General features: G+C 40.6%; 2 protein-coding genes across 4 annotated transcripts; one reads left to right on the forward strand and one right to left on the reverse strand.

The window, feature by feature from the left end:
• The first annotated feature begins 16,208 nt into the window (after positions 1-16,208).
• On the forward strand, positions 16,209-20,669 carry LOC130085456 (uncharacterized). 3 transcript variants are annotated; one of them, XM_056251218.1, is made up of 12 exons: positions 16,209-16,722; positions 17,264-17,365; positions 17,529-17,585; positions 17,675-17,743; positions 17,834-17,935; positions 18,005-18,345; positions 18,462-18,741; positions 18,852-19,085; positions 19,176-19,268; positions 19,348-19,452; positions 19,542-19,741; positions 19,845-20,009. In XM_056251218.1, exons 6-10 carry the CDS (start codon positions 18,064-18,066, stop codon positions 19,440-19,442), a joined length of 984 nt encoding a protein of 327 aa, XP_056107193.1. In that variant the 5' UTR covers positions 16,209-16,722; positions 17,264-17,365; positions 17,529-17,585; positions 17,675-17,743; positions 17,834-17,935; positions 18,005-18,063; the 3' UTR covers positions 19,443-19,452; positions 19,542-19,741; positions 19,845-20,009. The 3 variants fall into 3 exon arrangements, with proteins under 3 accessions (XP_056107193.1, XP_056107192.1, XP_056107194.1); XM_056251217.1 differs by having other exon boundaries at positions 19,348-19,438; XM_056251219.1 differs by lacking the exons at positions 17,675-17,743; positions 17,834-17,935; positions 18,005-18,345; ... (1 more) ...; positions 18,852-19,085; positions 19,176-19,268 and adding exons at positions 20,157-20,402; positions 20,511-20,669 and having other exon boundaries at positions 19,399-19,438.
• A 72-nt stretch (positions 20,670-20,741) lies between these two features.
• LOC130085457 (P2X purinoceptor 7-like) lies at positions 20,742-22,553 on the reverse strand. Its single transcript, XM_056251221.1, has 2 exons — positions 22,287-22,553; positions 20,742-21,628 (listed from the first exon to the last, which is right to left on the reverse strand). Exon 2 carries the CDS (start codon positions 21,611-21,613, stop codon positions 21,122-21,124), a length of 492 nt encoding a protein of 163 aa, XP_056107196.1. The 5' UTR covers positions 21,614-21,628; positions 22,287-22,553; the 3' UTR covers positions 20,742-21,121.
• Positions 22,554-72,089: the final 49,536 nt, after the last annotated feature.

Here is a 72,089-nt window from a genome sequence, read left to right on the forward strand (position 1 = left end):
TAATTTAATGCAATAAAAATGTAAAAGTGCTTGAAGTGTGTAATATAATTTAAAACAAAGTTTTATTTTCTGAAATAAGGCATACTGGCATAGTAACCCAAGTTAGGTTATTTCTGACCCAACTCCTGGGTTAAAAAGGGACCAACTAATTTCTGGGTTATTTAAACCCAGATATTGGGGTTGTTCTTTTGACCCAGAAGTTGGGTTATATTAACTACAGTGTTGGGTTTTTTTAACCCAAAATTTTGGGTCAGGTATTTAACCCAGAAGTTGGGTCAAAAAGAATAACCCAATTTTCTGGGTTGAAATAACCCATAAATTAGTTGGTCCCTTTTTAACCCAGGAGTTGGGTCAAAAATAACCCATTATGGGTTATTTTTGACCCAGGAGTTTTTAGTGTGTGTGTACTGGTATGACTGTCCCTCGAAAGCGAATCTCAGAAAAGGCCTGTGATGAGGCGCTATCGGAATGTGAAAGTAAGCGTCTTTCAGATCCACTGATAGAAACCAATCCCCTGGGCGAACTTGCGCGAGGATATGTTTGGTTGTTAACCCCTTACTACTCGCCCCACGTTTTGGCAATCGAGTGCAAAATGACATACCCATAATAAAATGGTTGCTAACTAGTCCTTTTGGCTACACACAAAACCAAGGTATCATTTAAAAGCTGACACTTGGCAGTTTACTATGAAAGACTTAAAATTGCTCTGAGCAATTACTAATAGAGAGATAAATAAGCTCAAAAACAATGGACGAGAATTTGTTTTTGTATAATAAATATTTATGAAAAAGAAAAATGCTTAAGGCAAAAATATACGGGCCTGGAAACACAAGCAAACTAAAGCCATAGGTCTTAACAATGTATGTTTCAAATTTGAAGTTTATACAAGCAAAAATGATTTTTTTACAAGCATTTATTTCAGCGCATGTCAGGGCACCTACCCAAAAAGGCCACTTGGAGACTCCAAAGGGACACTTGGTAACCAACTTTTACCATGAGCTATAACAAGTTTTTTTGATCATTTCAATATATTTTCTTATTACAATACGACAAAGCACAACTTATATACTTTCTCTGGTGTATTGTTTACATCCTAAATGTTTATAAAAATGCAGTTATGTGCATTTTTGGAAAAGGCTCAAAAAGGACCCTAAAGTGACATTTGGCAACTTGCTTATAAAAAGTATATATAACAAAGTCTTTTATTTGTTCACTACCATCCATTTAATGGTTAAGAATGACACATTATTTAGCAAATAAAACTTTTTTTATTTATACATCTGTATATAGTTACAAACAACTGTTTCTTAGTTCAGTGCAATCAACAGTGATACACATTTCTCAAAAGCCCCCCCAACTTTTTTTTGAATAAATAAATAAAACAAATGTACTATTTACAAAGTATTGCACAGTTTGGCAGTGCTGTTCTGTTGATGGTTTGTCAATTAGCTGGTAGTTCGTTCACCCGGTACATATACTCTCACAATCCCTATTGCAAATTAGCCATCCTGCACTGGACTAAAAAGTCACAGGAGGTTGTCATTCACACTAGAAGTGTCCAGCACACATAGAGGAGAGTTTTACCACAGGTAAGGACGGTTTGTCAAGCCCACTCGTCCACCCGGTACATATACTCTCACAGTCCCTATTGCAAAAGTGCTATCATTCGTTGGACTAAATATGAAGTCACACTAGGAGGTTGTTCTGTGCATGATAATCCATAAAGCAGTTCCTTTTAGGGAGGTAGCAGAAAGCTACATCACAGTTGTGACACTTCACAGGAGAATTCCAGTGGCACACCTTACATTTGCGTCTACCTGCCCTGCTGTCGTTGGTGATGTGCACGGGACTGTGACACCCACAAAAAGTATGAGAAGGAGGGTCAAAAACCTTGCTTTTGGTGGGATGTCCTGTCAGCTCCTGTCTCTTTCTTCCGTTCTTTCCTCTTGAACTTCTGGATGCAGCTGAAGATGTTGCAGCCACACACGTACGCTTTCATGTTGTCCAGAGGCCTCTGGTACCCTCGCATCATCTGAAGTTTCGTCACTGTTGAATTACACAAAAAGGATTAGAAATACACCTAACATAACTGATTATCTTACACATAAATGAATATTATTGCCTTTTCAAATCTGAAATTCAAACAATCATTCACATACAGCAATCTACCTCTACACCCACTCTATTGTTGCCCTGATTGCACATTTACACTACCAGCTTACAGATTTTATATTCAAAAATAATTCACATACAGCAATTCTCCTCCATACCCACTCTATTGTTGCCCTGATTGCACATTTACACTACCAGCTTACAGATTTTATATTCAAAAATAATTCACATACAGCAATTCTCCTCCATACCCACTCTATTGTTGCCCTGATTGCACATTTACACTACCAGCTTACAGATTTTTTTATTCAAAAGATCATTCGCTTACAGCAATTCTCCTCCATACCCACTCTATTGTTGCCCTGATTGCACATTTACACTACCAGCTTACAGACTTTTTTATTCAAAAGATCATTCGCTTACAGCAATTCTCCTCCATACCCACTCTATTGTTGCCCTGATTGCACATTTACACTACCAGCTTACAGATTTTATATTCAAAAATAATTCACATACAGCAATTCTCCTCCATACTATTGTTGCTCTGATTGCACATTTACACTACCAGCTAATAATGCAGACTGTAATCAGACAATAATAATGCCCTCAAATGCTATTTTTTTAAATCTCACTAAACATTACTTTACTTGCTTCACGTTATTTGCTTACCACAAAGTGCTGGGCTGTCTCTTTCTTCCGTTCTTTCCTCTTGAACTTCTGGATGCAGCTGAAGATGCTGCAGCCACACACGGACGCTTGTTGTCCAGAGGCCTCTGGTACCCTCGCATCATCTGAAGTTTCGTCACTGTTGAATTACACAAAAAGGATTAGAAATACACCTAACACAACTGATTACCTTACACACATATAATTACATTTTCTTCTCTGAAAAGTTTGGTTTTGTAAACTTCGTCTTGCGTTCTAACTTACACACAAAACAATAGCCTATAGCTAACATTACATAGAGTAATATGTTCAATGTTGTATAGGGTTTCTTCTAATTCAGCGCTTGAATCACAACGAATTTTCACTGTTTTTCAATGTACTTATAAGCCGCAATAGTGCAGAAAATCAAAACGAAAAAGCAATATTATACAAACTCACTAAAATGATTAGACACTTACCGATCTGAAACTGATCGAGACCTTCCAAAAACATATCCTCTTCTTCAAAGTCGACGCTGGATAACGTTACAGCACTCTCTTCTGAATATTCCACGCTTTCTTCATCACTGCTTCGCAGAAATTCCTCCAATATAGCAGCAGGAGAAAATAACTTCTTTCCCCGCCGTGACCGCATTGCAGCAGGCTAATGTACACAGAGCGAGCGAGTGCTACTGTGCTAGCGCGAGCAGGTGACCTCTGTGCGTCATGACTGTCACGTGTGCGTAAATTTCCAGGGAAGCAAATGGTTGCGCTCACAAAGGAACACTGTTATAAACGCGAGATTATGCAAATCAGCACATGTGCGTATTCGTCATGGCATAGGCTTTCACTTTGGATGACAACACAACAGTTTCCATTGCTATTGGTTTATTTTTTACCACACATATATGCATTATGCATGATCATACGTCACCAAAAGCGTCTGACATCCTTCAATTCTTTCTAAAATTACATGGCCAGTTTTTATCGGACATCTTCTGGACCGATCTCATTAATTTCCAGACACTCTAATAAAAACACTGATATGTTATGTTTCATTGAATAATGCGCTAGATGTGGATAGTTCGTCGAATAAACGGGACAACGCCCTCGTGATTAGCAAATTTCAGGATGTAAACAATAGAAGTTCTATGGATATTTTTAACAGTTTGCATATTTTTGGACAAATTTTTACCATGTACATCATATACTGGACTCTTCCCATGGTAAAAAGATCGATGTCATCATTATTCTGCCAAGCATTACATTTCAACAACACAAAAAAGGTAAGCCCCCCCCCTCCTCTTCATAGTTGTATCACATTGTTTATGTTGATAAAGAATAACAAAAAACGGTTGCAAAGTTATCTTGATTGTATAATGCTTATAACGAGACGAATATACAGTGTCGTATCTTTCAAACAATGTATTGGTTAACCTTATTACTTGACAAAATGATATTGTAAACACGCGATAAATGTAAACAATAAAAGTTGGGGTCACCGGTGATCCCATGCCGCTCAAGGGGTTAACATTCTGAACGAGCGAATCATTAAAGCTTTGTTCAGATGTCTGAGATCTAGAATGGGGCGGAGACCGCCATCCTTTTTCGGGACGAGAAAATAGCGGCTGTAAAAACCTGCCTCGCTCATAGAGGGAGGGACTGTCTCTATAGCGCCTTTCTCTAACAGTTTGAGCATCTCGGTGCGTAGAACATGTGAAACATCCTTTCTCACTTTCGTCTCGACCACTGCTGTGAAGCGGGGCGGTCTGCGAGCGAATTGAAGCGAGTAACCGTGTTTTATTATGTTCAAAACCCATTTCGGCATGTCGGGGATATTTTCCCAAGCTTTCGCTCGCACAGATATGGGCTGAATGCTGGCTGGGGCGTGTCGCAGTGACGTATGGCTCCCGCCAGCGAATCGCTCTGTGCTAATACCGAGCTTACAGCTCTCAGCGGCGCGGGCGCGCGCTGAGCAGCTTTGTTGAATGCCGAGTGCAGGGGTGCGTGTGAGATTACAGGCACGCTCGCCGTAATGCTGACAGAGTGAGATGGGGAAATGTTTAACACTGTATGGGCAGTGCTTATGGGTGGGGGTGCATAGACTGTGGTAGGCACGCGCGCCACTTTCATAAAACTTCCCGCTCGTGGCGGGAGGTTTTTGGTCATATAAACAGTGTTTGTGAGTTGGGGTGCGTGCATAACAGCGGGCACACGCGCTACTTTTATACAACTTCCCGCTTTCACTGGGGAAGTGTTTATAACTGTGGGAACAGTGCTTGTGTGTAGTGGTGCATACGTGACAGTTGGCACACAATCTACATCTATGGGGCGTCCAGCTTGAGCTGGGAAAACATTTGGCACTGCGTTGACAGTTTTGATATGTGGGAATGCGCACTTTGGTGTGGACACGTGACCCTTTAATGACACAGGCAGAAAATGGCTCTTTATGTGATTTCTGTGTGTCGCAGTAAAAACGGCGTTTGTTTGCAGGTGGGCGAGCTGTGTGGCTGGCACATTGGCTGCTGTATAGACATTTCCAGCCGCCTGTAAGGGGACTGGGTAATGCTTTAAACGTTTTGGAGAGGACGGTCCGGCTCTTGCGAGACACGCGCTCCCCCTTTTTCTCCCTGTAGCTAGGAGGACTTACGAGGCTCTGGGTTCAGCACAATCTTGGGCTGAGGTCCCCGTCGCTCGGGCGGTTGTTTCCTGTTGGCAGAGCGCGAGCGGCGTCGAAAATCCGTTTCAGGTCTGGGCTGAGAGACGGGAGGCGCCGTCTTAGCTCGCTGCTGCTGAGGCGGCCGTTGGCGGCTCTGCGATGAGCTAGATCGCTTGGGCAGGAAGTGACGCATAGCCTGTGAGTCCTTACGGGCTTCGGTGAAGCGCTCGGCGAACTCCTTCACCGCTGGTCCAAACAGGCCGCTTTGGGAGATAGGCGCGTCGAGAAATGACGCCTTATCTGCATCCTTCATCTCTGTCAGCATCAGCCACAGATGGCGCTCAAGGACAGGCAGGTTAGCCATAGCACGGCCGATGGATTGGGCGGTGGCTTTTGAAGCTCGCAGCGCTATGTCAGTGGCGCTGCGCAGGTCCTTGAATGCCTCAGGATCGGGTCCAGACTCGTCCATACTGCGGAGAAGTTTAGCTTGAAACACCTGGAGGACAGCCATAGAGTGAAGCGCTGATGCAGCTTGGCCGGCGGCGGCGTATGCGCGACCGGCGAGAGCTGAAGTATACCGGCAAGGCTTCGAGGGATGAGAAGCTTTAGCTTTCCATCCAGCGTTGGAGGGTGGACACAGATGATTGGCCACAGCCTCCTCGAGGGGCGGAGTCCCCTCATAGCCTCTTTCTTTCGCGCCGTCCACAGAGGAGAGCGACAAAGAAAAAGAAGGCTTCAGGCGAGCGGAGTGCGGGGCTTTCCACGACTTCGTGAGTTCGTCGTGAACTTCCGGGAAGAAGGGGGAGGGTCTTTGTCGAGGGGCCTGTCGGCGCCCCTGCAGGAACCACTCGTCCAGTCGGCTGCGGGCGGGTTCTTCCGGGGAAGACCAATCGAGCCCGAGGTCTTCCACAGCCTTAGATAGGATGCGGACGATCTCCAAGTCCATGCTGGAGCCCGCGCTCGTGCCCGCTGATGTCGATGGCGCGGGGTCGAACAACGAACCCGGCCAGTCGTCGGATGCAGCATCACAGGAAAAACTGTCATCCTTGTCATCGTCATCCCCTGACGCGCCAAACGAGACGAGCCCCATCGCTCCGCTGGAGGGGTGCTGGTCCGCCTGTGTAAACTGGACTGGCGGCGGGGAGTCTTCAGGTGGTGGTGAAGCACGCGGGGACTGGCCCGGCGTGACATCACTGCAAAACGCGTGCTCCGGCGGCCTCTGTGAGCGGCGCTTTTTCTTTCGCGGCTCGACCAGAGGAGATGGCAGCACGGAAGCAACGCCTTGATAATTTGCTCTTTTAGAAAAAGTGTCGCGGGGGCGAACACTGATAGCTTTTGAAAAGGATATAGGATGATGCGCGCCGGATGGCTTAGCAGAAAAGGTGATCGAAGGCGGCTGAAGGCGCCGGCGTCCTCGAAGCAGTCCTGCTGTAGGCTTGTCGACGGCGGCGGCGAAAAGACTCCAACAAATCCGGAGGATCCAGCGAAGAGAAGATTCTTTGCTGAAGGAGATTAAATCTAAAGAACTCAGACGACGGGGTGCCCAATATATAGCCCTTGGCCACGGCCATCTTGGCAGGCTCTGACGCGCGTGGGCGCGAAGCACGCTCATTGGAAGCGGGTTCAGAGTCGCCCCGTCATTGGTTCGTGCAGTTGCCGCAGCACAGCCAATGACCGAGCTGCCTCGCTCATTGCTGTATGCTGTGCAGCTGCAATGCGTTTTACATAAAGACTTCAATATTTCTCGAGAAAAGGAGTTTTCCCATAGCGTAAGCTATTACGCAATAGGAGGAACCTCTCGAAAGGGAACAGTTAGTACATGCTTGTTAATTAATGTATTAATTAACATTTCGAGGTAAACTAAATCAAACTTGCTCTAGAAAATGGACACATTTTGTGGCCCAAAAGAAGAGCAAGAACCCTAACTGACTAACATCCAACTGCATTATGATATAAAGACAGTAAACCAATCCATAAAATAACCACATAAATAACTATCATCTGTGCTAACACTGATTTTAATATTGAAAATTGCATCTGTTAATGAATATGTTAGTGTAGGTATTTCACTCTTGATAGCAGCAGTGGAATCACTTAAAACAGAATGAGATTAAATTGTTTTTAATGATAAATGCATCATTGTGTGTTCAATGAGTAAGGTTAAATGTAAACATTGCAAGACATCTAGTGTCATTCACTGATGTTTGTGACAGTTGCTGGTGTCAAATTTATGAACAATTTTACATTGTGCCCTTTTAGTACATCTTTCTTCTGATCTAGAACATGTTTGATTTAGTTTACCCCGAAATGTTAATTAATGTATTAATTAACAAGCATGTACTAACGTGTAGTTAAGATGGTATATTCATGCAGGAATTCATGTCATAGTTAAGGTTAGTTCTTTATTAGTACATGTCTTAACTCATCATTAGTTCATAGTAAAGTAATTATTAATTCAGGTATTAGTACATGATTATTCATGTACTATTATTGTAAAGTGTTACCGACATAACAATAACACTCATAAAACACACACACACACACACCTCAAGACTCGGTACATGAAACACAACAAGGGTAGAAATCTACAAATTTACAATTTTAAGTACAAGGACAAACCCATACTAAAATCAGAGAAATATGTATTTGAATAAAATCAAAACTGAAGATGATTGTATTTGACTGTAAAATCAAAAACAAAAGTGTAACTAAAATTGACAGACAGTCAAATAATTTAGCCATATTAATTACGCATGCCCTACTGCATGATGGGAAAAGGGTGACTGGGACTGAATTGTATCAACATTTTTCATTCTATTTGATTTTAAATTAATAATAATTGGTATTATAATTAAACTCATCAATTGTACTTGAGTTTTTTTACACACAAAAAAAAAAAAAAATCTGCATGCTGATGCTCTACTTGTTGTCCTGAAGGTTTTAAGTTGTTTGAACTTCGTGAAAGGAAGTAAACCTAAAAAAAATACAATAAAGTTAATCTTCAATTCTTTCTTCAGCACTTTTCATTTTATCTAAAATTATTTTCTGCAGTGCATGTTTATTTTGGACAAAGCCAATTGTAAGGCAAATGTCTTAATTCATCTTTTATTTTGAATATATTTTTCAGCCATTAAAAACACAATAAATTCTCAGTCATGTACCCTTATTAGCATTTTGCAGGGCTCGCACTTCACTGTGCTTGTTTTGTCTTCACAGTTCTCCATGTTGCTGGGTGATTTCTGCTGCAGAGAGCTGTTTTATAAGGACATAAAGTGAGAAGAACTGACGGTGCTATAAAATACTGTCATTCAGACCTGATAGTATCACAATTTGTGATTTCATATAACAACTACAGAACCTCGTCTTCCAGTTATTCATGAAAAATTATTTTCCAACATCTGGTCATTATAAAAGATCAAGACACAATGCATAAAACCTAACAAATCATATTATAAATGTACAACACTACTAAATGCTGTGACGTTGCCCTCTAAAAGGAAAAAGGCAAGAAAAAAATGTCATATAGCTCAAAAGTGTTACACAAACTCTTTATCTTTTGCCTACTAGTCACATCAATGTTTTGGAGCAACCACAACTGCAATTATTACAAGCATGTCTTCTTACCATGTTAACAAGGAAAATGTATGATTCATGAAATCATCTAAAAATCCATCAAGCTACTTTCGCTACTTCTAGAGACCTAAATTGAGGTTCCCATGAGGAAACAAGCTTATAAATCTTACAGAATGAGTTTTTTTAGAAAATGTAAAAATGCAGAAAGTTTTGTGATGGATAGGGTTAGTGTAAGAGGATATTATGTGTGTGTGTGTGTTGTAACGGTCACTTTGTGCTTTTATGGTAATTTGAGGTAAAATGAGAACTGTGCATGCGTAGTGTCAGTAATAGATTTGCCAGGTGAGACCGCTCTACGGACTATTGTACTCTTTCTTTAATTTCCCTTTACATTTGTGACCAGAGTTGAATGTTTATTTGTATACTTTTTCTAACTCAATCCCCATGTATGCGGACGAGTGTGACGTTTAAGTAATTGTATTAAACCCGGGGAAAATATGCCATCTCTCGTGCATATTTTCCTCCAACACCACATATTGTTTTTTCTCTCTCTGGGCAACAACATTTCAACTTTGCGTTACAGGGTGTGTGTGTGTGTGTGTGTGTGTGCGTATGTGTGTGTGTGTGTGTGTGTGTGTGTGTGTGTGTGTGTGTGTGTGTGTGTGTGTGTGTGTGTGTGTGTGTGTGTGTGTGTGTGTGTGTGTGTGTGTGTAAGTGTGTGTGAGACTCGAGTTTATTATAATGACAAACACTAACCAACTTTACTAATATTAAACTTACACTGAACTAGTTCATGAATCATCATTTAACAAGGATATTCCAAGATTCATACTGTATACACACATACACCCACACGACCTTTGACCTCAGGCTCATGACATCATCTCCTCTGTGTTTCATCTGATGAGGCAAACAGGAGTTTTATTATAGACCTACGACAAACCAAACTCTCTCCCTCTCTCTCTCTCTCTCTCTCTCTCTCTCTCTCTCTCTCTCTCTCTCTCTCTCTCTCTCTCTCTCTCTCGTTCTCTCTCAATGAATATTAAAATACATCTGTGTTTGTCTTTTGTATGTAACGTTCAGCCGATGTGTGTCGTCCATCTGATGACATCACCTCAATTAATTACAGTCCTGAGACGCATTGTGTTTCTCATGTGAACGGTAGGCGGTGTGTGTGTGTGTGTGTGTGTGTGTGTGTGTGTGTGTGTGTGTGTGTGTGTGTGTGTGTGTGTGTGTGTGTGTGTGTGTGTGTGAGAGAGAGAATATATGTGTGAGTGAGCGAGCAAGCGAGCATGTGTGTGTGTGTGTGTGTTGTTGTGTTTATTTCTCCCAGTGATCTCCTGAGTGTTACCTCTTAGATTTAATGAAGTCATTGTGCGCTTTATTGCAGCCACTCTACCGTGAGGATTTAAATAAACTAACCAGGTGTCCAGCTGAAAACTTTGCTCACTTGAGCACCACACAAGAGACTTTTTACATCTAGCGTGCCTCACTAACTTCCGGATTCGTGGAGTGAGTGCTGTTGAACAACTGATCCCCATTCACCATCTGCCCCACGCACTGCACGGAGCAAACACCAGAGCCCACCTTAAACAGAGAGCCCGAGCCTGCCACGATGCACGAGCCTGTAAAGATGGCTGAGTTAATCATCACCCCAGCCAAAGTACAAGTCTGAGCAGGTGCGTGAGCCGTGGGTTCAGTGTGCTTGTGGAGTTTGTGGGGATGGAATGGAGCTCCGCCCACTCCCTCTGCTGAGAGTGAGCTGCAGCTGGCATCTGCAGTATATTATGAGGAAAGTGAAGTGAATTTTTCCCTGTGTCTCCTGTCCCCGCTGGTCCTGCCCAGATCCAAGTCTCCTGTTTATCACTGGTCCCGCCCAGATCCAAGTCTCCTCTGTCTCCACTGGTCCCGCTCAGCTCCATGTCTCATGTGTATTGCTGGTCCCGCTCAGCTCCAAGTCTCCTGTGTATCACTGGTCCCGCCCAGATCCAAGTCTCCTCTGTCTCCACTGGTCCAGCTCAGCTCCATGTCTCATGTGTATTGCTGGACCCGCTCAGCTCCAAGTCTCATGTGTATTGCTGGTCCCGCTCAGCTCCAAGTCTCCTGTGTATCACTGGTCCCGCCCAGATCCAAGTCTCCTCTGTCTCCACTGGTCCAGCTCAGCTCCATGTCTCATGTGTATTGCTGGACCCGCTCAGCTCCAAGTCTCCTGTGTATCACTGGTCCCGCCCAGATCCAAGTCTCCTATGTCTCCACTGGTCCAGCTCAGGTCCATGTCTCATGTGTATTGCTGGACCCGCTCAGCTCCAAGTCTCCTGTGTATTGCTGGTCCCGCTCAGCTCCAAGTCTCCTGTGTATCACTGGTCCCGCCCAGATCCAAGTCTCCTCTGTCTCCACTGGTCCAGCTCAGCTCCATGTCTCATGTGTATTGCTGGACCCGCTCAGCTCCAAGTCTCCTGTGTATCACTGGTCCCGCCCAGATCCAAGTCTCCTATGTCTCCACTGGTCCAGCTCAGGTCCATGTCTCATGTGTATTGCTGGACCCGCTCAGCTCCAAGTCTCCTGTGTATCACTGGTCCCGCCCAGATCCAAGTCTCCTCTGTCTTCACTGGTCCAGCTCAGCTCCATGTCTCATGTGTATTGCTGGTCCCGCTCAGCTCCAAGTCTCCTGTGTATCACTGGTCCAGCCCAGATCCAAGTCTCCTCTGTCTCCACTGGTCCCGCTCAGCTCCATGTCTCCTGTGTATTGCTGGTCCCGCTCAGCTCCAAGTCTCCTGTGTATTGCTGGTCCCGCCCAGATCCAAGTCTCCAGTCAAGTCAAGTCACCATTTAAATAGCCCTTTTAACAATATGGACTGCTTCAAAGCAGCTTTACAGTGATGATAGGAAATTAAAGTAACAGAGATTGTTTTGGCTTTACAGCAGCTCTAGAATAAAGTGATTCTCCAGCTAAAGTTAGTTAGTTTTGTTAGTTTATTTTTTTCATCTCTGAGCAAGCTTTAAAATCGCAAACCTGTGAAAACGCTGACGGCGTGCACATGCGTATTACGTGTTTAGTCTATAGGTATGTGGGTTTGAATATATATGGGGGCAGGCATGTAGTCTTTCTTTACAAATTGACCTAAACAAATTACTTGTCTGGCCTTAAAAATGTATAATACAGAACTATTTATCGCTTCCGAGTAGGAACTATTTTGACAATGTTTTATCTGTACAGAGGTAAAGGGAAGGAGAAGGGGGCCTTCACAGGGGAGAGACTAGTTGAAATTTCAGGACTGCGTTGTCGTCGTGTCCAAGCGCTGGTCCTTCATCAGATCTGGATACGGCGGACTGCGGTAAACCTCGGGATAATCAGAGAGACTAATATTAACGTAGACCTCCATTCTTCTTATGATGGATTGAGTACATCAGGATGTATGGGGAGTGTTCCCGGTTCCGGCTGACCTAATCTATGCAGCCTGACATTGAATTATAGAAGTCTATAATGTGTAATGTGTATTCTAGGTCAAAGAGATGTGTTTTTAGTCTAGATTTGAACTGAGAGTGTGTCTGCTTCCCGGACAATTTTAGGAAGACTGTTCCAGAGTTTTGGTGCTAGAGAGGAAAAGGATCTACCGCCAGCAGTCGATTTTGATATTCTAGGTATCATCAACTGGCCGGAATTTTGAGATCGCAATAGACGTGAAGGACTATAATGCGTTAAGAGCTCGCTCAAATACAGGGGAGCTAAACCATTTAGTTCTTTGTAAGTAATCAGCAATATTTTAAAATTTATACGATGTTTAATAGGGAGCCAATGCAGTGTTGATACAGTAGAACCGAGATAATATGGTCATACTTCCTGGTTCTAGTAAGAATTCTAGCTGCTGCATTTTGGACAAGCTGTAGTTTATTTATTAAGCGTGCAGGGCAACCACCCATAAGAGCATTACAATAATCTTGCCTTGATGTCATGAACGCATTAACTTATTGTTCCGCATTTGTCATTGAGATCATATGACGTAATTTAGATATATTTTTAAGATGGAAGAATGCAGTTTTACAGATGCAAGAAACGTGACTTTCAAATGAAAGATTGGTATCAAAGAGCACACTCAGGTTCCTAACCGATGGCGAAGGTTTGACAGAGCAGCCATCAAGTGTTAAACAGCATTCTAGGTTATTACGTGAGAAGTTTTTTTGTCCAATAATTAGAATATATGTTTTTCAGAGTTAAGTAGTAGGAAATTACTCGTTTTTTTATATCAGCTATGCATTCCGTTTATTTTGTGAATTGGTAAGTTTCGTCAGGGCGTGAAGAAATATAGAGCTGGGTATCATCAGCAAAACAGTGAAAACAAATGCCATGTTTCCTAATGATATCTCCCAAGGGTAACATGTACAGAGTGAACAGCAATGGTCCTATGTATCTCCTCCCTGGCTCCTCCCACCATCATCACCTCCCTGGTTTCTCCCGCTGGCATTTCCTGCTCTGTCCTTCACCAGCCCCTCATCCTCCTCCAGTGACCACTCGCTCCTCAGTTGGACTTTCATTTTGATGTTTACAGTGCAAATACGCCTTATAAACATATTTATTTGTATACATAGATATTTAATTTAGAATACTCTTTTTGTTTATTCAATGATATTCTTGTTTGCCACAATAGTGTAACATCTTTATTTTTATGGGGGTTTTCCCCACAACTGCTGAATGGATATTCAGACTGGTTTTTGAACTGGTTCAGCTGGTTCATAAAAAAAAGATTCATCAAAATATTTATTTGTAAATCAGGGGCCGTATTCACAAAGAATTTTAAGGCTAAAAGTAGCTCCTAACTGGCGAATTTAGGAGCAACTCCTAAAAATAATGGGCGTGTCACTCCTAACTTTAGGACTCCTAATTTGTTTCACTAAGAGTAATTCACGAAGCATTTTAGCCCTAAAAGTAGCACCTAAGTCTGGGACAGCTTAAAAGAAGTCGAGAGGACTCCTAACTCACTAAGACCAATTCACAAAGGATTGTAGCGCATACCACCACCTCTCACAGTCGTCCGGGGTACGCGACACAAGCGGGAATGCTGCATTGATCTGCAAACAAATCTCCTGTGTGTTTTGCTTGATATCCCAGTGGCGAATTTTCCATTTATCTTTTTTTTTTTTAAACACAACTGAGCCAGCAGCAGTAATGGTGTGTTCACACCGAACGCGAATTTAATTATTTGCGCGAGTAGATTACATACAAAGTCAATGCAAAGACGCGAATAGACGTATCATTCGCGCCGGGCGTTGCGATTGACGCGAATTGGGCGATGCGTTTGCCGCGAATGTCTTCCGCTCAAGTTGAAAAATTTGAACTCGAGCGAATGTTCAAGCGTCTAACTAGACGCGATAGACGCGTATTTGACGCTCTATTCGCGTTCGGTGTGAACACACTGATCCTGCGTCCAGTTGGGCTTTCTTTTCCGTTTTGGCGAGTTCATAATCCACCGTCATCCAACTATTACATTAGGCTACTTCAATAGGAGCAACATTTCCTTAGTCTATTTAGGCTAATAGGATGTCAATTAATGTGTTAATGCAAAGTGTTAATGCAAGTGTCGTTTTTCATTATTAAGCAAGTGGCTGTTTTCATTAGGGTAGGCTACCTTGATTTAATTTAATTTAATTCACGCCTTTTTTTCTCTCTCTCTGCCTTTTTAGAATTACACTTCACTGGGGTATGCACAAACATATGCATTTCGATGACATTACTATTATTATTTTGTGTAGGACACAGACATATTTAGATGTCGTAATTCCATGATTTGTTGCGTCTGTGTTATGTTCCGCATGATGGCCCTGTCATCTAACAACCAATCACCGTGATCATTGCGAGGAAGCTCGTGCATGAGAATTGACGTCATCCATAGCAACGAAGACTCACTCTTAGTTTAGGAGTCGTCATTTTTCCTTACTAAGAGTAGGTCTGAAAGGCGTTGTGAATAACTTTTAAGAGAAAACTCCTAGCTAAAATATTTTAGTGCGATTTAGGAGTACTCCTAGTGGTAAGATAAAAATCTTTGTGAATACGGCCCCAGATATTTTTTGGTGTAATAATGTGCTCAGGTTTCCAGTGTTTAAACTTGTAATATAAACTATTATTTGTTAGCCCACCTATATCACCCAATTTAAAATGTTGGCTAAAAATGCTTAAGATGTACAGTAGATGACATATACAGGCCCTCTTTTGCTTAGTTCATTGGCAGGCTCTGGACTCATTTTACATGCTGTGTTTACATGCTGTGTTATATCTTTGGGGGAAAGCATCACTGAAGGGTACAGCTGGCTAACTTCCATTTATCTCTCCTTCTCTATTTGAGAGGAATCACCAGAGAGTAAATTGTGTCAGAGCTGGGAGGCCACAAACCCAAAACCACACTCTTAGGCCCCGTTTACACGAGAACGATTCCGGGTGAAAACGTAAAAATATTTTTTCGGATGTGCCTTTCGTTTACACGGCAACGGCGTTTTGGGGGCTTAAAAACGCAAAAAAGTGAAACCACCCTCCAGAGTGGAAATCTTAAAAACGCTCCACCGTCGCGTTCCCGTCTAAACGGTAAAAACGCAAATCTGCTCACGGTGGCTCTCGTCGCGTACGCGTTTACGTCACATGCATGCGCCAGTACAGGAAAATAACAACCAACATGTCAGATTATTTCCATACGTCGGACCTTCAATTTGACCTAGCAGCTCTGAAAAACATACAAGAGTCTTTTCAACAGTTGTACAAAATATTCTAAGATATGGTGTTGTTGTGTGGCAGTGCTTCACATTGCCACCTAGCTGCCTGGAGTGCATACTACATCGAATTTCACACACTTTTGCGTCACCATATGCACGCGGATTTCCCAACCATAACGCTCGTCTAAACGCAGAATAAAAAGTGATAACGCAACGTCACGTTTGCGTTTTTTCTTCAGATCGTTTCCGTGTAAACATAGCCTTAGAAAACAGGTTCAGTGAGGTTCTATAGCCTATAGCAGTGGTTCTCAAACCTGTCCTTGAGTACCACCAGCCCTATCTGACACACACATTTCAGGTCTTGCAGTTTCTACTAATGAGCTCATGAGTCGAATCAGGTGTTATAGATCAGGGAGACATTCAAAATGTGCAGGGCTGGTGGCGGTACTCCAGGACAGGTTTAAGAACTGCTGGCATATAGAAACGTGTACAGGATTCTGTAACTAGGATTCTGAACTAATTTTAAAGGTGCAATGTGTAATATTTCTGTGGATTTATTGACAGAAATGCAATATAAAATCCATAACAATGTGTTTAGTGGTGTATAAAGACCTTACTTAATGAACCGTAAAGTTTGTATTACCTTAGAATGAGTCGTTTATATCTACATAGGCGTGGGAATCCCCTTCTATGAAGGTAGCCATGTTGTGACGTCATATTTCTACTGTAGCCGACAGCGGACAAACATCGTTACAGAGCGCGTTTCGTATATAACCGGAATAGGAAGCAGCAGAAAAAGACGCGGCAGAATTTGTGGAGAATGATGGACCACAGTTATTGTTCAGGAAAAGATTCGAAATCGGGTAAATCTGCTTCAAAGAAGAGAAAGTATGATGAAGCGTCTAGAAAAATAAGGCAGAATCGTAGACAAAAATCGCGGATCAACATCGGTGTGGCTTTTCCCAGAAGGAAGGGTCTTATGAGGGAAAAGGGCTTTCAAAGCGACGCCGAGGTTGCCTGTTTTCTGCTGGACAGGTAAGATATTCAAACTTTAACATTCAAAATTAAAACTGTTGTTTGATAATGTTAGCAATACCTAGACATAGCTAGCCATAGACACCAAGTGTCAGTTTTGTAAAATATGTAACTTAGATTGTTTCATGTAACTTAGTTCTTCTCCCTCGCTGTATTATGGGTTTGCTATGTGGGAAGAAATTTGCTGGTTACGTTCGTGAGACAATTAGCTGATTAGTATAATTATATTACATATTAAGGACCTTGATCCTTATCTGACTATGGATTTGTAAACATTATCTATGATGTGGTTTATATGATGACTGTTGTATAGAAACAGTGACAATGTTACACACTCTTGGCTTACGTTTGCTATGTTGTCTGTCGGTGATCATACTTGCACTAGATGTCATATTTTTTGGGATGTTCAGTTTATTAGGCCCGATGAGCTAACCATAACAAGATGTTACACATTGTGAATTACAATACAGTAATGTATTACAGTCGTATACGACTGTGTCATGTAGCACTTCATTTATTGATGCTGATGTTTTTTCTCCAGGTACGAGACAGGTCCTGCAACATCAACTCCCTTGAAGATAAAACCTTTTCAAGTCCCAGCTCCAGCATTGTCTAGTATAGGTGCTTCCAGTGGAACAGACAGGTAAAACATGCATTATGATGTATTAATTTTGTCCTAATATCTTTGATTATAAACATGATCATTATGATTTATTGTGTAATTTGAATTTATATTTGGTCTATATCTAGTGTTGAATGTACATATGTGGGATATATTATCAACTTTCTTTGGTAATTCTTTACAGAGATGAGCATCTTGATGTCATTGTAGAAGCCACTGAAATTCAGGGCCTTGAACAAAGGTAACATGTACACATCATTACATGTTAACGTTTTAGCCATGTATTGCTTTTCTCCAAATGTTCTTAACATATATTTATTTATTTTTCAGCTTACACGACATGAGCATTTTGGAGGAGCAATTGGAGGAAAGTGTTTTCAATGACCCAATGAACAGTGTGTAAGTATTACTTCATAATTATTATTTTTATTTTTGATGTAAATTAGTTGAGAACTTTTTTTTTTTACTGGAAGTTGTCATTATGTACAGAATTGATTGGGCAGATGAAGCTTCCCCTTACTCGCTTGAAAGAGATGATGGGCAGAATGGTTTCAGCTCGGATGAAGAGTATCTTCCACCAATTTCGATACGGTGTGTTATTTGTCATTCTCTATTTGCAATTGAGTTGTCTGTTTACTACAGATTTTTGTGCCTCAACAGAATGGGTGGAGCACTGAAGAGAGCACACTCTATCGATGGACTTCCTGTTATTGGAATAGATGAGACATGATATGCCTGCACATGAAGACCCTCTTGATGAGCCTTCTCCTTGCGATTATGACCCTGTTTTCCCAGAACCTCCGAATGTCCTTTGTGAAGATGACATCATAGGTGTCAGAGCCTCCATAGTGTATGAGAACTGCTTAAGACAACTGACTACATTTCTGATTCTGCCTGTGGAGAAATGCACTGGACTTCTGAGGACTGGTGCGGCGTGCAACTCTGTTGCACCCTTTGAGATCAACATCACCACCAGGGGCACATCAGTTTCTATCGAATGGGTAAAGCCAAACAATCTCAGAATACCACAACTTACAATTAGTATAAAATGAAAGTTTATACAACAAGGCAGTGCTGTACATTTCAAAACCAAATTTTTCTTCTATGTGATTTTTAGATCTGTCCTAATGGACACAGCTTGTGGAGGTGGAATTCCCAGCCTGCAATGAAGTTTGGAATGCAAGCTGGAGATTTTCTCTTATCCACCAACATTTTGTTGTCTGGCAACAACTTTGCAAAAGTTGCCCTCTTGTTCCAATTCATGAACATGGGGATGGTGAACAGGAACACCTTCTCCATTCAGGACACTTACTGCGTCAATTCAATAAAGGACTTCTGGGAAGAGAGAAGGACAGAGGCTCTTTGTCGGCTTAAAGGGAAAGATGTTGTTATCCTTGGTGTGTAGTTGATACTGTATTATGTAACATAGCTATTGAATACACTAAGCAATGACAGTATGGAAGCAATTCATTTTTTTTTTTTCTATTATACTATATTTATATTTCAGCGGATGGCAGAAATTACTCTCCTGGTCACTGTGCACAATACTGCAGCTACACCGCTATGGAGAATGAGACCAAGGAGATCATACATGTTGCAACCATGGACAAGCGGCAAACATCATGGAACTCAGTCGTCATGGAGAAGAAGGGTTTCATCCAGACTGTGGACAAGCTTACATCAGAGATAAAGCTTGTGGAGATCTGCACGGATGCCCATGCCCAGATTGGTGCCCTTATGAGTAAGTATTCAAGTGATATATTGTATGAATGCATAAGTATATTAGTAATTTAAATAATATAGTAACATAACATTATTTACCACTTCATAGATCCAGAGAAAGGCAAATACAAGGCTCTTGGAATTCATCACAGTCTGGACATGTGGCATGGTGCAAAGAACATTGCCAAAAAAAATAGCAGCAGTAAGTGTACTAACTCTACACAAAGACTATATTTGAATTCCTGTATTTAACAGAAATATACTTTTTTTATCTTTTCAAGGCAGCAAAGATAAAAGGACAGTCCATCCTCTTGAACTGGCTGAAGGACATAGTCAACCATTTTTGGTGGTGTTGCAAGACTGCCGACACACGTGAGCAATTTCTTGTAAGCACACTTTATTTTTATTATCTTTGAGTATTCTCATTAATTGCTATATTAAAGACATATTAAAATTGTGTTTTTATGTTTTGAAGGCATTATGGGTAAGCATCCTTCACCATGTCTGCAACATTCACACATGGACTATGGGAAGCTGTAAACACGGGCACCTTGAATCAGAGCAAATACGGGAAAAGGTGTGGATCCAGAGAGACTCCCAGTGCCACAAAGCTTTAGTGGATATAGTTCTAAATAAGAGGTGGCAGAAAGATGTCCACAAATATCTGAAATTCAGGTAGTGTGGCTATAGTTTTTTAGACTAATGTATTTTATTAATGTTTGTGTTTACTGCTCATGTACACAGAAGTATGCATTTCTTTGTTTGTTTGTTCTATTAGATCGACTGCAGACCTAGAGTCATTCAACAATCACATCCTGATGTATGCTAGCAAGCGCTATGCTTTCAGCCCTCCAGTGTATGAGGCAAGAATTCTGCTTGCTGCTTTGGACTACAATTTCCACCTGAACCGACCAACAATGAAAACATTGGATGGCAAAGAGATGTATGTTTTACAATTATATAAAATTCAAATTCAAAATACAATATTTGACAAATTGTTTTTTAAGCAATGGATTGTCTTTACACTCTTGGTTGTCTCTTGATCTACTGACAATTTGATGGTTTATGATTATAATTTGTGTATTTTCAGTTTCAAAAGATTGTATAAGAAGAACGCTAGAAGATACAGTGTATATGCCATGAAATCAGAAAAAAACATATGGATACATTTCCCAGCTGCAAAAAAGGATTGTGAATAACAGAATCACAAGCGGAGTGGGGATGCCTAGAAGGAGGAGCCTTCGACCAGATGACCCCAGACGGCTTGGTTTGGTGCCCCCCGTACCTGCACCAGCCACATCTGACTTGTTGCAGAGACAAGTCAGAAGAGGTCTAGGTAAGTAATAAAAAATTTGATAACTATATTGTACCCTATTACATGTCAATGAATGATATTTGCTGTACAATATAGTCTGTAACTGTGTGATGGCACTGTATTCAACAGGACCATTACTCCAACCAGCATCTGATGTGGAAGGATCCCCATAGGAGATCACCTTGCATGTGTCCTTGTCAAGCAGGATCACGATGGAAAGAACTTCAATTCAACGACAAAGTCATAGCTTTCAACTAGTTTCATCTTATTCTGCTAAGTACACTGTTAACAGCGCATATTATTTTCAGTAGGTAGCCCAAATTAAAGTTTTCAATTTTGAAAAGTAATGATAAGTAAGGCTACAGATGTACCATATTATGTAAATATAAAAAAATAAAATTGATTTTGATAATTTGAAGGCAAAGTTTGAAATTGTCATACTTTAATAAAAACATGTTCAAATGTATATAATGTAAAATAAAACACCATGTTCTACTATTTCTTAACTTTTATTTTTTCAATAACATAGAACTGCAGTTGAACAACTATAACAAAATATATAACTAGAAAACATAGATTAAAATTAAATAAAGACGGGAACAATATTAATAAATCTATATAGAAAAGTAATAAATCAAATATTAAATATGTACATTTGTTTGATGCCTTGATGATGCTGAGGCAGATTTGTGAGTACTTGTGTAAACTCTATGAACATGCCAGAGGGCCTGGAAGGAAATTCATAGTCCAGGAATAAAACCAGTGTAGTGTCCTTGAGGATCAGGGAACTTGTCCCTGATCCTCCAAACACAACAACTGGGAATGACAAGTTGGTTTCCCTGGCCTAAAGCTCCATGTTGCCAATAGATGAAGTGTCTATAGGCTCCATAACGGTACTCTCTGTTGTCATCCCCAGGCTCCCTGATGTTGCCTAATGCCGTAATGTCCTCCCGGTACTGTCTGTGAATGCGAATAAAGCCTTCTTCAAGGCAGTACTGGGAGAAGTGGGGCATTAGGCTCACACAGTTTGCTTGATCCTGGCCACAGCATTTCCTCTCCTGGTCCGTAGGCATTTCCCGACAGTTACCACAAGTACACCAAGGTACTTCTGGGACTCCAGCAGAAGGTGGAACACCGTGTCTGCGCTGATGCATTATCAAGGCATCAAAGATCAGGCCTGGCTGTCTCTCAAGCAGAAGGCTGGAGAGCTCTCTGTGTTCTTCTAGGGTCATCTCCTGTAGAAGTCTCTGGAGAAAAGGGACACAGGGAAAAATAATCAATATGCAATATTCTCTATTTATATACTCTGGTTACTATGTCTCAATAATGTTGTTTTTAATATTGTATCCACTCAAAATGAACTATAGCAGTACTCATTATTACTATTATTATTTGATGCTCTTGCACTATTTATCATTACACTTCTGCTGATGTTGTAAGTTATGTCAACGTCATTAACTTTATTTAGAATTATATTTTAAAATTTGTTTATTGTATTGTATTTCCTACTTAATATAGTGATTTCTTTTCCTTAGTATCTTGACATGCAAGCTTAGCAAATGTGACCCAGAGTATCCCTTAGGTTATCAATACATAATTTCTGATTCTGATAAAATATGTGCATATTTTAAATATTAAATATGTTGACAATATGGTTCCATATTGGGGATTGCAGTCTGGCCAGTATTTGCTAAACTTGTGTAATATGGCTTCATATAATCATTGTTGCCCTGGAAATGACAGGTTACACTATGAAAACATTCAACTACTAACTAACGTTACAGTACCAGGGGTACATGTGAACAGAGCTACTATGTAAATAACGTTATCACTGTGTGCTTTGATGTCATAAAGTGCAGACAGGTCAGAATATAATAACGTTACAATAACTTTATAAATAGAAACCTCGGTAACAGCTCTCCGGTTCCTTTGGAGGGCTAACACTCTTTCTTCATCCTCTATTGAGCCATCGATCCGGGTAGGTCCTCCTCTGCCTCTCCTTTCCCTGACTGCACCTCCAACACCTCTGCCTCTCCGCCCTCTTCCTCTTCCTCTCCCTCTACCTTTCCCTCTCCCTCTTCCAGTTACCTCTGGTACGTATTCAGGTTGTCCCTGACTCTGAAACCGTGTATAAACAATGCTGTCCGAGTGATGCCTCGGAAATCGTAACGTTAACTATTTCCTCTTACGTAGCTGCTTTGATGCTCTTATCCTTAGCTCTTATCTTGTACTAACTAGCATGGAAACAAGCTATGGTAAAGTCAGTGAATAAAACACTAACACAATGATGAACAATTAAAAATAACAATCGCAATAACATGTGGTTTTACTGAATAATTAAGTAAACACAATTTAATATAAAATATAACACAAAAAAACCTCATTGCTTGACTTGCTACTCTCTGCTGACTCAGACTCAGACATACTTTATCCTCTTTGACTTTATCCAACATTGGCCACCGTAGCTTCGAAATCGTGTTTGCAAATGGAGGGAGAGGCCGTGAGTGACTTGCTGTTTGCAATTCGCAAGCCTCACCACCAGATGCCGCTAAAAACTACACACTGCACCTTTAAGAACTATTTATGCCAACAAGGTTCTATATAAGGAGAAATGTCTTAAAGGATTGTAAAATACTTTCATGTTTAACAGGTTATTTCCTCTTTTTTTCTGGTGATAAAGTATGTTTAAGAGCTGTTTAATTCATAAAATGTAATTCAAATTAAAAATGTAATTAATTAAAACGATACTCGGTTACTTACGTAACCTCGGTTCTCTCTAGAGAGGGACGAGTATTGCGTAAGTTTAGCTTACGCTACGGGAAAGATTCATCTTCTCGAGATATTGAAGCCAAAAAATTATCCTTAATTTTGCATTCATTGTCAATGCAGTGCAGCAGCTAGCAGACCTAGAGCATGCCATCTCGCGTGCTCATTGGCTGCCCTGCGGGCAACTGCTGCAACCTACCAGTGAGCCCGGCGTGACGTCACGCCCAATGAAGGGCGCCCGCGCCTTCATAGCGTCACAGCCCGCCAGAATGGGCGTGGCTTAGCGTATAAAAGTAGGGGCTGTAGGCTGACTTCCCTGGTCTTTCGTCGACTGAAGCGAAGTCGCTCGTGGCGCGAGCACGGCCGGTTACGCAATACTCGTTCCCTCTCTAGAGAGACCGAGGTTACGTTAGTAACCGAGTATCGTTCTCTTACGAGAGGTTCTCTCGTATTGCGTAAGTTTAGCTTACGCTTCGGGAACACTTTGTCAACGCCGTGCGCGCCAAGCATCCACCATGAGACCCCGAACTTTCAGGGGAACCCCATAAGTGGAAAAAATAAGGTGGCCAGCCACGCGGGCCATCACTTGTACATAAGCACACATAGGGAATACAGAGCAGCGCGCCGGTCTGTATAGGCACATGGCACATACCCTACTAGTGCAGCTCAACCAGGAGAGCTGAGTCACATGAGAGTGATCTGAGCAGGAAGATCTGGGCAGAATACACATCTCCTTTCAAACTGACAAAAATTTTGCCCGCAAGGTAGGAACTTCTAGGTTATAAAACCTGACAAAGGTAGACGGGGAGCCCCAGCCCGCCGCTACACATATGTCATAGATAGAAATCCCACTGGACCACGCCCACGACGAGGCCACGCCTCTCGTGGAATGAGCCCTGATGCCCAGAGGGCATTGCAGACCATTTGACGCGTAAGCAGCTGCTATAGCGTCCACTATCCATCTGGACAGGCTCTGTTTCGAGGAGGCGAGACCCTTGGTGCGCCCACCAAACGAAACAAAAAGCTGTTCTGAACGCCTGAAGGAGGCGGAGCACGTAATGTAAAATCTCAGCGCCCTGACAGGGCAGAGGAGATTCACATCACTTTCGCTGTCAGATGCTGGCAGAGCTGACAGCGAAATAACTTGCGCTCTGAATGGAGTGCCCATCACTTTAGGAGCATAGCCATGTCTACGTCTGAGGATGACTTTAGAGTCATTCGGCCCGAACTCAAGACACGACGCGCTGACAGACAGCGCGTGCAGTTCCCCCATACGTTTTACTGACGACAGTGCAGTCAGAAAGACGGTTTCAGTGATAGATATTTCAACCCCACGGAGTCTAGTGGTTCAAATGGAAAGGCTTTCAGGGCCTCGAGGACCAATGAAAGATCCCACATAGGAACCGACGGGAGGCGCGGCGGGTTCATCCTTCTAGCTCCAACTGACCAACTCATGTCTTCCCAGTGACTGGCCGTGTGTCGATTCTGCGAACGCTGCCACGGCCACCACGGATACTTTGAGCGTAGATGGGGACCTCCCCTTATCCAACAGCTCTTGTAGGAAGGTGAGCAGATGTGCCACCCCGCATGTCCCTGGGTCCAGACCTCTGTCAGTGCACCTTCCGGAGAACACCGACCATTTAGACGCATAGAGCCTTCTCGTGGAAGGAGCTCTAGACTGCGTGATCGTGTTCATCACTCCTTCTGGCAGGGCAACGAGTACCCGTTGATCAACCATGCGTGGAGAGACCAGCGCTCTGGATGGGTATGCCAGATCGCGCTGCGAGCCTGAGAGAGGAGATCTGCCCTCACCGGAATCGGCCACGGAGCTGTATGTGACAGTCGTGCTAGTTCCGGGAACCAAATCTGATTCTCCCAACGCGGGGCTATGAGGAGCACCGAGTGGCGCGTTTCCCTGATTCTCTTGATCACCTGTGGTAACAGAGAGACCGGAGGGAAAGCATATAGCGGAAGGCTGTGCCAAACCTGGGCCAGCGCGCCCTCGTCCTTCGAGAAGAACGTCGGGCATTGAGCGTTGTCTTTTGACGCAAACAGGTCGACTTCCGCTCTGCTGAATAGGCGCCAAAGTTTCTGGACCGTTTGGGGGTGCAGGGACCATTCCCCTGGGGGAACATTGTCCCTGGACAGTTTGTCTGGGGCGTCGTTCAAATGGCCAGGCACATGCGCCGCCCTCAGCGAGCGCAGGTGCATCTGAGACCAAATAAGGAGGCGTTCCGTCAGATTGCAGAGATTTCTGGATCTGACACCGCCCTGACGGTTTACACAGGATACCACAGACATGTTGTCCGAGCGGACAAGAACATGTTGGTCCTGTATGAACGGGAGGAAGCGCTTCAGCGCGTTCTCGACCGCTACCATTTCCAGACAGTTTATGTGAAAACACTTCTCTTGGTCTGACCACTGGCCGAAGACCGGTCTGCCCTCGAACAGCGCGCCCCAACCCGAGTTGGACGCGTCTGTTGAAATTACTTCCCGATAAGAGATGGTTCCCATCATCACTCCCTGCTGGTACCAGTCGGCTACTAACCAGGGCTGCAGAGCCGCTATGCAGGTCTGAGTCACTCTGATTTTCTGGCCGCCAGAAACCCAAGCTCGGCGGGACGCGCAAGCATTCAACCAGCGTTGGAGCGGGCGCATGCGCAGTAGGCCCAGCTGAACCACCGCTGCAGCTGATGCCATACAGCCCAACATCCTTTGAAATGTTTTCAAAGGGAGAAAGCTGCCCTTCTAGAAAGATGCGGCTAGGTGGCGAACACGGCACGTGCGCTGTGTCGATAAACGAGCCGTCATGGTCACCAAATCCAGTTCTATTCCTACAAAGGAAATTGACTGGCTGGGCAGTAATGAGCTCTTGGTCCAGTTGACCGTGAGACCCAAGCTTTCCAGGTGACTGAGAAGCACTGTTCTGTGAGATAGCAGTTCTGTCTCTGACTGTGCCAATATCAGCCTATCGTCTAGATAGTTCATTATTCGCAGCCCCTGACTTCTCAGGGGGGCGAGCGCCGCGTCCAAGCACTTCGTAAATGTACGGGGTGCTAGAGACAGGTCGAACGGCAGGACGGTGTATTGATATACCTGACCGTCGAAATTCGAAATTGCCTGTGACGGGATAATATTGTCTGAATCTGAAAATAGGCATCCTTCAGATCTAGAGAAATAAACCAGTCCCTCGGGCGAACGTGCGTGATGATTTTCCTGGTCGTAAGCATTTTGAACGGTCTTTTCGCAAGCACTTTGTTCAAATGTCTCAGATCTAGGATAGGTCTGAAGGCTCCGTCCTTCTTGGGTACGAGAAAATATCGGCTGTAAAAGCCTGACTCGCTCAGAGAAGGCGGTACCTTTTTTCTATAGCCCCTTTGCACAGCAGCTTTGCTATTTCTGCGTGAAGTAGGTGTGCTATTCACTATCGTCGCGGTCCGGGCTCGTAAGCGCGGGGGACGGCGAATTAATTGAAGTGTATAGCCCTGCTTTATTGTGCTCAGCACCCATTCTGAAATCCCTGGGAAAGTTTCCCACGCAGCTATGTGAGCCGCCAGGGGGCGAATGGCCTCCGGGTTCAGATCGCCACCATTTGCGGGCTTGTGAAACTGAACCGGAGCCGAAAGCGCGGTGCGCGCGTGCTCTCGGTTCTGGGCAATGGCTGCTCACTGAAAGCCGAAACTGGCTGATTTATGTGAGATGTCCCAATCATAAGGGATGGAGAACATTTTCTTTTCACTGTTTGACGTGCGAGCAGCGCTCTGGGCGGAAAAGCTTCCTGTAAGTGTGAGCGCATGTGCGCGGGCACGAGACTTACAAGTGTATTTGACGCCCCGATCATAATGGATGGGGAGCGTCTTATTAATGCCCTGCGTTTTGTGATAACACTTAAACGCGCGGGCGGCGCCTGGGGGGAGGTTTGTGTTAGTAAGCGTGAACGCTCTCTGGCGGGCACGAGACTTACATTCATAACCTGCTTTTTTGATCGTGTAACAGAGCGGGCAGATAGTGGGCACAGACCTGTGGACACATTTCTTACATTCAACACTCGAGCGGCTTTTCTGAGCTTTATGAGAGTGTGCTCTGTGAGTGACACGAGATTTGAAGTGATTGTGTGTAGGGGTAAACACGGGCGTGGGCACCTTCACTACACTTAAAACACAGACGGCGTGAGCTGGACCAGACATTATTCTCTTTTTGAGATTTCTCTGGGTCGCCGTGAAAACGGCGTTTGTGTGCAGGCGAGAGGGTGAACAAACCGGCTCGTTGGCTGCTAAATGAACCACTGCAGTAGCCTGTTTGAAGGGGACTGACAGGGAAATAAACTATGACGGCGGTCCGGCCCCAGCGGGACACACGCGTCTTTTCGGAGGCGATGTGTCTGTTAGTAAGCGTGAGCGCTCGTGAGCGGGGACGTAACTTACATTCTTAACCTGACATGTATGAGGCTGTTCTGGCCGTGTGACAGAGCGGGCAGAAAAATAGGCGTGAGCACAGAGTTGTGGGCACGTTTCCTACATCTAGCACTCGAGCGGCATTTGCCAGCTTAATGAGAGTGGGCTCTGCGGGAGACAAGGGGGGTATCGTGTTTGTGTGTAAGGGTGAACACCGAGATGTGGGCACCTTTTCTACACTCAAGACACCAATGGCGTGAGCCGAATAACCAGACATTATACTCACTTGAGATTTCTCTGGGTCGGCGGATGTGTGCAGGCGAGCGGGTTGCATTACCGGCTCGTTGGCTGCCAAGTACACCGCTGCAGTAGCCTTATCTAAGGGGACTGACAGGGCGAGACATTTCGACGGCGGCGCACAAGCCCGTCCGGGTCATGCAGAGAGCTCGAGAGGGCGCGAACGGGGACGCGAGGGCGGGGTAGCTCTCTTGTAACGTAAAGAGAGCTAGCCGCGTGCTCGTTGGTCGAGCAGAACTGTATAAAAATTTCTGCTCTTACCACGCATCCAGTACGTCGCGTATGTTGATGCCCGTCCGGGTCATGCAGAGGGCTCGAGAGGGCTCTGCATGACGCGCGAACGGCGACGCGAGAGCGGGGTAGCTCTCTTGTAACGTAAAGAGAGCTAGCCGCGGCCAGGATGGAGCAGTAGTCTCTCGTGGCGTGTCCCTCGGCCTCATCCTCAGATGCGACGGCAGTGAGGCTCGTGAGCGGCAGCTGCGCGTCGGTGACGGGAGGCGGGGAAGGCGAAAGCGAGGCTCGAGGGAGGTTCTCCGACGAGCTGTGGCCACGGGTTCCGGCTGTCTCAGGGAACGGCTCTTCTTGCTGCGCGGTCCCACAGAGAGCGGAGTGACTGCTTCGGGGTTGAAGGCTTCGAGTCGAGCCCGCAGGGTCGACAGCGGAAGCGCTTCACAGAGCTCGCAGCCCCCGGACGCGAGGGCAAGCTCTGCATGTTCCAGGCCCAGGCAGAGAGCGCAGATCACATGGCGGTCTCCGACGCTGAGCGGGGCCCTGCACGAGCCGCAGAAAGTGCGAGGCATCTTTAAAAAGACACTCGCGCTCTTTTAGGAATAGTTTTGCAAGGTAAAAAGGATACGTCGCCGGATAGCGTAGCTCGCACGGATGGCTGAAGGTGGCGAAGACGGCCGGCTTCCTCAGCGCTGTCCTAAGCTGGCTGTTCGCTGTTCGCCGGCGGCGGTGACTTCTCTCAGATCCAGCGATGCGAAGAGCTCGCTGAAGAGACGAAAAATCAGGGAAGTCAGCCTACAGCCCCTACTTTTATACGCTAAGCCACGCACATTCTGGCGGGCTGCGGGCGCCCTTCATTGGGCGTGACGTTACGCCGGGCTCTCTGGTAGGCTGCAGCAGTTGCCCGCAGGGCAGCCAATGAGCATGCGAGACGGCCTGCTCTAGGTCTCCTAGCTACTGCACTACGTTGACAATGAATACAAAATTAAGGATAATTTTTTGGCTCCAATATCTTGAGAAGATGAATCTTTCCCATAGCGTAAGTTAAACTTACGCAATACGAGAGAACCTCTCGTAAGAGAACTAAATCCATAAAATGATCCTATAATGGGAACCCCTAAAACAGTGGTTCTCAAAGCGGGGGGCAGTCTCACAGGTACTAGAGGGAGGGCACAGGAGATGACAGCCATGGCAACGGCATCCAAGTGCGTGAATAGCAGTAGGCGCTCTGCCTTTATGAAGCAGCACTGAACGCCAATTACACTGAATAGTTCTTACCTTGTCACCGTCTGAACAAGGCCGACATAGAAGTTGCTCGTCATAGAAAAGCAAAAGCTTGTCAAAAGGGCATAATAGGACCCCTTTAAAGGTTTAAAGGGGGTCGCAACCAAATAAGTTTGAGAACCAAAGCCCTAAAAGGTTTTATGAAGTTGCATTTGCAACTCTCAGATGTCTGAGATGTCACTGCCCATCAAATTGTTGCTTTCTCCGTCAATTGTTGAATCTAAAGCAGGGGTTCTCAACCGGGGGGGCCGTGCCCCACTAGGGGGCCTCCAGGGGATCATGAGATAATGTAAAATTAGTTTAAATATATTAATGTAGTTCGTTAATTTTATTATTAATACATTAAATTAAAAATTAACAAAGCACCACCCCTCTCGTACGTATTCTGTGATTGTTTCGGAGCAGCCCAAGCCGTTTCTCATCGTACTGTGTGAAATACAAACTAAACAGCACCTCAAAACACCCAACCACTTTATGAACATTTTTGTGACAGTGGTTTTCTTTATCCAATTGAGAGATGTAGTTTGCGTAAACTAAATCTCTCAATTGGATAAAGAAAACCACTGTCACAAAAAGTTTTGACGGATGACAATTGTAATAAAGGTAAAGAAGATTACAGTGACATACAGGAGTCGTACATTAGGCATGCGCTAGTCCGTTATTATTGATGCCCAAACAGACTCACTGATCGCTATAACATTGTATTTCTGCATGAATACAGTTCAGTATATTTGCATAATTGTAACAAATAAATGAACTGTGAGTGTTTTGTAACAGATGCTCGCTGAAGAAGTGTGTTTTGGAGAAGTTTGCGTGTCTTGGTGTGTTTAATAATTATGAATGGAAGCTATACGCAGTCTTTTGGCATCTTCCTGTGGTCTTGTTTGGCATGGCAGGTTGACTTGTGCTTTGCAGTATTGATTCGGAGAGGAGGGGGACCTTGGATTAAAAAAGGTTGAGAACCACTTATCTAAAGCTCCAATTTAGCAGCAGGAAGTTGCTTGGACGGTGAATGGTAAAAAGCTCCTTTACTTCTATTCGCTTCTCAAACAATATTGTTTTTCTTTTCACTTTCTAAAAGTCTTGAAAAATATATCAAGTACCTGTGCAAAACCCACTTGTTTATTTGACATAAATGCTGTTTGATATGTATTAAAAAAAAACATTATTCTGACAAGACAGTAATTTGCTTCCCCTGCTTTAGCGATGACTTTCCTAGACAGCCAACCATTTCACAGAAGAAAGAAAAGGCCTTCTAGCCTTGTCATCGGGCAGTTTGTGGGTCGACTTATCGTTATACTGCTCCACAAGCTTGATGGATGACAACAAGATCTCCCGATTTCTCTTTTTTGGCTGCATGTAGTCAGTGTGGATTAAAACATTAATCAAATTAATGTTCAAGTGTCATAACAGCTAGGGAAGCAGGACTTTGTTCGTTAGCACCTAACTGTGAAGTCTGTGGCTATTTAGAAAAGGGCTGTCTTTCTGAGGGATCCCCTTAATGGATTTCAGAAATCCAAGCGTGCCATAATGCTCAGCGACAAGCTATTCTTCTCATTTGCCCAGCATGAGCTCGCTTTGAACAGGAACAGACCCCCATTGTTTATGTTTGTGGTCAATCAATACTGCGAACTACCAAAATGAAGATTCTTCTTTCTAAATGCCAATACTGAAGCATCTCCATTTGCTCTACACATTGCAAAGGAGCATTCGTTAAATCGCTTTTTTTGTATCCACAGTGAGAACTCCTTATGTATCTGCCATCTATTATGGCTGTTTCTAGCTTGGGAAACTAACAGTTGGTGGAAAGCGAGCCTGGATGGTGTTCCCACGAGCCCTTAAGTCCTGCAGGAACTATACCAGTCACCATAGCACTGATTAAAAGTTGTACTTATCCCAGTGCATTCATGTGAGTAATTGACTCAAGCTATATACTAAACACTCACACATGCTCAAGGTGCTGAGCTTTCGTCAGCTGCCTGGAATACCTTGTAAATTGCAAAGCCCTATTAAAACAGTATGGGCAAGCATGTATGCATTTAAGAACAGGTCAGAAGTCTGGAAATTGGGGGGGGGGGGGGTATTTCTAATGTTCTCTGTGTATTGAGTGCTGTGAATGAAGAAAAATTTACAGTTTTCGGTCTTCTCCTTGGACAATGACAGATATTCTCAGCTGTTGTAGAAGAAAGGCATCATGCTGACACTTAAATTATGACTATTGCAGCCACTCTAGATATATTGAATACTGGCTGAACTGTATGAACAGAACTGTATGAGCGGATTTCATCACTTGCAAAATGACAGTGTTGACAAAAGATTTCACTCCAAATTGGATTTGTGTGCAGTGTGAACAAAGTGTTATTAGCAATGTACATTCATTTCTTTCATTTCAGTTACTCCAAAATTTGTCAAATAAAAGAGATGTGTACTTTTATTTTATTTATTTATTCATTTGATTGTTTGTTTGTTTTTTTGCTGACAAGTTTTCAGCCAAAGGCCATTACACCATTCAAGCGGACAGGAGGTTTACTTCACTAGAAAAGTACTTCACTTCACTAGAAAATAGCCGCTAAGGGGTTTTAGCAGAATCTGTCAAGTGAACTGATGAGCTTAAAAAGGATTTAATCCTTAAGTGGTGGCCAATGATCACCTCAGACATTAGTAGTTGTTTGGTTCAAGGTTATTAGTTAACTAAAGCTAAACACAAAATGTTACTAAAAAAGTACCTAAAAATACCTAAATTTAAAATGAAACAAATAAAATATAAATAATTCACAATATTAACAATACAAAGCATCTTAGCTTTGGCAGGCTGATCAGCTATTTAAAAAAATAACAGCTTTCAATTCAGTCATAGCTCTTGATATGTAAGGTCAAGTAGAGCATGTTTCATTGTGGGATACAATATCACAGATAGTGAAAGAAGTATGGTAGAATGCTACTTCATGTGGCCACTGCAACAAAGATGGCAGCCAGAAAATAAGCCAGAGCCTTGTGTATTCATATAGAGTCAGATAATAGAGAGCTCTACAGATCATGTGCTTTACATTTCCTCTGTGGCCACAAGGGTTTGCTAAAGCTGAGCTTATTCTATAAAGCTTCCGTTTGGAAGGTTTGAGGGCAATCTCCAGTGTATCAAAAATAATTACCCTACGGCAAGAACACTGACCTCAGGCCTCAGCAATATTCATAAGACCTTCTGTTGTACATAATGAATGACCCGAATACATTAACAGCAAAAATGTATTACTGACATTCAAGTCTCATTTCCCAGAGAGCTTGAAAAAAAATTGTCTGAGAAGCTTTGTTCACGTGGGAGGTTAACCTCCATGTCTGTCACACAAACTTACATTAACACCTTACTGGCAGAAATGCTTTAGGCCCTATAGCTTATCTTTTGACCAAAAACCATTAGTTTAAAAAAAATTATATTGATTTTTTGCCATTTTTACCAACCTCATATGCTGCCTCACTGTATACCTTTTACAGTTTAGGCAGTTTGCCTTCCAAAGCTGAAAATAAACTTCCCTGTTCCCACTCCGGCTCGCAGGCAGTTCAAACGATGTTATTTTTGTCATCAGTATGTCTGTTGTCCGCGACTCCGCGTACATGCGCTCATTGATTCCCACTCAGTCCCACTTGATGGTTTGCACATGTCGAATGCATCCATTCGGGCTCATAGTCAATAGTGTACTTCATACAACTGTTCACAAGATGGAGCGGAATGCAGAAAATTAAGTGTAAATGTGCGGTTACATTTGCCATTCTGAAAATATTTACAGCCAAAATCCAGTCCAAACCCCCCAATGATTACAGCTTGCCAAATTTCCACCTTAAGCTCTGTTTGTTATTAGAATGATTAAAAAAATCAAATCAAAGAAGGCGGTCTTTACTGTTCATAGATTCCGATGAATTCCATTTTTTTAACGGTTAAAGAGATGTAAGTAGTTTAGCATTTAATATTTGACAATTGTTTTATGATAGAAATTAAATGTTAAACGACCAACAGTCATTTCCAGTGATGCACACTAGTCAACGGTTTTGTCAGATTTCAGCATTTTGAATAAATCAGGGCTGTGCAAGGATTAATCGCATCCAAAATAAAAGTTTGCGTTTACATAATATATATGTGTGTACTGTGTATAATTATTTTGTATATATAAATACACACACATATGTATATATTTAATAAATATTTGCATGTATATACATACACTCACCTAAAGGATTATTAGGAACACCTGTTCAATTTCTCATTAATGCAATTATCTAATCAACCAATCACATGGCAGTTGCTTCAATGCATTTAGGGGTGTGGTCCTGGTCAAGACAATCTCCTGAACTCCAAACTGAATGTCAGAATGGGAAAGAAAGGTGATTTAAGCAATTTTGAGCGTGGCATGGTTGTTGGTGCCAGACGGGCAGGTCTGAGTATTTCACAATCTGCTCAGTTACTGGGATTTTCACGCACAACCATTTCTAGGGTTTACAAAGAATGGTGTGAAAAGGGAAAAACATCCAGTATGCGGCAGTCCTGTGGGCAAAAATGCCTTGTTGATGCTAGAGGTCAGAGGGGAATGGGCCGACTGATTCAAGCTGATAGAAGAGCAACTTTGACTGAAATAACCACTCGTTACAACCGAGGTATGCAGCAAAGCATTTGTGAAGCCACAACACACACAACCTTGAGGCGGATGGGCTACAACAGCAGAAGACCCCACCGGGTACCACTCATCTCCACTACAAATAGGAAAAAGAGGCAACAATTTGCAAGAGCTCAACAAAATTGGACAGTTGAAGACCGGAAAAATTTTGCCTGGTCTGATGAGTCTCGATTTCTGTTGAGACATTCAGATGGTAGAGTCAGAATTTGGCGTAAACAGAATGAGAACATGGATCCATCATGCCTTGTTACCATTGTGCAGGCTGGTGGTGGTGGTGTAATGGTGTGGGGGATGTTTTCTTGGCAAACTTTAGGCTCCTTAGTGCCAATTGGGCATCGTTTAAATGCCACGGCCTACCTGAGCATTGTTTCTGACCATGTCCATCCCTTTATGGCCACCATGTACCCATCCTCTGATGTAGTGTTAATTTCGTTAACGAAAACTAAACGAAAATATTTTCGTCAACGCACATTTTTCACCGAACGAAAACTAGACGAGACGAGACTAAAATCCCCACTAATAAACAATAACTGGGAGTAAATCAGAAATAATTTTCGTAGACTAATAAAGACGAGACGAAAACGCAGTTCGGTAAATAAAAGACTGGGCTAAAATCTATGGACATATTAGTTCACGAACAAAGACGAGACGAAAATTACATATTATTATATGATATGGTTTTGTCAAATCCTGTCCCCTCCTCCGCCTCCTCCTCGTCAGCTCTTCCGCCACACACCCACTTTCAAACCTGGAGCGGGCGGATCGGGCACAGAGTAGCCTACACAACACATGGAGCAGACAGGAGCTGGATTCACGGCGAGGCGGCGACAGGTTAAAAGTAAAACATGCTTTGCACGGGGCTCGGGAGAAAGAGGAGACGTGATATATGGACACATTTTCGCTACATTGAAGTGGAGAACAAAACCAAATGCTTAATTTTAGTCGAAGGGAAGGAATGTGGCCACATGGTAGCTGGAAAAAACACAACAAACCTGAAGAGACACGTCGCAGTTCACCACAAAGACATTTAGCAGAACTTAGCAGTATTCTATGTGAACTAGCTTTAAACAGCCAGCACTTGTGTTAAGTTCATAAGACACTTTATTTTATTTATTTGTTTCCTTTGTCAGGTGTATTTTATTTGTTTTAATGCAAGCATTTGTGTTTGTGTCTTTGAACCTTAACAATGTTCAAAATAAATATGCAAATATTGTCAGAACATCTTCCATGTCTGCATATGTTCCTTAAAATTGTGTTTTTTATCAAAAAGATGAGAGAAAATGTTGAAATGTGAAATAATTTTAGGAAATGTTAAATATTATCTGCTGACAAAAAAGTAAAAGGTTAAAATGATGTCCTGACTAAAACTAGACTAAAATGTTGACAGTTTTTGTTGACTAAAACTAAACGAATAAAATTATGTTTTCTTGGACTAAAATAAAGACTAAAATGCTCGACTTATAGTCGACTAAAACTAGACTAAATAAAAATGGGATGATGTCGACTAAATGTGATAAAAACTAACAAGCGATGCTGAAACTGGACTAAAACTGAAACTAAATTTAAAAATGGCTGGTAAAATTAACACTACTCTGATGGCTACTTCCAGCAGGATAATGCACCATGTCACAAAGCTCGAATCATTTCAAATTGGTTTCTTGAACATGACAATGAGTTCACTGTACTAGAATGGCACCCACAGTCACCAGATCTCAACCCAATAGAGCATCTTTGGGATGTGGTGGAACGGGAGCTTCGTGCCCTGGATGTGCATCCCACAAATCTCCATCAACTGCAAGATGCTATCCTATCAATATGGGCCAACATTTCTAAAGAATGCTTTCAGCACCTTGTTGAATCAATTCCACGTAGAATTAAGGCAGTTCTGAAGGCGAAAGGGGGTCAAACACAGTATTAGAATGGTGTTCCTTAATAATCCTTTAGGTGAGTGTATATATAATTTATAAATAAATTTAAATATTTTATGTATGAATAACATTTTTTTCTTAAATATACACATGCATGTGTGTGTATTTATATATACAAAATAATTATACACAGTACCCACACATATATTATGTAAACACAAAGTTTTATTTTGGATGCGATTAATCGCGGCCAATCGTTGCACTGCCCAAAAAATATATATAAGTAAACATTTGTGTGACATGTTTTTGTTGGATTAATAAATAAATGTGATAGATAAATGTGATGAGGCAAGAAAGATTTTGCCGTTTCGCATTTTCGACATATAATAAGTGTGCATGTGTGTATATTTAAAAAAAATAAAAAATATTATTTGCAAATAGTTCAAATTGATTACTTTACAAAATAACACACCTCAAAATTATGAAATGGTTATGGCCATGTTAATTTGCATAAAAACATATTGCACAATCAAATATTGGTTAAAATTATATGTTTTATCAGTACTTTTCAACATGTATGAAATTGTGAATGGTATAAATAATATGAAACATACGTTTCTCTCGCCTTGTCTGCTTGTCGCAATGCTAATTTTTCAACAAAGACTACATGCAATGTTGCTGTAAAAATGGTCCAAACCGAGGTATCTTAGGACGGAGCAAAATTAAGTTTTTTCATTTGCACAGATTCGTGGCATGCATGTCCTGTGGGTGACGGAGTTCAGCTGAACTGGATCCTGACAATTCTTTTGTTTTTCCCAGTGAAGAACTTTAATTTACCACAGTGTTCGCAATTTTACCACCTCCTATTTGTCCATCTGACTGTGTATAACATTACCCGGGGTAACATTAACACAGAGGGCTTGCACTACTTAAAATGGGGTCGGAAAAGTATTTTAATTTTCAAACACTGAGGCAAATTTAAATAATTAGCCTTTAATTTCAAAGAAGTGCCTCATGTGCTGTTTATCAGAAACTGCCAGATTGCACTTTTCCCCTCCACAGCAATCTATCATTTATTGGTCGAACATTAACATTCAAAGCTTGTCATCACCATGACACCAGACGACTTCATCCACATTTGCCTCTTTAAATGCAGGGTGTCTCCTCCTCAGCGTGCCCGATGCATTATTAAGCTCTCGTTCACTTGGGGCGATTTCACTCGTGGCACAACTCTCTTTCGCTGTTATGTCACGGTGCATTTTTTTCTCTGCACCTAATTGTGTTTACTATTAACAATGTATGATACTGGCAATAGCTCAAGCTAATGAACATCACAAAAATCCCTCTGCAGTCTGGAGAGCATTAAATTGAGTGTTCTGGACATCTCTCACATGAGTGTTGGATTACAAAAGGATGAAGGGAAAGATAAGTGTTTAACCTCTTAGAGGAACGTCTGCACTTATCCTGAAGTGGCACCCAGATGATAACACTTTATATTAACTACACGCTAATAATCATTAGTTAAGCATGAGTAAACAGTTAATTTATCATTCATAAAGCATTAATAGACATTAAGAAGCAGTTTATAAATACAGCTATAAATGCTTTCTTCTTGATTTACAAGCATATCTATAATTTATTTAATAATTGTATTTTCATCCTTTATTAATGATCAATTTATTATTTCTAAATGAATAATTGCATTTTTTATAAACCAGTTATTTAAGAGTTTTCAGTGGTTCATAAGATTACTTAGAACGTGTAAGTAAATGATTAATAAACTACTTAAATTTACATTCATACATCTTATTATTCAGACATATAGTGATGGTTACTTAGTGTGTTAATAAATGCTTTATTAACATGTATTTATGCTGTAATTCAGGGTTAATTCGGGTAGTTATAAAGCATTCAGTAGTGGTCAGTTAACTATGTTTGTGAGCTCATCTAAAGTGAGGACTATTTATGCCTTGTAAAGCATTTATAAAGGAGATTTAAAGGCTGTTAAATATTTCCATGTTCTGTATCACTGTGTTGTGTTTGTTACATTTTACTGTTTAGAAGATTGATGCGCCTTCAAATCTCCTTTATAAATGCTTTACAAGGCATGAATAGTCCTCACTTTAGATTAGCTCACAAAATAGTTAACTGACCACTACTAAATGCTTTATAACTACCTGTATTTACTACATTTACTTACACTTTCTAAGTGATCTTATGAATGACTGACAACTCTTGTTTGTAAATAATGCTATACTTCATTTAGAAATTATTAATTGATCATTAACAAAGTATGAAAATACAATTATTAAACGCATTATAGATATGCTTATAAATCAAGAAAAAAAGCGTTTATAGCTGTATTTATAAACTGCTTATTAATGTCTATTAATGCTTTGTAAATGATGAATTAACTGTTTACTCATGCTTAACAAATGATTAATAGCATGCAGTTATTATAAAGTATTGCCAAATAGGTTACTAAAGTACATTACTCTCATCCGTCCCTCGGGTCGTTTTGACATTTTTATTTTTATTTTTTATTTTTTTAAATTGAGTGTTCATCTGAGGGGTCCAAGACCCTAGGACTTTTGGTGCACTTGAATACACAAAAACAAAAAACAAAAAATTTAAATGGATTCGAGGAGTTTTGTGGTTGAAATTTAAAAAAAATAACAAATCCTTCCCTCGCGGGAATGTGAGAAATGCTTCAGTACACATAGAAAAACCTAAAAGTTATCAAAATTCAAACTAAAAATGCTAAAACTTTACCAAAAAATTATTTTATAATGTCTACATGTCTATCTGAAAGCATAATGAAATTAAAGGGTTAGTTCACCCAAAAATGAAAATTATGTCATTAATGACTCACCCTCATGTCGTTCCAAGCCCGTAAGACCTCCGTTCATCTTCGGAACACAGTTTAAGATATTTTAAATTTAGTCCGAGAGAGTTCTGTCCCTCCATTGAAAATGTATACACGGTATACTGTCCTTGTGCAGAAAGGAAATAAAGACATCAAAGTAGTCCATGTGACATCAGTGGGTTAGTTAGAATGTTTTGAAGCATCGAAAATACATTTTGGTCCAAAAATAACAAAAACTACAACTTTATTCAGCATTGTATTGTCTTCCGGTTCTATTGTGAATCCGTGTTCACGAGTCCGCAGTGACGCTGATGACGTAAGACGCTGCTGACGTGTATCTGGTGTGTCCGTGTATTCGGGTTCAAATAAATATGGCTGGGCAAAAAAAATGCAAGTCTTCCTCTGTGTCGAAATCCTTAGACATGTTTGCGAAGATTGATTTGTTTACAGCGTGCATCTCCCTCAGACTGTAACCGAAGCTCGGGCGCACCAGATAACACGTCAGCAGCGTCACTGAACGCGGATTGACAACAGAACCGGAAGACAATACAATGCTGAATAAAGTCGTAGTTTTTGTTATTTTTGGACCAAAATGTATTTTCGATGCTTCAAAAAATTCTAACTAACCCACTGGTGTCACGTCACAGGCCGGGGGTGGGGAGGAACCACCACCCATACCAACTACCACTCTGAGGAGCTACACCAGGGAACACCACGAGGCCGGACACAAGGTAAAGTAAATAATTTGTCTTTATTAAATCTTAAAACATATTTAAAAGAGCATCAGCCTGGATGGCTAAACTTGTTCCACTCTTTCAGTCAACCGTGGGGCTCAGACAAAGGACCTTCAGGTAAGTGGCTCAGAGCACGTAGGTGACGGGCTTCCTCTGTTCCCTTAGGGTAACGGTGGAGCTCAAGACGAGCCACGAGGATCTCCAGGAGAATAACTCCATAGGACGTGAGGGCTGGCATTCTCTACTCCTTCCAGTCGGCAGTGGAACCCAGAGGCTGAGGCTGGCGTTATCTACTCCTTCCAGACGGCAGTGGAACTCAGGGGCTCAAGCAAAGGGACCTTCAGGTAAGTGGCTCAGAGCACGTAGGTGACGGGCTTCCTCTGTTCCCTTAGGGTAACGGTGGAGCTCAAGACGAGCCACGAGGATCTCCAGGAGAATAACTCCATACGACGTGAGGGCTGGCATTCTCTACTCCATCCAGACGGCAGTGGAATCCAGAGGCTGAGGCTGGCGTTCTCTACTCCTTCCAGACGGCAGTGGAACTCAGGGGCTCAGACGAAAGGATTCAAGCGGCGTAAGTGACTGGCCTTCTCTGTTCCTGCAACACAGCAATAGAGCTGAAGTACCTGAGATGGAGGGTCTTTGGGACTACCAGGGAGCTCAGGAAGTAGCAGTCTTCGAGGTCGGTGAGTTCAAGGCGGCGTGAGTGACTGGCTTTCTCTGTTTCCCAGGACGGGAGTCAATCGACACCTGCACACATCTACACAGCCGGGTGATAAGCTTCCCCACCCCACACGGGGCTGGATGATCCCAGGGGAAATTGGAGTGAACGGAATGGTTAAATCTTCCTCACACTTGTGTATACAGCAATCCCTCCACAATTCACACGTGAACACTTCAACTTGTAAGCACTGCAATTCTACAAATACCTCACAGTGGGTTTAAGCCTTCACTACATTCGACCCGGATCATTCCACTCGCTGCTCGTGTTCCAATCGGAGGGGGGGGAGAATGCGACGATAAGGCGACTGCATAGGGGGTTATTCGAGAAAACAAAAGTGCCTTCCCATCACCAGGTTCAACCTCACAAAAGAGAGAAACAGCAAACAAGTGTGGATCTTCCAATATGTCACAATGCCTCCATAAACTCAATCACGATGTTTGTACAACAATCTGGAATTAGGTACTGAACTCCTCATAAATGACGGTCTTCACAATGCCTCCGTAAACTCAATCACGATGTTTGTACATCAATCTGGAATTAGGTACTTAACTCTTCATGAATGACGTTCTTCACACTCACGATGCCAATCTTCTCCCCAGCCAACTCGGGTGTCCTCCATCGCTTGTTCTCTCACTCGCTCTCTTTCGTCCTGTGCTTTGTATCCTGTGCTTTGTATCCTCCACTTCACATCCTCCTTTTCCTCCCCCCGTGCTGCCCCCCTCTTCGGTTCTCCAACCTCCGCCGTGCCCGTTCTTTCTTGCCCGTATTCGTCTGCCCTCCTTACCACTCAACCCACTTCTTTTATTTTCTCTCCAAACATACACGCTCTCGTTTGCCACCGTAATCAACTCTAATTTCGTTCAGCTGTGAATAATTTCTCCGTGTTTTCTCTCGTCGGCCATGACGGTAAACCGGAACCGGCCTGGTGTTACCACGGAAGTGTTCCCTCGAGGGACTATGGGCTAAAATTTTGGTTCCGGCTTCGTCACCCGGTGACAGACTACTTTGATGATGTCTTTATTTCCTTTCTGGACAAGGACAGTATACCATACATACATTTTCAATGGAGGGACAGATAACTCTCGTCTCGGACTAAATCTAAAATATCTTAAACTGTGTTCCGAAGATGAACGGAGGTCTTACGGGCTTGGAACGACATGAGGGTGAGTCATTAATGACATAATTTTCATTTTTGGGTGAACTAACCCTTTAATTTCAGTATGCATTCAGATAGATATGTAGACATTATAAAATAATTTTTTGGTAAAGTTTTAGCATTTTTAGTTTGAATTTTGAATAATAATAAAACATATACCCTTATTTTGAATTATGGGTGAAATATATGACATACTCTTGGCAGGGTTTGTGTGATTTACCCTCCTGGTATATTTTCTTCACAAATGTGCTGGTAAATACAGATGGATCAGAAAAGGCTAGAGCTTGAGTTGCATGTTTCTCCTCGTTGTGTGGACCGCACAGGCACAGGACTGACGCAACATCAGTTAGAGAGACTAATTACAAAATCATTTGTAAAACCTCAGTCTCTTATCTAACAGCACCACCCATGTTTCCCTCCCTTACTGAATTTGTGCAGGGATGCGTGTCCAAACATAATCTCGCTATGGCTAAACTGTACGGAACAAGTTATAAATAAAGGGAGATTCTCACCACACCTCTGACTGGAATACATCAAAGCATCAATATTTTTTAACAATTTAAGCATTTCTCCTCATTTTAACATGTTTTCCTACTCTGCAGTGAGTCATCCTATTCAAACAAGGCTTTTTATATAATTGATAGCCTCTGTTTGGCTCTTCCACTGACATCCCTTATTAAATAAAAACGAATGGCGGAGAAAGCAGCAAAAAATCCCATGCCCACCCTCTCCACATCATTCCTCATCCAGTTGCGTTTTACCACCAGTCCACCAGATTCAATCAGAAGCTAATGCCTTTTACCCTTGGTTGCCCTGTGGAGAAACACACTTGTTTTAGCGCAATCCTTCACCGGGTGTCAGTGGAATGCTCCAGAATGAATGGTCTGCATTTCAACACTGGGTTTCATGCTAAATTAGTCTCTGGTGAGATAGCTTTGTTTGTTTTTTCACGTGCTTTGCCAGACAGCAAGAAAAACGGATTTGCGGCGGCGCTGTGAATTCTCACCTGAGGAGAAATCTGTCGCTCTGCCTAATGTTTCGCCGTCAGTGCCGCTGCATACGAGCGGAAACAGCAGAAACACAAATACAGTAAGCTGTTCAGAGCGGTGGGCATAAGGAATTTGCAGGCAACTAATTAAGCTTATATTATATTAAGTCTACTGAGTATATTAGGCATCATTACGATTTATTAGGCAACAAAAGGTACCTGTGATCTTTTCTCAGTGCTAACATATGCTGCACAAGCTTCTCTTTTCTTAGCCAGTTTGCCTTATTGTTGCTCCCTGCTTTACTTGACAAGTGTGCTCGTATATGTCTTTAAATTAAATAAATGCAACTCGGCATTTTGTTATCTGATGCAATGACATTAAAGTTTGGCTTAATTGTCTAAATTGTGAACTTATCCACGAAACTATTCCTTATAAAAAACAATTAGATTGCTTTGATATCGCTACTTATATCCAACCTTTCGATTCTCGGCTACTAGCCTTTAGCCCGCTAACATTTCACGCGTGGCCTCGGCCGTCTAATATTACATCCTTTCACTGAAAGGACACGAGTTATATTTGACATTGCAGTCCTAAATTAGTACTGATAGTTGTAGTATCACTGCTAATTTACAGCTCATTTGTTATAATGGCGAACATATCGGATGCGTGTCTAACTTTACCTCTGAGTGCAGGTGAGGACACTTTCGAGCTATTCTCGGTGAATCTGGAGCTGGAATCCGTGGAGAAACAGATCCGTGGTCTGCTGGAAAAGCAAGCCGAGCTGTTGGATCGGCGATCAGCACTTGAAGCAGCACGCGCCGATGCTCACAAGTTAGTGGTTAGTAACTCTTTAACTCCGAGTTCGTCTACTCCGTGTGTTTCTCTGTCCAGAAGGACGCGATCATCTCGGGCTTCATTTACTCCGGCACCGACACAACACAATGGACCATGGATCACGCAGCGGAAGACGCGAGCCAGGACCAGAGCTACTCCTCCGCCCCTCCCGGTCTTCGAGATCTCCACTCGGAACCGCTTCTCCCCTCTTCGCGAGTCGAAACGCGACGACGCCGTGATCATCGGCACGTCCATGGTCCGCCATGTCCGTGCTACCTCAGGTAAAGGTAAGGTGCGCTCTCACTGCTTTCCTGGTGCTCGTGTTCTTGATATCGCTGCACAGGTTCCCGAAATCCTGACCGGGGACGAGCGCGTCGGAGCTGTGGTGCTGCATGCGGGAGGGAGCGACGTCAGGCTGAGGCAGACGGAGGTTCTGAAGAAGGACTACATGAGCCTGATCGAGACCGTACGCAACACAGCGCCTGAGGCAACGATCATCGTGTCTGGACCGCTTCCCACGTACCGACTAGGACAAGAAAGGTTCAGTAGACTATTTGCACTAAATGAATGGTTAATGTCACTGTGTAATGAACAGAAACTGCTCTTTGTAAATAATTGGAATCTGTTTTGGGAGCGACCCAGGCTGTACCGTGCTGATGGCCTGCACCCCAGCAGAGCCGGAGCGGCTGTTCTGTCGGATAATATCTCCAAGACGTTACGCACCAGATGACTAATAAGTCAAAATCCAAATCACAGTCTTTGCTGTCCAAACTTAATTGATATACGTAGTGAAGAACATTATATAGAAACTGTGTCTATTCCTCGTTTAGTGAAGCCAAACAATAAATCTAGTGCAGGATCTAGCAAAAATTTAATTGTAATTAAACCAGAAAATCTAAATATCAGTGAACAAAAAGAATTTCTAAAGCTAGGTCTTCTAAACATTAGATCGCTCACACCTAAAGCGGTTATTGTAAATGAAATGGTCACAGATAATAATTTCGATATACTTTGCCTTACTGAAACCTGGCTTAAACCAAATGAGTATTTCGGTCTAAATGAGTCTACTCCGCCAAGATACTGTTATAAGCATGAGCCCCGTCTGACTGGTCGTGGCGGCGGTGTTGCAACAATCTATAAAGATATTCTTAATATTTCTCAGAAAACAGGTCACAGATTTAATTCGTTTGAAGTACTTATGCTAAATGTTACGCTCTTAGATGTAAGAAAGAAATCCATATTATCTCTAGCCTTGGCTACTGTATATAGACCTCCAGGGCCATATGCTGAATTTCTAAAAGAGTTTGCAGACTTTCTCTCGGATCTATTGGTCAATGTCGATAAAGCAATAATTGTTGGAGATTTTAACATACACGTAGACAACAAAAATGATGCCTTAGGGGCTGCGTTTACAGATTTATTAAACTCCTTTGGGGTCAAGCAAAACGTCCGTGGTCCCACTCATCGTCTAAATCATACACTAGATTTAATTATATCATATGGAACCAATCCAACTGATATAGATATTATACCGCAAAGTGATGATGTCACTGATCATTACATGGTAACGTGCATAATACGTACTGCTGAAATATGTCATGTTGCGCCACGTTATAGACCAGGCAGAACAATCCTTCCAACCACTATAGATAGATTCTCAAATAGCTTACCTGATCTATCTCAGCTGCTCAGTGAACCCAAACTAACAGATGAACTAGAGGAAATGACTAGCAGTTTGAGCACCATTTTCACTAGTACATTAGATATTGTTGCACCAATTAGATTAAAAAAGGTTAAAGAGAAAACTAAAGCACCATGGTACAACAGTGTTACGCATGATATCAAGAGAGAAACTCGTAACTTAGAGCGTAAATGGAAACAAACTAGTTTAGAGGTCTTTAGAATCGCGTGGAAAGACAGTATGTCACGTTATAAAAAGGCTCTAAAAACAGCCAGGGCTGAGCACCTCCGCAAACTAATAGAAAATAACCAAAATAATCCAAGGTTCTTATTTAACACCGTGGCTAGACTAACAAATAAACAGACATCACCAGAGCAAAATATACCGTTACAGTTTAGTAGTAATGATTTTATGAATTATTTCAATGAGAAAATAGAAAGCATTCGAAACACAATTATAAATGTACAATCCTCTATGGTCTCTTATGATTCAGCCTCAATTATCGTCCCTCAAGAACAACTACACCGCTTTGCAACGATAGGACAGGAAGAGCTAAATAAACTTATTATTGCATCTAAACCAACAACATGCTCATTAGATCCAATACCCACTAAACTACTGAAAGAAGTGTTACCTGTAGTGGAAGAGCCTCTTCTTAATATTATTAACTCGTCTTTATTCTTAGGTCATGTTCCAAGAATATTCAAGTTGGCAGTAATAAAACCTCTCATTAAGAAACCGCAACTAGATCCAAATAACCTAGCAAATTACAGACCCATTTCAAATCTTCCATTTATGTCCAAAATACTAGAAAAAGTTGTATCCGCTCAACTGTGCTCTTTTTTGCAAGAAAATGATATCTATGAAAAATTCCAGTCAGGATTCAGACCGCATCATAGTACAGAAACTGCGCTAGTTAAAATTACAAATGATCTACTCTTAGCTTCTGACCAAGGCTGTATCTCAATACTAGTCCTACTTGATCTTAGCGCCGCGTTCGACACTATAGATCATGAAATACTCTTGGATCGACTACAAAACTACACTGGTGTTCAGGGACAGGTATTAAGCTGGTTTAGATCGTACTTATCTGACCGTTATCATTTTGTCTCTTTACACGGGGGAAAATCAAAGTTAACGTCAGTAGACTACGGAGTACCGCAAGGATCGGTGCTAGGCCCTCTGCTATTCTCAATATATATGCTGCCACTCGGTAATATTATAAGAAAACATGGAATTAATTTCCACTGTTATGCTGACGACACTCAATTATATATTTCATCACGACCAGATGAAAACATTACCTCATCTAAATTGACAGAATGTCTCAAAGATATAAAATGCTGGATGACGCGTAATTTCCTGCTATTAAATTCAGATAAAACGGAGGTATTACTTATTGGTCCAAAAAACTACACACAAAACCTCTTACAATACGACTTTAATATAGAAGGATGCCCTGTTACTTTTTCCACTACAGTAAAAGACCTGGGTGTTATACTAGACCGCAACTTGTCTTTCGAAAATCATATTTCATCTGTTACAAGAACAGCCTTTTTCCACCTTAGAAACATTGCTAAATTACGTAACATGCTATCTGTTTCTGATGCAGAAAAGTTAGTTCATGCATTCATGACCTCGAGACTAGATTACTGTAATGCTTTATTAGCTGGTTGTCCTGCATCCTCAATAAACAAGCTACAGTTAGTGCAAAATGCAGCCGCTAGAGTTCTTACTAGATCAAGAAAATATGATCATAAAACACCGATTTTATCATCTCTGCACTGGTTACCTATTAAGTTCCGTATCAATTACAAAGTACTACTACTGACCTATAAAGCCCTTAATGGTTTAGCTCCTATGTACTTAACGGACCTTCTTTCGCCCTACAATCCACCGCGTTCTCTAAGATCACTAAATTCAAGGCTTCTGGTCATTCCTAGGATATCGAAGTCCACGAAAGGAGGGAGGGCATTCTCGCATTTAGCTCCAAAACTCTGGAATAGCCTTCCCGATACGGTCCGATGCTCTGACTCGCTGACACAGTTTAAAACTAGACTAAAGACGTGTCTCTTTAGTCAAGCATTCACATAATGCTTACCTTTTAGTCCTCTGCTATGCCATACGGAACCGTTTGCCACTGAAACTGCTTAACGCACCAGTGGGGCTCGACAGCCTTATAGACAAACGGGTCGGTCCGTATGGTTGCGGTTGGGTTGCGGAGAGTTTGGGTTACGGAGAGTTGTGAGATTATGGTTTTCTAACACCTACTCCCGTGTAATGGAAATCATTATGAACATCAGCTATGCTAATTATTTCCCATCTGCCTTTCTGCTGTTATCTCGGGACGCTTGTCCCGAGAAAAATGGCGTTCGTAGGCTCCAGTTTGGTATCCTGCCTCTCACGGGGATTTCGGATGCCTCAACGCCTGTGATGAGAAGACCAACGCCTGTGAAGAGACGACTCAACGCCTGCGAAGAGACGACTCAACGCCGGCGATATGTTATCCCCTAAATATTACATGATTAACTAAATGTATTTTTTCCAGGTACTCTCTGATATGGACTTACTGTAAAGCTTCTTTAAAACCCTATGATTGTTAGCCAGAGGAGAACTGGCCCCTGACTAGCCTGGGTTCTCCCAAGGTTTTTTTCTCCATCCAATCTGATGGAGTTTTGGTTCCTTGCCACTGTCGCCTTGCTTTTGGCTTGCTTAGTTGGGGATATTTAATATTCAACAATATTATTGAACTGTGTTGTACTACTTTCATGTTATCACTGTGAAGCTGCTTTGATGCAATCTGTATTGTGAAAAGCGCTATATAAATAAATGTGACTTGACTTGACTTGACTTAAATTGTTTTTGTGATATAGTGTCACATATTCCCTGTTTTGGTTCAGGCCAAGTCATAATTACCGTAATGACAAGATGAAAACCTGTGACGTTCTAATCGGTAGTGAGAAACAAATCTTTTCGAAACTTTGAATTAGTGCTGTCAAATCGATTAATCGCACCTAACATAAAAGTTTGTGTTTATACAATATATGTGTGTGTGCATATATATATTATTATATGTGTAATTATACATATATATATATATATATATATATATATATATATATATATATATATATATATATATATACACTCACCTAAAGGATTATTAGGAACACCATACTAATACTGTGTTTGACTCCCTTTCGCCTTCAGAACTGCCTTAATTCTACGTGGCATTGATTCAACAAGGTGCTGAAAGCATTCTTTAGAAATGTTGGCCCATATTGATAGGATAGGCTAGCATCTTGCAGTTGATGGAGATTTGTGGGATGCACATCCAGGGCACGAAGCTCCCGTTCCACCACATCCCAAAGGTGCTCTATTGGGTTGAGATCTGGTGACTGTGGGGGCCATTTTAGTACAGTTAACTCATTGTCATGTTCAAGAAACCAATTTGAAATGATTCGAGCTTTGTTACATGGTGCATTATCCTGCTGGAAGTAGCCATCAGAGGATGGGTACATGGTGGCCATAAAGGGATGGACATGGTCAGAAACAATGCTCAGGTAGGCCGTGGCATTTAAACGATGCCCAATTGGCACTAAGGGGCCTAAAGTGTGCCAAGAAAACATCCCCCACACCATTACACCACCACCACCAGCCTGCACAGTGGTAACAAGGCATGATGGATCCATGTTTTCATTCTGTTTACGCCAAATTCTGACTCTACCATCTGAATGTCTCAACAGAAACCGAGACTCATCAGACCAGGCAACATTTTTCCAGTCTTCAACTATCCAATTTCGGTGAGCTCTTGCAAATTGTAGCCTCTTTTTCCTATTTGTAGTGGAGATGAGTGGTACCCAGTGGGGTCTTCTGCTGTTATAGCCCATCCACCTCAAGGTTGTGCGTGTTGTGGCTTCACAAATGCTTTGCTGCATACCTTGGTTGTAACGAGTGGTTATTTCAGTCAAAGTTGCTCTTCTATCAGCTTGAATCAGTCGGCCCATTCTCCTCTGACCTCTAGCATCAACAAGGCATTTTCGCCCACAGGACTGCCGCATACTGGATGTTTTTCCCTTTTCACACCATTCTTTGTAAACCCTAGAAATGGCTGTGCGTGAAAATCCCAGTAACTGAGCAGATTGTGAAATACTCAGACCGGCCCGCCTGGCACCAACAACCATGCCACGCTTAAAATTGCTTAAATCACCTTTCTTTCCCATTCTGACATTCAGTTTGGAGTTCAGGAGATTGTCTTGACCAGGACCACACCCCTAAATGCATTGAAGCAACTGCCATGTGATTGGTTGATTAGATAATTGCATTAATGAGAAATTGAACAGGCGTTCCTGATAATCCTTTAGGTGAGTGTATATACAGAGCCGGCTGAGCCACTAAGCGACCTTTGCAATTGCAAAGGGCCCCGTGGCCAGCAGAGGGCCCCCTAGAGTCACTGCTAGCTAGTGGGGGGGAAAAATCGCACAACGAAAGTAACATAAAATAAATATATAAAAAGAAATGGACCTACAGCGCTCTTTATCAGGCATCATGATAAGCACAGAGTTGTTATTTATTTAGTTCTGTATTATGGCAAATCAACCGGGAACTCCCCGCGAAGGCGCGCGCGCGTCTTGATCCCGACTGCCCCTATGATGTCACTCGTTGTCACTTGGTCAGTCAGTTAGCGACTCCGACGAATCGACGATGTCTGACAAGAAACGAAAATATCTTTCTGGCCAAGAAAAACGACAAAAAAGAGCATGGAAGAAGAGAAGAAGCAAGAAGATAAAGGTACGTAAGCCTGTAGGCTTAATTTTCCGATTTCTGTAATATGGATAATCTGCACTAAAAGTCTTAACATTAGCCTAAATCGTGCTTGTATTAATTTTCTACAGTTGTTTAACTTACATGCTAATAACATGCTGCATAAAATTGGTTTAGTATTAGGCCTATACCATTTGCTGTGGTGTTACTGTTAAAGCATTTAACAGAACAATATAAACCCAGTTTGGATTCTACACTAAAGGGCTAACATTAGTTTACTCCTTATGTCCCCTTAGGAGCACTATTAAAGTAACGTTATATGCTGCCAGTAAGCAAAGCTCCAGCTGTTGGTGAGTATAAAGGGGCTGTAAAATGATAACCTTCTGCATTGTAAAAATTAAGTCTAACTTTATGTATAATTATTTTCTTTATTTGGATTGGATTTTAATAGTTATATTGAAATGTTACCTTATTCTTAATATTGTTACTATTGATCTTCTTTGTGGTGTTTTAGATGTTATTGTTAATTTTGTTTATTTGAAAAATCTATTTATTATTTTATATAATATTATATTTAAATGTTATTCTATTTACTCTATTTAATGTAAATTATATATATATATATATATATATATATGTGTGTGTGTGTGTGTGGTGTAGTTTGTGACTCTTAAACTCTGGTGTCAATAAAAATGTATCTTTGTTCAGTGATAATCACTTTATCTGTCTTTTTATTCAGCAAGTTAATCAGTGTGTGTGTGTGTGTGTGTGTGTGTGTGTGTCTTGCACTGCCATTCAGCTCAGTGGTATCATAATTTTCCTGTTAGACATCAAACATAGTATATACAGTATAATATAGTTATATAGTATGGTATAGTTATGAGGTAGTCATTGCTTTTACTTTAGGCCTTAAAACGGTCAAAGGGGCCTCCAACCAAATTTTGCTTAGGGCCCCCAAAGGTCTAGGGCCGGCTCTGTGTATATATATATATATATGTGTGTGTGTGTATACAGTACATATGCACATACACACTACACACACAGAGACATTATATATATATATATATATATATATATATATATATATATATATATACGTACACTTAACAAAATTATAAACGCAACACTTGTGTTTTTGCCCCAATTTTTCATGAGCTGAACTCAAAGATCTAAGACTTTTTTTTTTTTGCTGACTTTCTATCAGAGTTCTAACTGGCTGCAGATAAAGTCCTAATTGTTGGTGATTTTAATATACATGTAGATAATGAAAAGATGCATTGGGATTGGCATTTAAATACATTCTTAACTCTATTGGAGTTAGACAACACGTGTCAGGACCTACTCATTGTTGTAATTACGCTCTAGATCTAATATTATCACATGGAATCAATGTTGATGCTGTTGAAATTCTGCAGCATAGCGATAACATCTCAGATCATTATCTAGTCTCTTGTATACTCCATTTAGCCAAGGCTGCAAAGCCGACTCCGTGTTACAAATATGTATCACTTCTGCCACTAAAGATTGCTTTATTAATAATCTTCCTGATCAGTTTCATCATCTCAGGATCCCATATAGCTTAGAAGAACTCGATATTGCGACAGAAACCTTTAACTCTCTCCTTTCCAGCACTTTAGAGACTGTTGCGCTTAAAGACGATTAAAGAAAATAGTCCAACGCCGTGGTACAACGAGCACACTCAGGCCCTTAAGAGAGCAGCCAGAAAAATGGAGCGAAACTAGAAGAAAACTAAACTAGGCCTTAAAAGCTGCTAGATCTGCTTTTTTATTTTTATTCATTTGATTCATTCAGTGCTATAGGAGAGGAAGAATTTTCTAAACTCGTTAAATCATCTAAATCGACAACATGTATGTTAGACCCTATACCGACTAAGCTATTGAAAGAGATGGTTCCAGAGGTCATAGATCCTCTTCTCAATATCATTAATTCATCTTTGTCACTAGGATACGTACCAAAAACTTTTAAGCTGCCTATTATTAAACTGCTTGTTAAAAAAACGCAACTTGTTCGTACAGAATTAGTCAATTACAGGCTGATCTCTAATCTACCTTTTCTGTCAAAGATACTAGAAAAGGCAGTATCTTTACAACTATGTTCCTTTTTAGAAAGAAATGATCCAATCAGGATTTAGACCGTACCATAGTACTGAGACAGCTCTCATTAGAGTTACAAATGATTTGCTCTTATCATCCGATTGTGGTTGTATCTCGCTATTGGTGTTACTCTATCTTAGAGCTGCATTTGATACCATCGACCACAACATTCTTTTAAATTCAATTCAATTCAATTCAAATTTATTTGTATAGCGCTTTTCACAATACATATTGTTTCAAAGCAGCTTTACAGAAAGTGCATTTCAGAAATGTACATAGAAGAATATAGTTAGTTAGTCATCATGTACTAATTTAGGGCATAACATATCGCCGGCGTTGAGTCGTCTCTTCACAGGCGTCGAGTTGTCTCATCGCAGGCGTTGGGGCATCTGAAGTCTCCGTGAGAGTCTGGATACAAACTGGAGCTGACGAACGCTATTTACCTCGGGACTAGCGTCCCGAGATAACAGCAGAAAAGCAGATGGGAAATAATTAGCGTAGCTGCTGTTCATAATATTAGTGCATTCGATCTGATTCAACAATAGAAGGTAAGCATTATGTGAATGCTTGGCTAAAGAGATGCGTCTTTAATCTAGTTTTGAACTGGGAGAGCGAGTCTGAGCCACGAACAGTATCAGGAAGGCTATTCCAGAGTTTAGGAGCTAAATGTGAGAACGCCCTCCCTCCTTTAGTGGACTTAGATATCCTAGGAATGACCAGAAGCCTCGAATTTAGTGATCTTAAAGAACGCGATGGATTGTAGGACGATAGAAGGTCCATTAAATACACAGGAGCTAAACCATTTAGGGCTTTATAGGTCAGTAGTAGTACTTTGTAATTGATACGGAACTTAATAGGTAACCAGTGCAGAGATGATAGAATCGGTGTTATATGATCATATTTTCTTGACCTAGTAAGAACTCTAGCGGCTGCATTTTGCACTAACTGTGGCTTGTTTATTGAGGATGCAGGACAACCAGCTAATAAAGCATTACAGTAATCTAGTCTCGAGGTCATGAATGCATGAACTAACTTTTCTGCATCAGAAACAGATAGCATGTTACGTAATTTAGCAATGTTTCTAAGGTGGAAAAAGGCAGTTCTTGTAACATATGAAATATGATTTTCGAAAGACAAGTTGCGGTCTAGTATAACACCCAGGTCTTTTACTGTAGTCGATAAGGTAACAGGACATCCTTCTAAATTAAAGTTGTATTGTAATAGATTTTGTGGGTAGTTTTTTGGACCAATAAGTAATACCTCCGTTTTATCTGGATTTAATAGCAGGAAATTACACGTCATCCAGCATTTTATATCTTCAAGACATTCTGTCAATTTAGATAAGTTAGTGTTTTCATCTGGTCGTGATGAAATATATAATTGAGTGTCATCAGCATAGCAGTGGAAATTAATTCCATGTTTTCTTATAATATTACCAAGTGGCAGCATATATATTGAGAATAGCAGAGGGCCTAACACCGATCCTTGCGGCACTCCATAGTCTACTGACGTTATCTTCGATTTTTCCCCATTTAAACAAACAAAATGGTAACGGTCCGATAAGTACGATCTGAACCAGCTTAATGCCTGTCCCTGAACACCAGTGTAGTTTTGTAGTCGATCCAAGAGTATTTTGTGATCTATAGTGTCGAACGCAGCGCTAAGATAGAGTAGAACTAGTATTGAGATACAGCCTTGGTCAGAAGCTAAAAGTAAATCATTTGTAATTTTAACTAGCGCAGTTTCTGTGCTATGATGCGGTCTGAATCCTGACTGAAATTTTTCATATATCTCATTTTCTTGCAAGAAAGAGCACAATTGAGCGGACACAATTTTTTCTAGTATTTTAGACATAAATGGAAGATTTGAAATGGGTCTGTAATTTGCTAAGTTATTTTGATCTAATTGCGGTTTCTTAATAAGAGGTTTTATTACTGCCAGCTTGAATATTTTTGGAACATGACCTAAGAATAAAGAGTTAATAATATTGAGAAGAGGCTCTTCCACTACAGGTAACACTTCTTTCAGTAGTTTAGTGGGTATTGGATCTAATAAACATGTTGTTGCTTTAGATGCAATGATAAGTTTATTTAGCTCTTCCTGTCCTACAGTTGTAAAGCGGTGTAGTTGTTCTTGAGGGGCGATAATTGAGGCTGAATCACAAGACACCATAGAGGATTGTACATTTACAATTGTATTTCGGATGCTTTCTATTTTCTCATTGAAGTAATTCATAAAATCATTACAACTATACGGAATATTTTGCTCTGGCGATGTCTGTTTATTTGTTAGTCTAGCCACGGTGTTAAATAAAAACCTTGGATTATTTTTGTTATTTTCTATTAGTTTGCGGAGATGCTCAGCCCTGGCTGCTTTTAGAGCTTTTTTAAAACGTGACATACTGTCTTTCCACGCGATTCTAAAGACCTCTAAATTAGTTTGTTTCCATTTACGCTCTAAGTTACGAGTTTCTCTCTTGATAGCACGTGTAGTACTATTGTACCATGGTGCTTTAGTTTTCTCTCTAACCTTTTTTAATCTAATTGGTGCAACAATATCTAATGTACTAGAGAAAATGGTGCTCAAACTGCTGGTCATTTCCTCTAGTTCATCTGTTTGTTTGGGTTCACTGAGCAGCTGAGATAGATCAGGTAAGCTATTTGAGAATCTATCTATAGTGGTTGGAAGGATTGTTCTGCCTGGTCTATAACGCGGCGCAACATGACAAATTTCAGCAGTGCGTATTATACAAGTTACCATGTGATGATCGGTGAGATCGTCACTTTGCGGTATGATATCTATATCGGTTGGATTGGTTCCGTATGATATAATTAAATCTAGTGTATGATTTAGACGATGAGTGGGACCACTGACGTTTTGATTGACCCCAAAGGAGTTTAATAAATCTGTAAACGCAGCCCCTAACGCATCATTTGTGTTATCTACGTGTATGTTAAAATCTCCAACAATTATTGCTTTATCAGCATTGACCAATAGATCTGAGAGAAAGTCTGCAAACTCTTTTAGGAAATCAGTGTAGGGCCCTGGCGGTCTATATACAGTAGCCAGGGCTAGAGATAATAGGGATTTCTTTCTTACATCTAAGAGCGTAACAAATAGACTCGAAAATGTTGTTGGCATTAGTGGAATTGCATTAGCATGGTTTAAATCATACTTATCTGACCGTTATCAGTTTGTAGTAGTAAATGAAGATATGTCTTCTCGATCACAAATTCAGTATGGCGTACCACAAGGCTCAGTACTAGGACCATTGCTGTTCACTCTGTACATGCTACCCTTGGGAGATATCATTAGGAAGAATGGCATTAGTTTTCACTATGCTGATGATACTCAGCTCTACATTTCTTCATACCCTGCTGAAACTTACCAATTCACAAAATTAACGCAGTGCACAGCTGATATAAAAAATTGGATGACTAGTAATGTCCTACTACTTAATTCTGAAAAAACAGAGATTCTAATTATTGGACAAAAAATAACGTAATAACCTAGAATACTGTCTAACACTTTGATGGCTGCTCTGTCAAGTCTTCGTCATCGGTGATAGCAATCTTTCATTTGAAAGTCCCGTGAATAGTATCTGTAAAACCACATTTTTCCATCTTAAAAATATATCTAAATTACGTCATATGCTCTCAATGCAGAACAATTAGTTAATGCGTTCATGACATCAAGGCTAGATTATTGTAATGGTATTATGGGTGGTTGCCCTGCATGCTAAATAAACAAATTACAGCTGGTCCAAAACACAGCAGCTCGAGTTCTTACCAGAACCAGGAAGTATGACCATATTAGCCCGGTTCTGTCAACACTGCATTGGCTCCCTATTAAACATCGTATAAATTAAAAAATATTGCTGATTACTTACAAAGCACTAAATGGTTTAGCTCCGCAGTACTTGAGCGAGCTCTTAACGCATTATAGTCCTTCACGTCTATTGCGATCTCAAAATTCTGGCCAGTTGATAATACCTAGAATATCAAAATCGACTGCTGGCGGTAGATCCTTTTCCTATTTAGCACCAAAACTTTGGAACAGTCTTCCTAACATTGTCCGGGAAGCAGACACACTCTGTCAGTTCAAAGCTAGACTAAAAACACATCTCTTTGACCTAGAATACACATAACACACTATAGACTTCTAGAATTCAATGTTAGGCTGCATAGATTAGGTCAGCCGGAACCGGGAACACATCCCATAAATCCTGATGAACTCGTTACATCATAAGAAGAATGGCATCTACGCTAATATTAGTCTCTCTTTTTATCCCGAGGTTTACCGCAGTCCACTGGATCCAGGCCGGATCCAGATCTGATGAAGGACCTGCGCCTGGACGTGACGGCAACGCAGTCCTGATGTGTCAACTAGTCCCTCCCCTGTGAAGGCCTCCCTCTCATCCCTTACCTCTCTACAGATAAAGCGTTGACGGGATAATTCCGGTTCGCGTGGCTACGCCAAAGCGATAAAAATTATGTATTATAAATTTTAAGGCCAGACAAGTAGTTTGTTGGGGGTTGTGTTTTTTTTAGTTTTTTTTTTAGGGAAGGACTACATGCCTGCGCACATATATTCAAATGTGCATACCTATAGAATTAACTCTTAATACACATGTGGACGCCATCAGCGTTCTTACAGGTTCGCGTTTTTTAAAGTTTGCGTAGAGAGAACTTAAGAGTTTTCTTTTAAAACGGTGTCTTGTTAGCCATAAGTTAATAACTAATGATCGTTGTGACGGAAGTGAATCAATCAAAATTAACTTTAGCTGGAAAATAACTGCTATAAAGCCAAAACAATCTCTGTTACTTTAAAGTTAATTTGACCACGCCCACGGAGCGCGCGCTCTATTCAAACACAAATGCTCTGAGGCATCCACGCCCACACCAGCTGGATAACCACCGAAAGAGACACATATTACGATGCTGTGAGGAATAATAGTACTATCTTAATAATAATCCTGGAAAAAATTACCTCAGAAGTAGGCTACAGGTAGTTTCATTTGGAGGAGCAACGGATCCAGCCGAGGAAATAGGTACATTCTTTATTTTCAAGTGCTTTGTGCTAATCGCGATATGGAATAGTGTCTGTAAACAAAAAGACTGTTTGAATCGCGTTTTTGTGTGTGAATGAATGAACAGCTTTTACCTAACTATATTCCAATACTGAGATGAGTAAAAATCGACTGAAATATGTTGAAATAAAATATTTTTGTATAAGCAACGTATTAAACTGCAAATTAACATTTATATGTCCTAATCATAAAAAACGATATGTTACATATGAAAGACAAGATGTCGTTTTTACTGTAAAATACTGCCACATCAAATAAGCTTGTTTGCTAAGATGTTATTATAGTATTTGTTCGATTGTAAGCTATATTCAAACTAATTAATCCGCAACTGTGAAATATGTATGATAAAATGTATACTTTAGTATATAATACAAAGAAAGATTACATTTGAAATAGTTACATTTTAATTGTTGTTGTAATTGTAACCTTTTTATTAAAATAGCAAAAATATATGTAGGCTACATATAAATAAATCTTAGGTAAATCTTAAAAGCTCAATATAAGCCTCCTCTTTAAATTATTTGTATTGTGTTTTATTAGTGACACATTTGGGATACATTCCCAAACTTTCTGTAAAAACAGTATGATAATTAACTGCACAATTACTATAAATTTTTACATTTGATATTATACAATTTGCAAGCACAATTTGAAAAATAAATAAATAATTGGAACTGTGAACCAATTTTGTATTATATAGGCATATATATATATATATATATATATTGTCATTGCATTGCATTCTTGTGGCTCAGTGACACACCTGAATGAAAGGGTCATTAGTATGCAGCCCCATTATGCGCTCATTATGCGGGCCCATTGTCTTCTCAGGTGTGAATCACAGCAGGTCACACCCCTGCGCATATTGCCTTTCCAAACAAAAAGTGTCATTTTTAAATTTAAACCAATCTATTGTTTAATGTGAATGATAAGGCAGGATGATTTTCAGATCATTTTGAAGAAAAAACTCTAGGCCACAACACCCATTAGTCAAAAGTCTTGTGGACAGATATTTAGTATGTGTTTTGTGGCCTTATTTCAGAAACTTTAAGTTTTAGTTTTTTCAATAACCACGCATAAACAATATTCTCTCAAAAATACAAAAATGTACATACATGTTGATAACACATTATGGTAGCCCTGTGTGTGCTAAATAGAGTGTAATTACACCTTTGCCAGTAATATGTTTATAAGCAACTGAAAAAAGCACAAATGTCAGAGTATGTCAAAACATCTCAAGGACCCCAAAAACACCTTGGACCCCAGAGGGTTAATTTCCTATGATCACTGTAAAGCCGCTTTGGAATAATCTACATTGTTAAAAGAGCTATATAAATGAAAAGGACTTGACTTGACTTGACTTTTTCTATGTGCACAAAAGGCCTATTTCTCTCAACTATTGTTCACAAATCTGTCTAAATCTTTGTTAGTGAGTACTTCTCCTTTGCCGAGATAATCCATCCACCTTACAGGTGTGGCATATCAAGATGCTGATTAGAGAGCATGGTTGTAAACTTTTTTATTCCCATTATGTTGTGCACCGTTTTCACGGTGCAGTGTAATGAGGCATGTTGCATGTTTGTATTGTCTATACTTAGTGTATGTTTTATGCGGTTTGTTGTAAGTGTGTGTCGCAGTGATTGTAGCCCAAGACAAATTTCGGTAACACTTTATTTTAAGGTGCTTGTAATAAGCAGTAATAAACAGTTAATAAGACCTTATAAGATACATATAAGATGCATATAAGCATTAACTAATTATAATAAATAAATTAAATTAAATAATACATTTCTCAGTAACAGTACAGGCCGTTCAGTTTTGTTCAGTGTATATATTTATACACACACACACACACATTGTCACAGAGTCAACAACATCGACAGCACCAGGCCTCTACATTCCACCCACTCGTTCCCAGGCACCAGAGTACTAATCACCATCACCTGTCACCAATCTTCACTGATCATCATCCAGCACTATATAACTCTTCCCACTGCAGTTAACCATTGTCTGGTCTCGTCGTTCCCTCAAAGAAAACTTACCTGACTCCTTACCTGCACGATACCTACCATAACAATTTGTCTTCAATCATCTGCCTCGATCTCCATTTCAGAACCTGCAACACATAAGACCATTACTCATCCAGATATCCATCCTGAACACTATATTCATCAGTTACTCACCTGCTTCTATTGTTGCCATCACATACTTCTGCAAATAAACCTGTTGATTACTTTACCTGTGTAAATCCTTCTGTTTCATGACACACATATTATGTTAACAAACTTTTATGTTAGATATGATTAATCACGATAAATTGATTTGACAGCACTTTGAATCAATTAAACCAATTGAATCGCAAAATAAATCACTGTTTCGAAGTGTGAGGCCTGCCCAATCTGCAGTTTCTGATAAACGGTTGAAGGTTTCTGCATGTTACTGTCTTTTCATTGTGGCAAAGTAATTTAATTCCAATAAAACTTTTATCTGACTCATTTTACCACGACCTCGAATTTAGGTTGGAATGCCAATTGGTTATTGGTCATTAATATAATAGTTTAGCTACGCATTTGATTATTCTATTTAACTCTTCACTCTTATTGTACCCATTCATTCGGGTGCCAAAGTCGCACAGGTTCCTCGCACCAGCCGTTCTTTTTTATGCTGGCCCACGATCTCAAACTCGCCAGTCTAGGTCACTGGACTGTTTAGACACACAGACCATTTAGAAGGCCGCCTCTGCTTGCTCTATCTATACCCCAAGTGGTATTTAATTTGCTGTGCTGTGAGTGGCTCTGGGCAGTTAACTGTGAGCCAATCGCGATGGCCAAGCCCCTTTATAAACTGGGACTTTTCTTTTGACGAGTGACGTCACCGGCATGCGACTTGCCTTGTTTACCGGCCTAGCGATCTGATGTCTGCCTTGGTCATCCATTCTATCGTAGCGCCGCAGAATCCCCGGTGCTGCAGTAGCCCTTTTACTAGCCGAGAGTGCGCCCTGTTATTGGCAATTACAACTGGGGGCCGTGACTCAACGCTGTTAATCATGGGGAGTGCTATCTAGCCGGGGTGCAGCCACCAGTTGGCGACATCGGCGCAGAACATCTGCTGTTTTGCTTTGTATGTTTTTCACGTTACGCCAGCTCACGGTTTCTTCGTCGTAGCCCGCTGCTCTTTCAAACGGGATCCGTGGTTAGTGCAAGTTAACTCTCTGGGGTCGGCGGTCTCGCCGGCGATACCAGCTCACTTTTTTCCTTATCAGTGCAAAAGAGACTCAAATTACTCTGTTAATTTTGATCTTTTTTATTTTGAAAATTTTAATTGTTGTTGTAATTGTAACCTTTTTATTAACCCTCATGTGGTGTTCAAAACCCTATAACACCTGTGGTGTTCCCGGTCAAAAATGACCGGGCCATAAAAAAAACCTTATAAATCACTCATTATACCATATTTTCACCCAATCTTGGATTCAATCTTTTTGTCAACATGTTCTCTTTCAATTAGGACTGGTTTTATATTTTGATTTGCATCTGAATAATCATAGGCCTCATTTATTTGAGAGTAGGCATTTCATTTTTTGAGTATTTTTTTTTTAAATTTTTGAATAATTTTGGAAATATTAAATAAAATCTGAAGAAAATTGGCATTGTTGATCACACTAGTCAACTTAACATTTTCACCAGGAATTTTGTTTTGAAACTTTTGTTTTGTAAAAAATATGGCACATAGTCACACTTGTGGTGTTCCCGGTCAAAAATGACCGCCTATAAAAAATAGCTTATAAGTCACTCATTATACCATATTTTCACCCAATCTTTGATTCAATCTTTTTGTCAACTTGTTCTCTTTCAATTAGGACTGGTTTTATATTTCTGTTTGCATCTGATTAATCGTGGGCCTCATTTGTCTGAGAGTAGGCATCTCATTTTTTGAGTAAAAAACAAATAATTTATGAGTAAATTTGGAAATATGAAAAAAATAAATAAAAAAAATGGCTACTGTTGATCACACTTGTCTACTCTAATGTTTCACCAGGAATTTTGTTTTGAAACTTTTGTTTTGTAAAAAATATGACACATAGTCACACTTGTGGTGTTCCCGGTCAAAAATGACCGGCCTATAAAAAATAGCTTATAAGTCACTCATTATACCATATTTTCACCCAATCTTGGATTCAATCTTTTTGGCAACTTGTTCTCTTTCAATTAGGACTGGTTTTATATTTCTGTTTGCATCTGAATAATCGTGGGCCTCATTCATCTGAGAGTAGGCATGGTCAAAAATGGTCACAATGGCCGACCATTGAAAGTGAATGGGAGAGACTGAAAATAACAGAACAATTTAGTTTTCAGGAGCATGTTCATTATTTTCATGTACACATATGAGCATGTGTGCTTGCAAACATCGAGCCCTTGGACCTGTGCATGTATCGATACATTTATACACACGCTACCCAGACACACACATGTTAAAACACACAAACTTTTAAAAATATTACACACATTCTTTTCCACAGAGAGAAATTTGATCCTACCCTAACCTGCATCTAATATACATTTATCCATCTGACATTACCACACACACACACACACACACACACACACACACAGGCCGTGATCAGATTTTTGACTCAGAAACTAGTGAGGAGGAGGAAATTCAGGATGCATCTTGCAGTGAAGATGTTTCTGAAGAGGAAGGCACCACTGAATCGGCTACGGAGCTTGAAACAACTGATGAGGAGCAGTCTTCCAGTGATGAGGGCCCAGCTGAGGTTACCGTTTCATTCTGGTCAAAAGATGGAACTTTGTCCTGGCCTTCATCCCCACCTATGAGGCAAGGCAGGTTTTCTTCTGAAGGCCTTCCTCTTCAGAAACATCTTCACTGCAAGATGCATCCTGCATGTCCTCCTCCTCACTAGTTTCTGAGTCAAAAATCTGATGAATAACATCATGTGCAGAGCTGTTTTACCATTGTGCTGCCACAAATGAATGACAAGCAAGGTGCTGTGAGGCATTTTATATATGCCTGTGCTATCACATGATGTATATTTGTAAATATTGTCTAGTTCTGTGTGAGAACCTCACAGTTCCAAAACAAAATGTCATAATATTTTGTCTGGAAGCTGTGATGAAACAAGACCACGAAAGAAAGATTATTTTGAAGCCGGGTCACTGCAGGCACGGCCAGTTTGTGTGTGTGTGTGTGTGTGTGTGGTAATGTCAGATGGATAAATGTATATTAGATGCAGGTTAGGGTAGGATCAAATTTCTCTCTGTGGAAAAGAATGTGTGTAATACTCAAAAAAGTTTGTGTGTTTTGACGTGTGTGTGTCTGGGTAGCGTGTGTATAAATGTATCGATACATGCACAGGTCCAAGGGCTCAATGTTTGCAAGCACACATGCTCATATGTGTACATGAAAATAATGAAAATGCTCCTGAAAACTAAATTGTTCTGTTATTTTCAGTCTCTCCCATTCACTTTCAATGGTCGGCCATTGTGACCATTTTTGACCATGCCTACTCTCAGATAAATGAGGCCCACGATTAATCAGATGCAAACAGAAATATAAAACCAGTCCTAATTGAAAGAGAACAAGTTGACAAAAAGATTGAATCCAAGATTGGGTGAAAATATGGTATTATGAGTGATTTATAAGCTATTTTTTATAGGCCGGTCATTTTTGACCGGGAACACCACAAGTGTGACTATGTGCCATATTTTTTACAAAACAAAAGTTTTAAAATAAAATTCCTGGTGAAACATTAGAGTAGACAAGTGTGATTAACAGTAGCCATTTTTTTTCATATTTTTTTTTCATATTTCCAAATTTACTCATAAATTATTTGTTTTTTACTCAAAAAATTAGATGCCCACTCTCAGATAAATGAGGCCCACGATTAATCAGATGCAAACAGAAATATAAAACCAGTCCTAATTGAAAGAGAACAAGTTGACAAAAAGATTGAATCCAAGATTGGGTGAAAATATGGTATAATGAATGATTTATAAGCTATTTTTTATAGGCCGGTCATTTTTGACCGGGAACACCACAAGTGTGACTATGTGCCATATTTTTTACAAAACAAAAGTTTCAAAACAAAATTCCTGGTGAAACATTAGAGTAGACTAGTGTGATCAACCGTAGCCATTTTTTTCATATTTTTTTTTCATATTTCCAAATTTACTCATAAATTATTTGTTTTTTACTCAAAAAATGAGATGCCTACTCTCAGACAAATGAGGCCCACGATTAATCAGATTCAAACAGAAATATAAAACCAGTCCTAATTGAAAGAGAACAAGTTGACAAAAAGATTGAATCCAAGATTGGGTGAAAATATGGTATAATGAGTGACTTATAAGCTATTTTTTATAGGCCGGTCATTTTTGACCGGGAACACCACAAGTGTAACAAGGTAACAATACTCCCACAAAAAAATAAGAAAATTTTCAAAAAAACACTGAGATTTAGTTATACCGTTTGGGAACAAAGTCACTAAGTTTCAGTCCAAAGCGACAACATTAACTAGTATTTTCGGGAAAAAGAAAATCTTCTCCGGGTCAAATTGACCCGAACACCACATGAGGGATAGCAAAAATATATGTAGGCTACATATAAATAAATCTTAGGTAAATCTTAAAAGCTCAATATAAGCCTCCTCTTTAAATTATTTGTATTGTGTTTTATTAGTGACACATTTGGGATACATTCCCAAACTTTCTGTAAAAACAGTATGATAATTAACTGCACAATTACTAGAAATTTTTACATTTGATATTATACAATTTGCAAGCACAATTTGAAAAATAAATAAATAATTGGAACTGTGAACCAATTTTGTATCAATAGGCATATATATATTGTCATTGCATTCTTGTGGCTCAGTGACACACCTGAATGAAAGGGTCATTAGTATGCAGCCCCATTATGCGCTCATTATGCGGGCCCATTGTCTTCTCAGGTGTGAATCACAGCAGGTCACACCCCTGCGCATATTGCCTTTCCAAACAAAAAGTGTCATTTTTAAATTTAAACCAATCTATTGTTTTATGTGAATTATAAGGCAGGATGATTTTCAGATCATTTTGAAGAAAAAACTCTAGGCTACAACATCCATTAGTCAAAAGTCTTGTGGACAGATATTTAGTATGTGTTTTGTGGCCTTATTTCAGAAACTTTAAGTTTTAGTTTTTTCAATAACCACGCATAAACAATATTCTCTCAAAAATACAAAAATGTACATACATGTTGATAACACATTATGGTAGCCCTGTGTGTGCTAAATAGAGTGTAATTACACCTTTGCCAGTAATATGTTTATAAGCAACTGAAAAAAGCACAAATGTCAGAGTATGTCAAAACATCTCAAGGACCCCAAAAACACCTTGGACCCCAGAGGGTTAAACGGGCAACTTGAATTGGTTAAGCTGTTTGCGGTATTTATTTCTTTGAACTCTTGTATTTCTCCTGCTGTCGATATCCAAAGTGATGGACCTATGTGTTGTGATTGTTTTGTTTTGATTCTTTTTGTTTTCTTGATTTGTTCACATTGACCGGAGACCTTGGAAGTTGCTGATCCTCTGTGTGGCATTTTTGTTATTCTGCTTATTATTGTGTATGGTTTATTTTGTTTTGTTCATGTTTGATTGTTCATTCTGATTTATTGTGTTTTGTTTGTCTTATTCATATTGTTAGCCCTAGTTCAATCTTGGGCTTAGAACGGGTGGTTTATTAGCCACCGGGTTACTGTAATTTGTGTGCATGAAAATGTGTGGTTAACTTTTCCTCTGTCTCTCCTCTGTTCAGGTGCTAAGAACGGCCAGTGGGAGCAGTGCCTCTTGCGGTGGTGGGTCCCTTGGTGTGTGCAGTGGCTGTGTGTTTACCGAGTGTGGTCATTTCCTTTGTGTGTGTGTGTGAACTCAGCACGTGTGATTGGGGTGTTTTCCCCGGATGCTCATTGCTAGAGCCACTAGCCTCCCACTGGTAAGATTGCGCACTATCTCTTTCCCTTCTTGATGAGTTATGATTAGAGTGTAAGGATTGTGTGTGCTTTGTTGTTGATTTTGTGTATAGCGTATTTTGTTTGCTGTGATAAATTATCTTATAGGTTTGCTGTGAAGACCAAACACTTGTTGGAGCGAAGTATCGTGTGTGTGCTTTTGATTTTAACAAGAAAAGCAATAAAATTCTATTTTTGTACTGGACCACTGTCTCTGGCTAATCAGTCAACGAACTTGAGTGCCTTGTTAGAATAAACTAACTAATTATTTGGGTGTAAATCCCATCGTGGTGTAGTCTGCTAATTGTCTGGGCTTAACCCCTGTTATTTGCCCCACCTGCCACACTTAGCTAGAGTAACAGTACATTAAACAGAGGTAAGGCTCACCCTATGTAGGTCGGTCGATCAACATTTTGTTGGCCTAAACGGAAATGCCCTTTTTAGCTTTAAGGGCCCTATCATACACTCGGCGCAATGCAATGCAAGGCGCGGCCCAAGTGTTTTTTGCTATTTTCAGCCTGACGCAGTTTTCATTTTCACGTCCTGCGCCACGTTGTTTAAATAGCAAATGCATTTGCGCCACTTTGTGTGCCCATGGGCGTCCTGGTCTGAAACCGAGGTGTGTTCAGGCGCATTGTTGATGCTATTTAAATTATTAAGTAAATAAACGTAATGCTTAATTGAGAAAACTTGACAATTCCACATTACTTAATCTTTTCGATTAAAGCAGCACTCAGTAGGAATTCCATTTTTGTCAAACAGCGACCCCTAGAGTCGCTGTGGAGTACTTGTACTGTCGTGAATAGCACTCACGCAGAGATGGCTCGCACTCACGGCCGGATCCCCTCCCCCTGTACACCGGTACCTGTTCAGTAGGATGGACGCTGTAACGAGTGAAAATAAGGTATGGCCCCTTTAAGAGCTGCACGCGCCCAACACCACATGTATACGGCGCCGGGTTATTTCTATTTGATGCTCATTTTATCAGATCTGTTTTTTTGCCGTAAAGCAATTCGTTACCTCGCGAGACCTGATATCACACGATACTTCCTAACACTCAAGCCGGCGGCTCGCCGGCACAAAGTTGCAAGGGTGGTTTTGCGGCTCACAGGCACCAGGGGGGTGCGAGACGATCACCATTCAACACGAAATCAGTAATATAAACATTACAATGACTCCAAAGCTGTTCGGTTAAGGTAAAAAAGTTACTTAGTTCACCTTTAAGCATGAAGTTTATTACTTAATAATTTTAAGGCAACGGGTTTTCTGATTTTTCTAAAGTTAAGTCAACTTGATCACTTTTTACAGTGTAGCGATCAAAATAGAGCAAATCAACTTTTAAATAACTTCTCGCTTCAAATATCGATTGTATTGATTGCATCGTTACGCCACTAGGTGGTGACAAATTAATATTAAAATGTATTTGTCATTGAATAATTCATTCAAGAGATTCCTTCAAAAATGCTGATTCGTACATTAATGAAACAAGTGAAGTCTACTGTATGTGCGAGTCATTGAATCATAACAACCAAGAAGAAGAAAGTGCTCCTTATGTTATCTCCTGTTGATATAGCCCTTGTTTTATTAGGGCCCAAGCCCAAAGGGCGAAGGCCCTATTGTTTTCCTTAGGATTATTTATTATTATTATTATTATTATTATTATTATTATTATTTTTCTGCTACCTTTTGGACACTTTTGGAGGCCTTAACATGCTCAAAAACTCCTGAAACTTTGCACACATGTCAGAACCCGCGGCCATCAGGGCCGGGCTGAAGATGGTACCCGGGCGTGGCAGGGGGGCTCGACAGCGCCCCCTGGAACGGGGTCCGAAAACATGGTCCATAAATCAAACACGCTTGCATGTAATAATATGAAACTCGGTACACATGTAGATCTCCTCGTTTCATATATACTTCACACTCTTACTTTTTACCCCAGCCCAACAGGAAGTCGGCTATTTAGGGTTGTTGGTAAAACACACGCAATGGAATGTGAAATACTCCTCCTAGAGAATTCAAACAAACGGCACGAAACTCGGTCAGCATGAAGTCAAGACATTGAGGATGAAAGTTTGCGAGGGGATTTTTGATATCTCGAACGGTTTGGCCGTGGCGAGGAAACGAATTTATGGCGAGAAACAACAAACAAGAAGTGCGTTATAACTTCTGCATACATTAACTGATCTTGATGAAACTTCAGCAGTGTGATCGCTGTAAGAGGCCGATCACATGGATGTGACTATTGTGAGTCAAAGTTATAGCGCCACCAACTGGCAGCAGGAAGTGTGTCACTTTCTAAATGCTTTTGACAAAAGTGGGGGGGTTAGTTTTATCTACAGTAACAAAACTCGATATGTATATTGTACTCTTCGAGCCGGACAACTTTCTAATTTACCGTAATTAGCTACGACCAACAGGAAGTCAGATATTTTGGTTTGAATGTGGATTTCAGATTCTGAGTTTTTAGCTACTCCTCCTAAGTAGTTTATTTTATTCATGCCAAACTTTTTCAACATGATGAAAATACATTGAAGATGCTAAATTGTGAACAGATATTGAATATCTCAAACGGTTTTGCTATGGTTGAGGGATTCAAGTAATGTCAAAAAAAGAATCAGGGCATGTCTCATATCTTTCTAAAATGTAATTATACACCATTTATTTTTATATAAAATTATACAAATATTAGAACTAAACCCATTTTATTCCTTTTTTTCAATTTAAGAATTATTTTTAAGTTTAAAAACAGCCAGAATGGTTGTTTAGTCAAAAATAATAATAATCCAAATCATATATAGTGCTATACTGCCCTCTTGTGTTCAAAATCAGGTAGGCCTATTGAATTTATAAATATTTATATATTAGGGATGTTACTATGGGAATATTTTCCCACCGGTTAATCAACGTGTGATTGTGTAAACCAATTGTGTAAACCTCCCGCTGGGGGGTTTAAAAACACTAACTTGAAAGCGAAAGTATAATATGGACGTCCGCACAGACATTGAAATGGTGGCGCTCGAATGAATTCCTATGGAAGTAGAAATTAACTAAACGTTCGCTCTGTTCTGCTCGCTCGTCGCCATGGACGCGCACCATTATGAATGCCAGTGCAGCCGCATACTTTTTAGTGTCACTAAAATTAGTGCAATTTCGGGGGCCGATTGCTTGAATTGTGAGTTCAATAGTCTATTATTTTTCACGGAAAACACAACAATAAAAGAGTACAATGACAGATTCGCTTAAATAGGCGTTTTTACATAAAATAGCCTATTCCATCATCATCTTTTCAGTCAGCTCTTCACTCTCGTGATTAATGAAATTTGACTCCTGTTGCTGATATTTGCTGCAACTTTCGTTCAGCTCACAATTTAGTAAGCAAACACGTTTCAAATGTGTTTTTATTTTATTTTTGTGTATGTGTGTGTATATGTATGTATATATATAAATATAGCTTATGTTTCAAATATGAGTTAATTAACAATCGTTGGAAAGAATGATACTTTTAAACATAACACTAAACCGTCATTAGGTGTCGCCAGGCGACCGTCTTAATGAGCGAGTCATTGATTCATTCGTTTGAACGACTGAGTCATTCATGAATGAGATAGATGTTTATGGATTGATTGGTCATTGAATCTTTGAGTCAACCGATTCGTTCAAAATGCTGAATCATTCAGTAATGAGAACGCGTTGCTGTGAGATGCGCGATGGTTCTGCTGTGATCTTTGTTTAACTATTTTCGCTGCTGAAACAGAAAAAAAGTCAATATTGCATGTAAAATGTAAGTGATTTGACTTGTGTGTGTGTGTGTGTGATTGTGTGTGTGATTGTGTCTGTTACAGTGATAAGAGTTTAACCCTTGTTAAACTTTAGGCCTTGTCTTTTTGGATATATATCTTTTTATATTAAAAAATAGTCATACAACCCATATATTTTAAATGTATTGTTTGCTTTAAATTACATTAAGATTGTATGTTTGGTAATTGAACCTGAATGAATTTTAAATGAATGTGCTATATTTCAGATCATATATTTGTTTTCCTTAAAATTTGAACTAACACTAACTTTATTCTCATCTGAATGATAGATTATTTATTTCTGTATAAAATAAAAACACATTTGATTTTTCTTTTTTAATCAATGTAGAATGTGTAACTGAAAAAATAAACAGATTAGGGCTCTGTTTGATGACAAGAAATGAAAACCAATGCGATATGATGAATGTCCAAAAGATGGCTCCCACAGACTGTTTTTAAATAGGATTGTTTGATATTTTTTGCTTTTAAACTGTGTGTGTGTGTGTGTGTGTAAGAGATTTTGGTTGGGTGACAGTTGTAGTTTACAGTTTGACAAGAGTTTATAGCTTGACAAAAGCACAATGTTGTGTTTTATTGCAAGTGTACACAAATATAAGTAAACACTTTGCAGTTTGAATAATGTCCTGTATGAACAAAAGGACGGAGTATGTTTTTATGTCTACATTGTTCAATTACGCCACACACACACACACACACACACACACACACACACACACACACAAACACTATTTTTCTAATCAGATCAGGCAAGTAATATTCTGTCTTGTCTCTTAAAAAAACAATATATATATATTTATGTATATATATATATATATATATATATATATATATGTGTGTGTGTGTGTGTGTGTGTTTGTGTGTGTATATATATAAATATAGCTGCGAGCAGCGATGAAAGGGCCAAAGCCGGCGGCACCGCCACCCCGGTTATAGCGCCACCAACTGGCAGCAGGAAGTCTGTCACTTTCAAAAAGCTTTGAAATCACCTGATTGCTTCAAACTTCACTACTATGATGTAAACACACGGCAGATGTAGACCTGGATGTAGACCTGACCTTTCAGAAGGTTGCTCTCGCATACTTTGTGGTTGATATGTGCCCTCAATGCACACTTTTGCAGAGCCCACACTGATACAAGCTCTACAGCACACTTCTTTTCGACAGTCAAAGCAGGGTTACGTTTTTGCACGTCGTGCACAATAACCCTAAAGGCACCAGGGTGGCGGTGCCACCGGCTTTATATATATATATATATAAATATAGCTGCGAGCAGCGATGAAGGGCCAAAGCCGGTGGTACCGCCACCCCGGTGCCTTTAGGTAACTAAAGGCACCGGGGTTGCGGTGCCACCGGCTTGGGCCCGTAATCGCTGCTCGCAGCTATATTTGTTCTTTCTTATTTTTCCTTCCCTAGTGTTTAATTGGTGTTCTCATTTCTGGTTCTTGCTTTCTATTTTTGTTCAGTTTTCTTATGTTTTACATTTTATCTTTATTAAAACTGAATCTGCATTTGGACCCAGTCCCCCCTGGTTTCTGAGTTCACCATTGTCACACATATGATGTACAGTATTTGCCCCAAAAATTAACAAGGTTAACAAAACACCGCAACAAGACAATTTAAAGTATAATAGGTCTTAATGAGTCTTTATAAATATATATATATAGAATAGTAATACTTACTTATAAATAAGTATAATGGAGCTATAATTCATATAAGCATGTACTTCATAGAAAGTGTTACCAAATATTTTTTACCAGCCATAAAACAGATGAATCCTTATCAAAGTTACAAAGGTTATTCAGTCAAGAGCAGTTAGTGATTTATTTATTTTTTGTCTTTTGTTGTTTGATTAACATTAAAAACACAGACAGCAGTAGGACTATTAGGCTGCTGTCACATTAAGAGCAGATGCACAGATCCAATGCACAGATGAGTTTTCTTTCTCAACTGTTTATGTTCACTTAAGACCTAACTGACTATGTTTACGAGAATACGGCCATGACAGGCATTTTGACATACTTTGTTTGAATATTCAAACAAACTATTCAGTTTCAGCCTTTGAACTGTGCCCTGGGTAAATAGACTAGACAACATCATAAACACAGCAGCTTTCCGATATGTGAAATCTTTAGACATACAGTAGGTGGATGATATTTATTCTCATAAAGTGCACTACAAGTGATGCAAAAGCTTCATTGATGCAAAAAAAAAAGAAAATATTGTCCTCTGGTCATCAGGTTCAACCACAAGTTTAAAGTTATTACGCAAAGTAAAAGTCTTAGCCCAAAATAAAAAGTTCCTTGATGTAATATTTAGTATATGTTAATTGAATAGGAATAGAAATGGAGAGCAGAATATATTGATGTGCTGGGAATATATCTGAAAATCATTTGAAAATGATGACACAGACCTCAGCGGGTCTGAGTTTCAATAGTAATAGTACAGAAATTTCCCCTATTGAAAATCCACTCTGGGGACAGTTAACACTGACTTCACATCGACAGGAAACTGTTTCTTTTTTCCAGTACATTTACTAGAACTTTTTGCATATGCCCGTACAGCATCGTGGGAAACAATAGCGCTTGGTTTTATTTGATTTCCTATGGGAGATTCATAAAGATTAATGATTTTATTTCCCAAGCTCATATACCTCAGTCAGTCTCTGTTTTTTTCTTATGTTAATTTGATTTCCTCAGCTCCTCTGGGTAGACAATGTCATTTAAAATATGCACCCTCGACATTCGAGCACAGCATTTTTTCCATTCAATCGGAAGACTTCTGTGTTCCCTGCTTGATATTACTCATCTAGATAACCAGGCAATCTAGCAGTTATTTATACCCCAAAATTCAAGTTTTAATGTACTGTGCGGTGCCGCTAAATTGTTAGAGCAGACAATTTGTGAAGAAGAATAATAAAAACTGATTTATACAACAGGAAGTGAAGTAATTGCATGTCAGAGTTTCTTTACGACACAACTCGTATCACCAGACCCAACAACAGACCCTCGTATCTCCCAATAAAAGGACCATCTCTGACTGTGGCTGTGACTGAAAGCTTAGGCAGTGACTTGTTGCTTCGCTGCCCTATCAGGCAATGACTTCGCAGGCAGCGTTCGCGCTTGAAGGTACATCATGATTTCGGACAGAGTTCTGAGGCAGCATAACGGTTTAATGATCTACAACAAAATAGACCAAGTGAATATTTATATAATAGTCATTATAGTTCTTGCTAGAAATAACATAAAATATGGAAAAAGTTAGTCAAATATGTGCATTTACACACAAACTGACAATCAACCGCAACTTTCAGGCACCATATTTTATTTTTAGCACAGGATTGTGGGATATCAAAGGTAGCGAAGGATACGTCTATGCTGCCTTTAAAAAAAATGTATCAGATGAAGGTACTCAGGAGACATAAATATTTTTGATTAATA

The sequence above is a fragment of the Rhinichthys klamathensis genome, unplaced genomic scaffold (genome assembly GCF_029890125.1).
Source record: "Rhinichthys klamathensis goyatoka isolate OS25496 unplaced genomic scaffold, OSU_Roscu_1.1 h1tg000079l_1, whole genome shotgun sequence".
In the NCBI taxonomy this organism is placed as follows: domain Eukaryota; kingdom Metazoa; phylum Chordata; class Actinopteri; order Cypriniformes; family Leuciscidae; genus Rhinichthys; species Rhinichthys klamathensis.

Bases quoted from the DNA above. Each gene is read 5' to 3' on its own strand.
- LOC130085456 (XM_056251217.1), top strand. From the start codon at position 18,064: ATGAGACATGATATGCCTGCACATGAAGACCCTCTTGATGAGCCTTCT. The intron at 18,346-18,461 runs GTAAAGCCAAAC...TGTGATTTTTAG, and splicing joins CATCAGTTTCTATCGAATGG to ATCTGTCCTAATGGACACAG. The intron at 19,269-19,347 runs GTAAGTGTACTA...TATCTTTTCAAG, and splicing joins TGCCAAAAAAAATAGCAGCA to GCAGCAAAGATAAAAGGACA.
- LOC130085457 (XM_056251221.1), bottom strand. From the start codon at position 21,613: ATGACCCTAGAAGAACACAGAGAGCTCTCCAGCCTTCTGCTTGAGAGA.